The sequence below is a fragment of the Pelodiscus sinensis genome, chromosome 32, assembly GCF_052426305.1.
Source record: "Pelodiscus sinensis isolate ZL-2025 chromosome 32, ASM5242630v1, whole genome shotgun sequence".
Taxonomy (NCBI): domain Eukaryota; kingdom Metazoa; phylum Chordata; order Testudines; family Trionychidae; genus Pelodiscus; species Pelodiscus sinensis.
This window is the reverse complement of record NC_143083.1, coordinates 15,793,312-15,861,690: the sequence shown is the minus strand read 5'-3', so window position 1 is coordinate 15,861,690 and position 68,379 is coordinate 15,793,312. Positions and strand designations below refer to the sequence as shown.

The following is a 68,379-nucleotide window of genomic DNA, read 5'->3' as shown; positions in this document are numbered from 1 at the left end:
GGCAGAGACTTGAGATTAATTCCTGCATCGAGGAATTGGCTCTGGGCCATGCTGTTTATTGCCACAAGCCCAATGCCAGCAGGTGCTGAGCAGGGTTTTCCAAAGTACGGAGGGGCCTCCCTCGTGGCAAAATGAAGGGGCTGTAGATAGCTCTCATTAGGCATGCCTCTGCAGCTGTAGGCACCTCAGTACTGTCTCAGCTCTGCCCTGGGGCTGGGAGAGGTGTTGAGAAATAAATACACGAAGGACTGAAAAATCCAAATACTCCAATGCACGGGGCGCAGCAGGAAGTGCCGCTTACAACCAGCTCTAGTTGTGACCAGATGTCCTGATTTTATAGGGACAGTCTCAATCTTTGTGGAGAAAGTGAATAAGGAAAAGTTGTTGACTTGTTCCCATAACACAAAAACTAGGGGCCACCAAATAAAATTAATAGGCAGCAGGTTTAAAACAAACCAAAGAAAGCTTTTTTTCACTCAGTGCAGTGAACTTGTGGAACTCCTTGCCAAGGGATATTGTGAAGACCAGGACTTTAACAGGCTTCCACAAAGAGCTAGGTCAGTTCATGGAGGTCAGGTCCATCAATGGCTACTAGCCAGGATGGGTAGGAATGGTGTCCGTAGCCTGTTTGCCGGAGGCTAGGAATGGGCGACAGGGTAGGGCTCACTTGATGGTTCCCTGTTCTCTTCACTCCCTCTGGGGCACCTGGCATTGGCCCCTGTGGGCAGACAGGACACGGGGCTGGATGGAGCTTTGGTCTGACCCCGCCTGGCCGTTCTTTGTTCCTATAGATGCCTATTATACCCAACCCGCCACGACTTTTCACACTTCTGGCTGTGTCAATGAGCCGAGGCACTGCGCTGAGTCCTGCCAAACTCATGCCATGCCATCCACAGAAGTAGCTGCCTCTCTACCAGCCTGAGCTGCTCTTACACATGCAGCCTCCCCGGGCAGGAGCAAGACCAACTTCCCTGCACACTGCCCAACCGGCAGGAAGGGGGTGCAGGGACAATTTGCAGTGGGGCTGCAGAGCAGCCTGGAACCAGACTGGGATGCCTCTCTGTGGCGGGGCCCCTCAGTGAAAGCTGCAGAGAGGACCTGGCTTCATGGAACCCACACACAACCCCACTGGCCTGCACGGGGGGATAAATATTTGCCCAGCGGCTCCTTGCCGGCTCGTGCCGTGTCTGTGTTCCTGTTATTGCTAATTGCAGTGTTCTCACTTCACTCTGATGTGCTTGATAAGAGCCGAGATTACAGAAATCTCATACAGCAATTGGCTGGAGTTGGAAGCCGTGTGAGGGAAATTGGACTGAGCTGCAAATAGAAATTAATTATAATCCGGTGGCGAGTGGGGGAGGAGGCAGTTGGGTGATTTTTTATGGCGGCAGCCCCAGATTTCCTGCCCGTGGGACCGACTCAGCTGGCCAAGGCTGGTGGGGGGCGAGGGGCCGGCCACAAGGCCTGTTCGTCACTTCCAGGGCAAGCCAGGGGGGTGTCTGGGGCCATCACTGGGGGCGCGAAATCAGCGTCTGGTGGACACCAAAGTGGGGACGTTGCTCACCCTGCAGAGGGTGCCTGGAACATCAGAAATGCCTTAAAAGTGGGGGGCCCACAAGCACCCAATCGGTGGCCCCTCCCCACCGACACCTTCAGCCCCCCCACCTATGCTGCCTGTTCCTTCCTCCCAAACACCCCACCCTGCTTGGTCCTCTCCGTCCCCATTGCTCACCCTTATGGCTGGAAACAGGGCACCTAGGAGCAGCTGCGAGGCCCCTCTTTGCTCTGTGGGCTCACGTGGCTCAGCGGGGGCCATGCCTGGGGCCCCAGGTGCTGCTAGGATACAAATATACGCTAATGCTAATCAGCGTTCCCGGAAGCTGAGCACTTGGGCAGCCACCCAGGAGACAGTCCAATGCCACCCAGCTGATTAGCAGAGCGCCTGCAGGCAGCAGCAGGTCTTTCTACTGGTGGTGCACATTCACACATGCCTTGGTGCACAGAACATTTATTCCGCACATGGATGGACAAAGTAAAAGGAACATTGATGCTAATGAGGTAGCTTCTCTGCACAGAGGTGGATTTCACCAGCTGAGAGCCTTCAGGAGCACATCACAGCTGTCTGCTGGAGGCTGGGCGAACCCACCGCCGCCGGAAACAGGCCCGTGCCGTGGAGGAGAGTGGCTCTTACGAGAGACCCCGCGGGGCACAGGCCCCACTGCGCCGAGCCAGCGCTGCGCCCAAGGGAAGGGGCAGAATGGCCCCAAGGAGGTGACAGTGCAAATATCCAAGAGGCGGCGCCTTTCCCTGGGTGGCAGGTGGGGGGCTGAAGCCCAGCGCTCTGAAGTGACTCACCCACGTGGAGCTGGGGTGGGTCTGGGGGCGCCACCAGCCCGGTCTAGTCACCAGCACTTGCTGCCCCTTGGGGAGCTGGAATCGCTCATGGCTCCCTCCCTGCTTCCTTCAGCTCTCGCCCGGCCCACGCTTCAGAACCAATTCCTGGCCCTTGGGCCCCCGGCTGGCTCCAGAGGGGAACCGCTGTGGCCCAAACGGCCCTTGGGGCTGGAACCTGCCTGTGCCAGCGCGAACGGGTTTGCTGGCAGCATCCGGCATGTAACAAACCTTCCTTCTGCCTGGGGGAGGGCGGGGGTGTTCAGGTCCTCAGCCCTGCAGGGTGTCCGGGCCGGGGCGCGGGGATTCGCAGGAGTGAGCTCAAACCCTGAGCCCCAGCTGGTGGCTGCCACAGGTCCACGCCCCCTTCCCCCCCATGGGGCTGAAGGTCCACGCCCCCTTCCCCCCCATGGGGCTGAAGGTCCACGCCCCCTTCCCCCCCATGGGGCTGAAGGTCCACGCCCCCTTCCCCCCCATGGGGCTGAAGGTCCAAGCCCCAGCAGGCCTGCCCGAGCTCTCAAACCCGGCAGATTGCCATGTGCGGCTCGGTGGGTCAGTACGTTTGGCCACCCCTGTACCTAGCAGTCTCCATGCTCACCCCTCGCGCTGTGGATCCTGCCCAGACATTGGAATGGGATCCACCAGGCAGCCTCAGCCCCGTGCACCTCGCGGGGCCCTCCTAAGCCCGCAGCGCAGCCAGGCCGGCTGGGCTTCCCGCACGGGGTCACGTCACCCTGCGGCAGGCGCAGCGGGGAGGGCGCTAGAGGCGCTGAGAGAAGGTGGCCCCCACACCTGGGACCTGCTTCCCCCTCCCAGGGACCAAACTCCGCCCAGCAAAACAAGCTCCGCGACAGCGTCTGAGCGCCCCAGGCGACTGGTCAGGCTCCTGCCGGGGCTGGGTTCTGAAACCCAGCAGGGACGGGGAGAAGGGGGCCTCCCTCCAAGCCTGACCATCTACACTGCAGATTTCAGCCCCCCCCGGAGCGCCGAGACTCGGCCATGCGGGAGGGGTGTGGTCCCTAGTTACACTGGCTTCCTGTGGGGTCGCAGGGGTCTCAGCCCAGGCCGGTCTCGGCCCCGCTGCCTTGGATGGGCCCTTGCTGGCCTCACTTGCGCAAAGTGGAAGAGAACGGGCGAAGAACGGGCACAGCACGAGGGCCTGCGGCGACAGCCAGGGCTGCGGAGCCAGATGCCCCCGGCGCGCTGTCCTCTCCCCGCAGCGGGCGCCATCCTCCACCCTCCAGCTCATGGAAGGGCCACCCCAGGGCGTCCCGGTAGCTCCCGCCTGCCAGACCGGAGTCACCCGGAACAAGGAGCGACCCAGAGGGATAGCAGATGGGGGGAGCTTAGCCGGGCGACAGATCCAGAGCGCAGCCCGGCCAATGCCCCATGGTGCCTTGGCAGCCGGGCAAAGCACCGATTTGTGGGTGTGCCGACACCCTCTGCCCCCCATTGCCTGGCCACTGCAGAGCTACCGCTAGCCTCACAGCAGCGCAGTACAACCACGGGGGGGGGGGCATGGAGAGAGGGGGCAGCCCCCGGCACTATGCCCCACTCTCCAGCCAGCATCTGCCACATCCCCGGGCAAAGGAAATCCCCCGCTCAGTGTCTCCTCCAAGCAGAGTGCTTGGGCAGCGGCCCAGGAGAGACTCCGACTAGCAGAGCGCCCGCAGGTGGTGGCCTGTGCTCCTACTGGTGGTGCACCTGCCTCAGTGCACGGCACATTTATCCTGCACGTGGACGGAAACCATGAGGGGGAACCCTGACCCTGTTCAAACCCACCCCTGGAGGGAAGCCACTGCAGGGCCTTTGGCCGCTTGCCTGGCTAGTGGTCTCCCTTAGCTCCTAGCCAGCCCATCTGCAGAGCAGCTAAGGGCCAGAACTCCCCCGAGGGCCGGTCCCCAGAAAACAGTTGCGGGGGGGGGGGGGAATTCACACCCCCCCCCCCGGCTCTGACAGGCGCCGAGCTACCGTTCCACTTGATTAGCGCTTGCCAAGGCCGCCAGCAGCTGGCATTTGCAGCAGATAGTTTAGAGATGAAAGAAAATTGGAGTAGGAGTGAGGGAAAGTGGAGGGTCTAATCAAGGCACCCGCAAGAAACACCAGGCCCTGACAGGCTAATAGGTTCCCATAGCAACATGGGGCCTTTGCTGGGGGGGGCACAGAGTGGCTGGCTGGCAGAGGAGGGACTGAGCCGGCCTGGCAGGAGTGCTTGGTCCAGAGCTGGCAAGGGGACTGTGCGAGGAGACAGCCAGAGACCAGACAGGAGCCGGTCCCGGGAAAGTCTGGCACCTGCTGCTCTTTGGGTGCCTCGCTGGAAAGAGCCGCGTGCGCCCAACTTTCCAGGGCTGCGGGGACATCGGAGCGCCTCTCTCCCAAGCGGAGCCGGGCACGAGCGAAAACACGGGAGCATGGCCAGAAAGCTCTTGCAGCGGTTGACGGGAGGGAGACATTCATTAACCTGCCCTGTTTCCCTAGGGCCTCCCTCGGCCTGTGGTCCTTTTCCCAGGCCCTGCGAGTGCCACATCCCACCGTTGGGAGCTAGTCCAGCGGGATAGGCGAGGTCAAGGGGTCTCCAGCTGTCGTTCCACCTTCCTTCGTTTCTCTCCTTGGGGGGTAGCTGGTCAGAAAGTTTTGGAGCCCCCTTTGCATAATGACTCACCCCCGGCCCTGCTGGGCCGTGCTACAGACAGCAGCCAGTGGGGGTCACCCACAGCCCACTGCCCAGCATAGCCACCAGTAAGGTACCCCCACTATGTCACACCCCCCGAGCAGAATCCTGCAGGACACAAAGGCCCCTTGCTGCACCATCTCCTGGGCTCGGCCCCAGACTGGTCCGAGGGGCCCAGCGCAGAAGGGATCCACCTCTTCCCATCTGCCATGAGCCCCAGAGCAACAAGCCCTTGCTGGGCGAGCGTGGCTTGTTGCATGTCTCTTCCATCAGGCTGGGGGGCCTTTGCCGCCTGCCTCTGATCGCTCCCCGCTGGCTGCCGTTTACGCGCCCAGGGGCTTTCGCAGACCCCACTCTGGGCTCTTGTGCACAAATCCCCTTCTGCTCGCCTTCCCGCTGAGAGCCAGGAAATGGCCAGAGGGGCTCCCAGTGCTCCTGCCCTCACCGGCACCTGCACCGACCAGCAGGTCACTGGGGTCCCGCTAGTCCAAGGTGGCAGTGTCGGGCGGCAAGACCCCACCAACGGCAGACGGTAGGCAACCAGAGGAAAGGCTTTAGTCTCGTCTGATGCGACTACAAGGAATTGTGGGATTCAATTAACTCCGCTTTTCCCCCAGTAACACAGTGGGGCTCTTCTTGTTCTCTATTAGAACAGACATGCTGCCGAGGAAGACAAATGATTGCAAGAAAAGGGGAGAAATGTTGGGTACCGGGCAGCCTGCCCGTGGACATCTTCACAAAGCTCTGCACGTGCTGAATTGCACACACAAACACACCCTTGTGCATGCACACTGGCACACACACACACACACACACACACAACTGCACGGGGATGTACACAATACAGGCATTTATGTATGTGCACACAAGCACATGCATAGAACACAAATGAACATATAGGTGTGTGCTCCCACACTCACATGTGCATGCATGCACAGAATCATACATGCACAGACACTAACACCAATGCATATACATGTGTGCTCACACACACACAGTAACAGACTGCCAGGGTTGTAATAGAGTCCCCTGCTCTGTTAGCAGGGGCTGGTCCCTCAAGGAAAAGATTCACTGGACTCTGCTAACCCTCTCCATTGGTGATTTGTCTCCATAAGAGCATGGGAGGGGAAGATCTAGTGTGTGGGCTGAGCAATCATGAGGGAGGAACCCTGTGAGCACCCCAGCCCGGGGGGGGGGGGGGGGGAGAATACCTTGGTGTTGGTTTGTAAATACAGTCAGTCCCACGAACAGGAGTGAATTTGGACTCTGTACAGCACCGCACATGCACTCCTGCATACAAAATAACCACCCCTTCACATGTACTCACACATACCACCTCACACACAAGACCATGTGTTGCACACATGCACCCACAAACACAGCCACCATCTTTCTGAAAATCTGCAGGGCAAAGACTAGTTACTGAAGGTTTTACAGTGACTGAGAAGCTGCCCAAACTCTCATCACCACAAAGATTTTAGATGACGTCTGAGAATTTCATGAGTGTCTTTTTCTTATCCTGGTGAATCATGTACTACTCCCTCAATGACTGCAAGGCTGGTGTTTGTAAATCAGGAGACAGGTGATAAACAACACATGCACCCCCCCCCCCCCACACACACACAACATAAAACCAAAGGGAGACAGTATAGCCTCCCCAGCATCTTCACACACACCACTACGGAAAAACCACACTCTTCCCCAACATACCATCTTAGTAAAAGAGTAGTGATTTTAAAAACTATTTCCACACTAAATCAGGGCAAAAAGTAAAAATCACAAAAAAGTTTGTAGACCAATAAACTGAAATATTTTTCAGTGTGTATCAAATGAAACATTTCATTCCAATCATTTCAGAAAGTTGTTTCGGATTCAATCTTTTTAGTTTAAGCAAGGGTGGGGTTTGTTTGTGTATTTGAATTACAATTAGCTCAAATTGAAACAGGGAAATAAGAACTTGTGTTTCAAAAATGTCCATGTGGGACCTTTTACAATTTTGAAACCAATTTTGGAGGGGGAGGGGGGGAGAGAAATGTTTGAGTTGCGAAAGGTGTTGAAGCCAACCTTTTCCCACCTGTAGGTTAGGTTCCAAAAAGTTGCTGAGAAAAAAAACAAACGGTCTTGCAGCATCTTTGTGCGTGTAAGGTGCTGCAGGACTATTTGTTGTTTTTAAAGTTTTGCCAGTCGCAGTCTAACATGGCTCCCCCTCAGACTGCTGAGAAAAGAGTTTAACCAAATCTTCCCGACCGCTTCTACTCAGTGCACATAACCCACCGACCCCAACAGAGTCTCTAAAGCTGGAGAGGAGGCTGCTCCAGGAGACAGCCAGGCTAGCTCTGCCGGTGCGAGCATGCCGAAAGCAGCTGCCTGCCTGCAGTGGTGCACATGGGAAGGGCTAGCTCCCCATTTGAAACGCGAGGCGTGTACTCAGAGCGGCTAAGCCCTCCAGCTGCTCATGCTGCCACTCCCACGCTATTTTTGGCGAGTTAGCCTGGTCGGAGCTAGAGCGGGGATGTCTCCTCGAAATGGGACACACACTCCCAGCTCAATGTACGGATAAACCCAGGGAGACACAAAGCCCTGTCTTTCTCGTGCATGGGTGCATGCCTGCACACTTGTGACCATACACACTGAGGGTATGTCTACACTACAGCACTAAGTCAAACTAACTTTTGATTTAGTGCATCTAGACCTAAAAACTAATTGGAATCAGCGTTTTGCTAATTTGAAATAGCACGTCCACATTGAGTGGACCCTGAACCGAAGGTAAGGCTGGCCAGAAGACGTACCCAGAGATCCCACAGAGGTGCACCTTTCACAGGGTAAAAGGGAGGCAGCCTGTCTATTCCTACCATCCCAGATTTTCCAGGCTGGCTTATTTCACAGCCCGTGTCAGGGGGTGCACACCCCCAGTGCCCCCTGACTGTCCTCATGTAGCCCCTCGCAGGGCCAGTTACAGTCTGTTTGGGGTTGCTCATCATAGGCATCAGGGTTGTCTCAACTGCCCTGCTTACCTAGGCTGTATCAAAGTCCATCTCCAAACCAGAGCTTTGCCTCCAGCCCCTAACCAGGGGAGTCTTGGCTGGCCCTCTTCCAGCTATTGCTGGCTATCCCCAGCTTGTCTCCCTCCAAGGAGCTCCTGCCACCTCTGCAGTCAGCTCACCACTGGCTTCCCCCCTCAGCAAACTGGGCTTCTCCCTTTATAGCTGCCAGCTGGGCTTGCCTAGCCACCCGGGCTTCCCAGATCCCTGACAGCCTACCCCTTTCAGCTGGGTTCTTCCAGCCACCCTAAGGCTCAAGGCCTGAGCCTTGGGCTTAAAGGCCCAGTGCAGGGCAGGGCGCCCTGTCACACCCTGCCTAAAGGGACTCCCCTCCCTGGGGTGAAGGATGAATCTGATCTCCATAGAAACAGGCATCCATTTATTTAAAAAAAAATCCCCAAACTTTGCTTCTCACAGCTCCTGCCCCTTGACTCCTGTGTTCCACACTCACAGCTGCCTCGTTAATTTCGGCTCAGCCTGTTCCAGCCACCTCCCTTCTCCTACCTTGCCAGCCGCTGACTGACAAAAGCCAGGAAGGGGAGCGAGAGCCGGAATCCAGACACAGGGGCTGTGGGGGGAGCAAAGCGACAGGGACACACCAAGGCAGCAGGAAAGATGGAGCCGAGAATTTGGAGGCAGAGGAGTAGCAGGCATAGCTCATGGGGGCAACATGCGATACCCGCAGACAGGAGAGTGAGCGGGCTTCCCAGGCTGGGGCTGGGTTAGTGCTTAGATGGGAGACACGGCCTCCCCTCCCCCGCCCCCGGACTCCTGTAGTGGGGATTCAATAGGTTCACTCTAGAGAATCAGGCGGGCAGAGACCTCAGGAGATCACCTAGTCCAGGCCCCTGCCCAAAGCAGGACCAACCCCAACTCCATCATCCCAGCAGGGCTTTGTCCAGCCTGGCCTTAAACACCTCGGCTGTGTCTGCACTGGCACGATCTTGCGCAAAGCCTTGCTGCCTGTCTACACTGGCCGCGAGTTCTTGCGCCAGATCACTGGCGTTCTAATGTGTGAAATCAGGGCTTCTTGCGCAAGAACTCTGACGCCCCCGCTCAGCAATAAGCCCTTTTGCGCAACTGTCTAAGTGTAGACAGGCAACATGAACCTCTTGTGGCTAAAATGGCCCTCGGAGCTTTCTTGCGCCAGAGAGCGTCTACACTGGCACGGATGCTCTTGCGCAAAAGCACAGGCCAGTGCAGATTCTCTCTTGTGCAACTACTTTAACGCAAGATCTCTTGTGCTAAAGAGTTTTTGCACAAGATCACACCAGTGTAGACGTAGCTCTCTAGGGATGGAGATTCCACCCCCTCCCCAGGGACCCATCCCAGTGCCTCCCCCCTCCTAGGGAAATCCTGTGTCCTACTATCCAACCTAGAGCTCCCCCACTGCAACTCGAGACCAGTGCTCCTCGTTCTGTCGTCTGCCACCCCTGAGAACAGCCTCTCTCCAGCCTCCTTGGAACCCCCCTTCCAGGGAGATGAAGGCTGCTGTCAAATCCCCCCTCACTCCTCTTCTGCAGGCTAAATGAGCCCAACTCCCTCAGCCTCTCCTGGTAGGTCATGTGCTCCATCCCCCTCGTCATTTCCCTCGCTCTCTGCTGGATTCTCCCCAATATGTCCACACCCTGTCTGTAATGGGGGCCCAGACTGGCTGCAATCTTCTAGAGGGGGCCGAACAGAGGGGAATACTCACTTCACTTGCTGGCACACGGACCCAGGGACTCGCAGACGAACGGGGGCAGCTGACACCCGACATTGCTGCCGAGAGGCCGCCCGGGTTCTTATCCCAGGAGCACCATGGGCATTAGGTACGGTGGGACGTCCCACAGTTTCCAGAGTGACAGCACCCAGTGGCCAGCTGATTGGCCCATGCTGCATATTTCACCTTGGAGGCTGCCCAAGGAAGTTGTCCGGGTAACCCCAGAACCTGCTGCTACTCCAGACCACACCTCACTGTCTGATCGCCAGGCTCCCTCCCCACCCCTGGCCCTTGCCTGTGCACCCCAGGTCTAGCGATTACTCGGAGCTGTGCTCACTCATGGCCACTCTGGACACATGGACACCGGACCAACTGAGACTCCTAGGCCAGCCTGCCTACGCCCCAGCCCCTCACAGCTAAGGCCAGAGGCAGCACTGTGAATCTTGCCTCTTGCTGAGGAAAGCAAGCCTGAGGCAGGCCAGTTAAAGATCTGGGGGAAAAGGGTTTGTCCTCCAGGGTTTGCTCCGGCAGCACTGGGAAAGCAACTTGCAGCGAGTGTCCCTGGGGATTTTCCTGGCCTGATGCAGTTAGTGCCATCCCTGACCGGTTTGTTTGTCAGGAAATCCGCCTTGTTCTGCACATCACTTGACCTCCTCCAATCCAGTGTCATTCGCGGCATAAGGAGAGAGGAGGGGGCGAGCTAATGTCTCTAGCTGGACTCAATTCCCTCGGTGAAAGAGACTTTCAAGACCTGAAGCAGAGCAGAGGAGTGAGAAAGCTTCTCTCGCAGCTACAGAGGTTGGGCCAATAAAAGATATTCCCTCACCAACCTTCGTGTCTCTCTTGCATCACAACAGTTCTCTCACACTCCAGGCCCCGCACAGCTATAACACAGCAAACATCTCAGTGTAACTACTCTAGTCCGTCAAGCCCTGAGCAAGCAAACATGCACCTTCAGAACTTCCCCCGTATGAGCAATGCCATTCAAATCAACCGGGCGACAGGCCTATGCGACGCTATTGAATCACGTCTCTGCCCACACGCCCCAGCCAGGATCCCCGCACCCCATCGAGTCTCTCCACGCAGCCACCCCGCTAGCGTCTTCGACCCTCGCCACGGACGAGCACTGCTCCAGTGCAGGCTGGATTCCAGCGCAGGGAACGTTTCCAGCCCTCGCGCTGAGGCTCACCAGGCCGAGGGATGTTAGACACACAGCCCGTTCCGCAAGGAATGGGAGACACGTTTTGCAATTGGCTGCCCATCTGTCCTCACGCAACGAAGGTGCCTTGGCCCAGGCTGTGTGAGTAATCTCTGTTTGGGAGCAGGCCACAGGGATGTTACTAGTGAAGGTGCCAGTCGGCAGCACAGAACGAGGTGGCTTCTTCTCTACATACAATTCTTAATGCTCGTACCTACCCTGGCGGCTTCCCACGAACGCTGACGTGCCTCTGTAGCTTGAAGATTCACGAGCAGCCAACTCCGGAATGGACTGAGTGCAGACTGACTTCTGAAGCGGAACAGACTTTTCCAGACGGGCTTCCCCCTCCATTGCGGGCGTGTGCCCAGAATCCCTACGTTCCCTGGCTGTTGCAGTCGGAGAAGGGATTCGTCTTGCCTCGCTGCTCTGAACCCTTCCATGCTGCTGCTCTGGGCTGTGTGGATTGCCACCTCGTGCCTTGTGAAGCAGCCATGCGTTGCTGCATTAGCCTTGTGCTGGTTTGGAGTCTCGCGTGCACCGCGCTGGGATGGGAAAGTCAATCGCATTGTGTCCAGAGCCTGAGAAGGGGTGTCAAGACCAGGCAGTGATGCAAGGGGGCCTTGGGGTCTGCCTTGCCAATCGGAGACGCTGTTAGCCTGGTTTCCAGAGACGCCGACCCCCCCCCCAGCCTTAATGGGATCTGTGGGAGTGGACGGTTGCTAAGAATCAGGTCTCCCACCAGGAACCCAAGAACTGACACGACCAAAACGAGCAGCCACTTCTGAAAGCTGGGGCCTGGGTGTCTTCCCAACTGGGCACAGAAGGAATCAGCCAGGAGGAGACCCAAAGAGGCCCTGGCCCCGTCCTGTGCTCAGACCACTACAGCTGGGGCTCGCAACCTCTCTGGACTAGTGTATCCCTGGCAGGAGTCTGAGGTCTCTCACCTGCCCCAGCCCACCTAGCGTCTGGTCCAAGCCCTCGGCAGCACAGAGGAGAGGTGAGGCCAGGGCCCTCTGGGCGTGGAGAGGAGACTTTTCCTGAGATGAGGGGGAAGCGTTTGGTGCGGAGAGGCAAGGGGCTGCTGGATGCCAAGGCTGTGGCAGGCGCTGCAGCGGAGAAGGCAGGGCTGCGGAGGAGGGGAGCCAGGGGCTGGAACAAGGCGAGGCAGCGACTGAGGGCGCTGGGTGGACCTGAGAGAAGAGGTTTCCTGCTGCCGGTGCCGGGTGGGATGGGGAAGCCACAGAGGGAGCTCGGTTACTTTTCATCCCTCTGTGAGCATCATCCTCCCGCTGGTCCCTTCGCCTGCATCTCTCCCTCGCCCCACCTGTCCCAGAACTAACCCGCCCCCAGGAACTGGGTCTCCAGGCTCCATGCCCCAGGGCGGGTCGCTAGGCAACAGGATGAAGCTTTACTTGACCCAAGTAATAAGCATCCTTGATGGGCCACCAGGGCGGGGGGGGGGGAGCTACAATCAATGGCCGTGGATGGGGACAGACCCTTTCCACTGGCTGTCGCCAATCCGACCTTCCAGCAGGTGACTGAACACTGGCCACTCTCCTGCGGTGAGGCTGGAGGGTGGGGGCCAGAGCGCGGCGGGGGGGGGGGGGGGGGGGGGTTAAGCAGCTGGCAGGCGAATTGACCAGACTCCGCCTTTAGGGACAATGGTCGTGATTGTGTTTCCATAGCCACTGTCCCTGGGCTGGACTCCCTCAATTCAGAGAGCAAAAGCTCTTACCATTTGAACAGCTGTAAATGTGCTGCCGGCCTGTCTTCATCTCCCCTTGAAATAAACAGCAAATCACCTGCAAAGGGTGGAAAACAGGCCCTGGCCTTATGTTAATCCCTAGCTAATTACCGGTGATAATTAGACCATAGGGCTGCTTCAGCGACTCCATGATTGCCTATTGTTCGCCTGCCAAGAGAGTCTGGGAGCCCTGATTCCTTTGTATCTCAGACGGGGCGGGCGATGCTTTGTGCAGGGAGAGCTTGGACCATAAAACTCCTCCAGTCTCATCTGGAGCGCTCTGAATGTGGACTTTGGGCTGTACCTGCCGACTGTTTCTGAAAGACTCTTTGTAGCTGATCTGTGACCAATACACCCTTCTCTTTCTAGATAGCTGTTAGTGTAGCTACACTGGCAACAAGCATGTGTTTGGGTACCATCTGAAAGACGCATTAGCCTGGGCGGTGACAGGTCTGACCCTGGGAGACTGGGAGAACTTACTTACGTGACAAAGATTTTCCGTAATCACCATCGTATTTGACTTGGGGGTCTGGGTGGCAGGATGAGGCGAGGTCACTTTAAAGCAGGGATGGGCGTTAATTTTTGATGGGGGGGGGCCACTCCAAGATCTTGGTAAGTGGTCCACGGTGGCACTTTCCTAGGGAGAGGGTGTGGGGTCTGGGACAGCAGGGGGGTTAGGCGCCGAACCCCCTTAGCACTCGTGTATCTCCCTGTAAGTACCTAAATAGCTTGGAGGGTCTGCACTCGACCTCGGGCGCTGCAACCGTGTCCTCCCCCAAGGCTGGGTGGGAGAGGGGAGGGTTTGTTTAATGCTTTCCTTCTCCCAGAAATGACAAATTACTAGGTTGGTGGGAATTAGAAAATGGCATTTAGATCACAGACAAACCTCCCTCTTTCCTTCAGTGGCATCTGGGCAGAGCGCTAAACCTGAGGTAGAAGGGAAAAAATAAATCTAATCAACACAAACAAAAATTACGGGCTAGATTACGGGTGAGTTACGGGTGTGACTCAGCAGCGGGCTGGCGCGCACAGACACACACACACTAGTAAAGGAGGAAAAGGCTTTGGACTGAGAGGGTTGCTGGGTTCTCCAGTCTCAGTTAAATATCCTGGAGTCGGATACTGGTGCCTGTGGCTCCCAGGGATGGGGCAAGCCAGTGCGCTCCAGCCCCACTCCTGAGCAGCCCTGTCACCCCACGCTGCTGCCTCTGTTACTGGTACCAGCACGAGCCAGAACTGAGCTAGGCTCACAGCCCACCTGGCTCCCAATACACTTGAAATACAGAGCTACAGGGGGAGGGGGGAGAATAGAGCCTGGACCCAGGCCAAGCCAGGACTGAGCCAGGCTGCTAAAAAATCTACTGGTGTTTGGGGGGAAAGGGGGAATGTGTGTAGCCTATGGCATCAGCCTGTACGCTTGTGCATATCGGCTAGTGAGCTGCACGGCTCCATCCCCAGGTTGGGCACCTGCGGTTTCCCACGGCATGGCGGGGGAAGGGGACTGAAGGGCCCAGCCCCAGGAGCGCCATTGCAAGGTGGATGAGCCTGCCTGAGTTACCCCCGGGGGGCGCCTGCCCTTCGGCAAGGGGGGCTGCCGGAATTAGCAGGCAGGCTCCTGGAGGGGCGGGCTGGAGGAGAGTTAACGAGCGAGGGGAAGCAGGGTCTAAGCCCTCTGGCCTGCCAGCAAGTCACTGAGGGCCCCCATGGCGTGTGCACAGCGACTGGGTCACAGCCTGCTCCCCACACACCCAGGCCTCCTCCCAGGGCCGGGCTGCGCTGCAGGTCCCACACTTGCTCTGGCCACACCCCTTCAGGCTCTGGGCGGCAGGGTCCCTCTCCCCAGAGCCAGCCCCCTGCCCCGTTGTGGTTACGACCCCTTCCCAGTCCTGCCTGCAAGGGCTCCTGGCTGGGGGGCATCTCCCTGCGCTGGACCCTTTGCCACGGTCCCCCCTGCTCGCCCCAGCTGCTCACCGCACCTGACTCCAGATTGCTCCAGCTCCACTCTGCTGCTGCTCTGCCTCTTGCCCCAGGGCTGCTCCTCGGGGTGGCCTGGCTTTACTGCCCAGCTCAGCCCCTCTCTGTCTGACCCAGGCATCCAGCTCGCACAGAGGATCGGGCTCCTCAGCTCCCTCGTTAGCCTGCCTGCCCTGTCCATCAGGCTGACCTGGAGAACTGGCCTCTCCCCTTTGCCCTTGGGGACTGTCAGTCCAGGGATCTAATACCCCCTTGATCCTGCCCCTTCCTTTTGGGACTGGGAGCCAAGCAGCCAACTCCCACCCCCTGAGGGGCCAGCAGTCCCCTTGCACCCCGCTGCTGCTCCAGGATGAGACTAGGGCTGTGGACATGCGACTGCTGAGACCCCCCCTCCCCCCACGAAGACAGGAGGCGGCGAGGAAGCCAAGAGGCCTGGGTCTGTTTTAGAAATCACTTTATTGCACCAAAAAGGTAACACCGGCTGGAAACAAACATTCCATTAATTGTTTTCCACTCCAAAAAATGCATCATGTTCAATCCACACACAGCGATAGATCACAGCAGGCACAGAGCAGGGGGTGGGGCGTGGGCAGCGACGAGAAACACGCTGCTCTCCCCGCTGGCGCCACGGCTCAGAGCCCACCCGGCCACGCTGGGACCGTGCTTGCCAGGCAAGAGGAGCCCTGCGAGGGGACCGAGCGCGCGAGCCGGGACGGGCGACTGACTGGCCAAGGGGAGTGTCTGGGTTTGTCCTCACTAGTCCCCAGGGCTGTCTCACGAGGCCTGGGGAAGCCAGCTGTGATCTGCAGCACTACAGCATGGGGGACCCGGACTTCTCATAGAATCCTAGATCTGGAAGGGACCTCGAGAGATCCCTGGCTGCAGCAGTGCTCACGGGGTCCGGAGAAGGGAAAGTGGGGGGCTACGGAGAGGGAATTGTATCCTGGAAGCCGCCACTTTGGTGAGACAATTCCTAAAGTGCCCCTGCTGGGTTCAGCGTACAAAGTGTTGCTGCATTTGCGCTCCCTTGGGGTTCTCCCCCAGCCCCCTAAAAGCTCAGGACAAGGAGCAAGGCCGAGGTGTGCAGAGCAGCTGCTGTTCTGCAGCCTGGCTGCACTCCGTCCCCTTGAAGGGAAGGGCTGGTCTGCACTAAAGACAACGGCAGCCCCCAGCTACGTCGCTCAGGGGGGTGGAAAACGCCCCCACCCCCCGTGGGATGCAACTGACTGAGGGGCTTGTGCAGACAGCGCTAGGCACTTGGAAGACTTTTCTTCAGCCTCGCTACTGCCTCTCGGGGCAGCGGGCGAGGTAGCGTCACGAGCAGCAGTGCAGGCTGGGGTAAGCCATGGCCACGCTGCGTGGCGCTGTCCCCTCCACTGTGGCTGGGCCCCACACGGATGCTGAGCCTGCCACAGGCGGGAGGGGCAGGTGTCCATGTTAAACTCTGAAAGGCCGGGGTCAGTCCTTGACCACTGAGCCAAGCAAGAGCTTAGCATGACCCTGCTGCGCGGCTGCCTGAGCCTGAGCCAGTGCCCCTAAGGGCTGCAAACCTGCGGGAGCAGGTCTAAAAAAGGCCACTCACCCTTCTGTGAAACGTCGGCGTTTCCTCCGCAAGTGTAGGGTGTGTGGGCTGGGGGCGGGGCGGGGCAGGGAGCCCGACAGCGTTTGGTTTGGGTTTTGTTGAAGGGCCACTTCTCAGAGTTTGGAAATCAAATGCAAAGTGTTTACTGCACTTTTAACCCCCCGGCTGGCAACGCTAACCAGCTCGCCGCTCTGCGGGCGCCACGTCCTCTTGGTCAACAAGCGGTTTTGCTTTTGGGAAGAGAAAAGGTTTAGAGGAAAATCTAACCCACCCCTGCTAGAAAGAAATCCTGGAGGCTTCGCTGGCCCTCAGGACAGTGCCTTAAGAACCAGGCATCTCGACTGAACGTCTCATGCCTCAGGAGGACTTGGACTGGGGCCGGGGTGGTGCGTGTGGTTGGTCCCTTGGGTGACAATAAAGCCTGTAGAAGAGATCAGCCCAGAGCCGGCCCTTCAGAGATGCCTGCGAGAGGGAGCAGCATTAGTGACTCAGATGCAGGAAGAAGGCGGAAGTGGGATAACACTGTCTGCAGCGGGGGGGCAGTAACTCTGAGAATTTGGAAATGGTCAAGGGCCACACTCCTCCATGATATGGATGGAGGAGGTGCAGGGGCTGGGGTGGAGAAGCGACTGGGGTGTAAACGAGGGTCTGGGGTCTGGAAAGGAGTTTGGGTGAAGGTTTGGTTGTGATCTGGAGAAAGGGGCTTGGGGTTTGGGCTGTGAGGGGGGGTTGTGATCTGGGGCAGGAGCTTGGGGTGCCATGCATTTCATCCCCATTGCTGGGAGGGCTGCACGGGACCCTGGTAAGTAGCGCTCCAGCACGGAGACCAGAAAGGCAAAAGCAGAGCTGCTGGATGACCCATCTCCCACCCTAATATTCATGCTTTGCCAATTTTTCTTCCAAACCCCAAATTGGGACAAAGTCTAAATCTCAAACTTCATGAACTGAAAGAGTCTAAAGAAGGGAAACAAGGAAAAGTCAAAAGCTTCAGAGTTCGTCTGTAACAGAGAAAAACTGAAAATATAACGAATAGTCTGGTAGCACCTTAAAGACAAACAAAACCTGTCAATGGGATCATGAGTTTTCGTGGGCACAGCCCACTTCTTCAGCTGACCGGTGTATTAGACATCCAGATCCAAGAATAAATAAGGGCAGGGGAGACAGTTTGGGATAAATGAAACCTTTTGGTAAATTTCTATTTTTTGGATTGTGACCATTTTATTTGGGTTTTTAGGGGGTTTTTGGCTAGCTTAAATTTCAAAACAAGAAACTGGTTTCAAATCAGAAAAAAATTATTTTCTCACTTAAAAAAAAATGTAGCCACAGGACATTTCAGCAACTTCTAAACTTTGTCCCAAGCTGAGGACGTTTGTCCGAAACCGACTTCCCTGGGAAGAGTTTCAGGGAGCCAACATCTTTCAACAAAAAGTCATTCATACAAAGTTCCTGACCAGCTGGAGTCAAAAGGACCCACCTGGGCAGATTTGCAGAGCAGGCAGGGTCTGGCAACATGGGAACAGACGGTTCCCCTTACGCAGCAGGCCCGAAATACCATCGCCGGAGCAGTATGGGCCCGTGTCTGCCAGCCTGAGAAGCCGTGGGCACAGCCACGAAGACTGTAGCAGAAGCACTAAGAGAGCGAGAGCCCAAACCTCCCCACATGCTGTGACCAAAGCCTGAAACCCGCCTCTCCGCACTGCACAGTGGAGAGCCTGCAGCTCTTGCCAGCAGCCTGGGACGCCGCACGAGGCGGATCAGAGCATGAGTCAAGTGTCACAACACAGAGCGAAGGGAGCAATTAAAAATAACGTCCCACGGCGAGCCGCTGCTCAGCCGCCCCGCTGCCAGGCTCCCGTCGGGCCCTGCCTGTCTGTTGTCAGCCGACGCTGCGCAGCTTCCCAAAATGGAACAGCTCGGCCATCGCGTTGCTCTAAGGACAGCGATCCGGGGACACGGCCCCTCAGTGGGAATTCCCGGCTCTGGGAGGGAAGGGGAGAGGGCCAGCAGGGTGTTTTAAAGGGGAGTCATTTGCACCAAATGCCCCGTTGTTTTCTCTGCCAACTTGTAACACTGGGGCCAAATAGTCAGCTGGCCTGTATTGCAGGCAGGTTCACCTTCCCAGCCCCACATGATCCCTGGGACTTTCAGTTCATGGGGGTTGGTTTTCACATTGGGGTGCCCTGCCGCCTCCCGCTCGCAAAGCAGCATAAAAGCCCCCAGATTTACCCTGGTTTAGAGTGACGCCACAGAACGGCACAACATTGCCACATACATGCCAGGCTAACCCAGCTCCTGGCTTAGGTGCAAGCCCAGGTTTTCAGCCCACGTTTGCAAGTTTCAGGGTCCTAGCTCAATTGTTTCAGTAGCAGGTGTAATTAAGGGAGGCAGCTAAAAATTCACCTTTCAACGCACAAAGTGACTTACGCTCTAGAACTTTTACGGTGACTTCCTAGGAGGACTCACGTACAGCTCGGTCTGCAAAGGATGCATGAGGAGTTCTGGGGCATGCGTGGCTCTCGTTGACTTTAACAGGAGCTAGCACTCCTCTGCCCCACAGCTAGGGGGGAGTACTCTAGCCCCGGGAAAATGAGATTTAAAAATAAAATATTCCCCATCTCAGAAAAAACAAAAACCAGATCAGGTCAAATATTTTTAGAAAACAAACGCGGTTTTGAGTCTCCTTTTTTGTGACGTCTTAAATTGCGAAACAAAACAAATCGCTTTGGATGTAAACGAGTGGAAGTTCTCATTTGGAGAAGGGGGCTGTTTGTTTGACTTCTCCCCTTTAAGCGGATGCCTAAATGATAATCGAGCCACATTGTGACTATAGTTGTGGGCGCTCAGGTGTGTCCCGATCGCCCCTCCGCCATGACAGATGGATGGTGGAACCAAACCCAAGTGGTACTGGAACTCCCCGCCCCACGTACCAGGTCCTAATGCCGGGAGGCAAGTCCAGCCCTGGGGGCCAGGAGCTGCCTCCGGGGGGTCAGCTTGCTATCCCATCTCCCCTTCCACATAGAGACTCTTTTGGGCACCTCTGATTCAGATTGTGTCCTGTGCCCCCATGAACTTCGGGGCAGCCTTTCCGTAGGACCAGAGAATGAGACGCCTGGGGCATCGTGTCGAGCTCACAACCTGGCTTTCGGGTGAGCTGCCCCCAGCTATTTTCTACCCAGAAAGATGGGGAACGTTTCTGGGCAAGACTCATTTCTCTGCCCAGAACAGGCCCAGCTGGAACAGAAGCAGAGTCAGAACCTCACGACACACAGTCACTTGCAAAATGGCCATCTGGTAGAGTTCTGCTGGGAAACGGGGCACGTGCACACACACTCGCGCACACACGCACGCATGTACACACACACACGCATGTACACACACACGTTTACACTATCCCCTCTTCCAGCTCCATTGCCTTGTCATCCATGGAACCAGAAAGTGCAGGAGAGCTTGTCCTACCCCGGACCAGGGATGTTACGTTTAGATTAATTGGCTAATCAAATTGCAGATTGCATTGACTCTTCGATTAGTCGAGAAGGGCACCTCCGCCTTTGAAGTGCAGCAACAGCCCCAGATATCACCAGTGTAACACACAGCTCCCCTCACGGACCCGCCCCATGCTGCTGCCTCTGCTGCAGAGTGACAGCAGCTCCTGTCTAGAGGGAAAGCGGGGCGCAGGGGGCCTGAGCTCTCAGACCTGGGGTGAGCCAAAACTGAGCCAGGCTGCCTGCCCGTCTGGCTCCTGCTACCCTTTAAATGCAGAGCTGCCCAGCCTGGCCCTGGCAAGGGCGGAGGTTGGGGTAGATGCGGGTCGCCTGTAGCATTGCCCCGTACGCGTTTGTTTAGCAGTCAATCGACTGCTTTGTTCCAGCCCGACTCCGAAGGGGCTCGGCAGGTCACTCGGGGCGTCAGGGGTCCAGTGGGGCTAACAAATGCAGCTTTCCAGAGCCTGCAGCTTTGTCCGAAATTCCCCAGCCCCCTTGTGACTCCAAAGCTCTAGGTCCGCGGCCTCCCTTCAAAGCCCCATTCGCATTCCCGGCTGCGCCCAGGGAAGCGCACATGCCTGCACTCCGCAGAGGGGGTCGGAATCCCATTGCAAAGCAAAGAACGACTTGTTAATTATTCGCGTTTGTTGCAAGTTATTAGAAAATGAATAAATATGCCAGGAAGTCTCCTAGCCACGCTCATTAAACATCACTCTAAGTAAAGAGAACACACATCAATAAAGGAAATGCCTTCGTCAGTAAACAAATTAATTAGCCTTTGATTACTAGGCATTCCTCTCATTGAAAGGCTGGAATGGCTGAAGCACAGCACAGTGGGCAGTTCCACGGGCCAGTCTCAGCAGTGGGGCTGACTTAGCTCTATGGAGCAGTGACCCCTATTCCCCCCCTTTTGTGCCTTTAAAGATGCGAGCTGAGCTGCAATTCAAGAATTTTCTCATGAGATGAGCCACACAGACCGGTCCCCTGGCCAAGAGCCTTGGGCAGGTCACGTCACAGGTCGCCTGGTCCTTGCACCCGCAGCCCCACCACAGCAAATGGGCATCTTTCCATTCACAGCAGGGAATTCTGGATTGGGCACCACATACAGAGCTCTACTTAGCTCCTAGAGCTGGAAGGGACCTCGAGAGTCAGAGTCCAGCCCCCTGCCCTCACAGCAGGACCAAGCACCATCCCTGCCAGATCTGCCCCACGTCCCTCAATGGCCCCCTCAAGGATGGAACTCACAACCCGGGGTTTAAGCAAGCCAATGCTCAAACCCCTGAGCTAGCCTGCCCACCGCAAAGTTTTTGGAGCAGTTAGGATGGTCCCCCCCTAGAGTTGCCAGAAGATTTCAGAAAAAATGCCGAACCAAAAAAAAACAAAAAAACCCAAAAAAAAACCCATGGCTCCTTTATAAACCACGTGGTGACGCTTTTTGGCCCTAACAGGCGGCCGCCCGCCACCTTGCCTCCCTGCGCCGGGCTGGACAGCTCCCCAGCAGAACCCAGTAAGCACCAGGGATGCCAGGCTGCCGCCGTATTGAGCCAGAGAGCCCGGGATTTTCTCCTCCTGGCTGGGGAAAAATACAAAATAAAAATCAGAAAGCACCGGACGTGTTCGGTATTTTCTGAATTATTTTACCAGACAGGAGGTGAAGTTACAGACTGTCCAGCTCAATACCGGACACCGGGCAACCCTAACCCTCCTCCCCCACCAAGGCAAGGGCAGCATCCTGCATCCGCTGAATTAGATGGGCAAGTCCTCACAAAAAGGGCCCGATCCTGAAGTTCATGTCTGAGTTAATTAATAATGCCTGGGGGGGGGGGGGAACTGAGGCATGAAGCAGGGACGTGGCTGGTCTGTGGCCACTCAGCAGGCCTGGGCAGGAGCTGGAAACAGAGCACTGTCGGCAGCTGTCCCACTGGCCCAAACCCCAAGTTCCCGCTGACGCATCAATGAAACTTTTGCCTGGGTAAGAACCAGACCAGGGCTCCAGCAATCAGCCCCCCAAGGAAGCTTTTCCTAAGTAACCATGAGAACCAAGCCTTCCTCCATCCTGCCGCAGCCCCAGCCCCAGCTAGCCGACTGCAAGATGCTTCCTGCTTTGCATGCCCCACACACCACTGTCACGCACACAGAGGGGACCTCTCCAGAGAGCAAGAGGCTTGCAACAAATCCACCCGAAAGGAGGAGGCAGCTGCATAGCGTAATCCTGCACCACTGAAGTCAACGGGAATGTTCTCATCGATTTCCAGGAGCATCAAGCCCATGCCGTGCCCAGCTCTTTCTGAAATGGATCAGAAGAGGCAGCAGCTGTGCTAATTTACCCCCTAAAGGTCTCAGGGCTAGGACAGGGGTTGAGGGTTTTTTGCGAGGGTGTCTGTTTTATTCCTCTGTTTTGTTTAAAAAAAATAAAATTACAAGCTTGAAAAACATAATCAGTAACAATCATATCAATATAACGGCGAAAAAACCCATGCAACTACTGAGCTATTAAAAACCATACCTTGGGTATCTCCAAAACCATATTTACAGACAGAAGTAAAATACAGTGGGAAATAGCGGCTTTGAATATAAATAGCTTACACTGAAACTTCTGCAGCTGCCATCTGCTGCGTAGTATAGGAAAGTAACATCAAACGAGCCAAGAAAGGGGGATACAAGAAAAGGAACAGTGATCAACATGTGCTCATGTGTGTGCTGGCATGTGCACAAATGCATGTATGTGCATGCGTGTGAGGAGGGGGTGGGGATGTTTGCTCCTACAACACCTCCCCCCCAGAAAAAGAAAACATGCAGCGAACCTGAAGCCACATTCAGATCACAGAGAAGGACAAAGAAGAGCGGCGTCTGGTTTTCCCTGCCCCAAACACTCCCCCACCCCATAGGCTGCCTTCCTAGCTCTGCTGACGGCTCGTTCCAGAACCGCAGGGGGAAGGAGGAGGTGGGGGAGGGGGAACCAGTGTGCTCCCTAATACAAAACTTAAGGGGAGAAAGGAACCGAGAACCCCCGCGAGCCCCCTCCTTGGCCACTGCCTAATTTCCCTGCACGCCAGCCCTGGGAAGGGGAAGGGGTTTCTCTGCACACGGCAGGAGCTCCGATTTCCCTGGCCAAGGCTGGAGAGATGGGCTCCCCCTCGCCACCAGACTATTGTCTCATTTGATTATTCTAATCAGTCTGCAGCAACAGAGAAACAGAATGGTAATGGGATGGGTGGGGAGGGCAGACACGCTCCCACCCCACCCCACCGGCTGTGTGTCAGGCCAGCGTCCGGGTGCAGAGCCAGGGAAGAGCTGGGGGGCTGATGCAAGGATTGGTCCCCGTTTTACGATTGCCAAGGGAGCCGCTGGGTTTCCCCCTGGTGCTTCTCGTGTGGCTGGAATGGTGCGGAGCCCCTGTTGTCTGTGTCCCTGCACCCCGTCTCCTACACACGAGGAATGCGCCGGCGAAGGCCGCTAACGAACCCAGAGGCCGTTCATGCAGCATCACCACAACAGCAGCTGCTGGGGGAAGGTTTCTGCCCTCCCAGCGCAGGTTCTAAGCCAAGAGGATGAGCCCCCCCCCCCCCACACACACACACCCTGCAGCACCTCCCGCCGCGCTGGGCTCAGGCCAGGACACAGCCAAGTGGGTTTGGAGTTTGCACGCGGGAGATTTCTCTCCCGACAGCAGTCAGACCAGTTTGGGCCAGGCTCAGAGCCAGGTTCCACCACCCGGAACGGGCCCTGGGGCTGTTGCTTCCTGCAGGCCTTGCTTTGTGCTGCTCTGCAGGCGATCCCAGAGGGTAACACGCCAGCGTCCCTGCCGGGGGAGAAGCTGGTCCTAGCCGGCAGGTGCGTGCGTTCCTGCTAAGGGCCGTGGGGTTAGGTTAAATACCAGTGCTGCTTTGACACAGTCTACCAGACTGCTCCCCCGCCCCCCGCAGTGGGGAGGACATGAGGTTTCCCAGAAGTAGCTGTGGCAGCTGCTGGAAGCAAAATCTCCTGGATCAGAGGGAAGAGGCTGCCACTGCAGAGGGGAGACATCACTTCCCCAAGCTGGCCCCTTCCCCCGAGACCAGGGAGCCCCCCCCCGGGATCTGACACGCTGGAGCCGGGGGAGGAAAGTGGCCTCTGGCGCACGAGTCTGATCCAAAGGGCAGCGGGTGCAGCGGGAGCTTTTCACGTGCACTGGGTATTAGAAGCTCCCTCCAGCAACCGGGCCCGGGGGAACGGGGGGGGGGGGGATACTTTCATGCCGTAGCCAGGTGGGCCTGTGGGGTAGGGCGACACCAGGCACAGTGGGGCCACCACAACCCTTCACAAATCATGAGCTAGGCCTCAAAAAAGAGCCGTGAGTGATTGATACAAGAGCGGCCAGGCCGGGTCAGACCAGCGGCCCGTCTGCCGACAGTGGCCAATGCCGGGTGCTCCAGAGGGAGGGAGCAGAGCAGGGAACCATCCAGCGATCCCTCCCCCCACGCCCATTCCCAGCTTCTAGCAAATCATTTAAGGGCTGCGTTTGTGGCTCGTTGTATTTGTCTGCTGAGCCGCTCGAGTCTCACCCGCAGGCTCGGCTCCGCAGTCGGCGGGCTGGCCAGGCCGGACTGACGCCATCCCCACACTCCCGGAGCCGGAGCCTGCCGAGAGCCAGCAACGCGGCGGGTGGTGCAGCGCCCTGGCCCACGGCCCCTGCCCGCTCGCTGCTTTTCAGCCCTGAGGAGACGTCCGAGATGGCGAGGCGCCCCGGAGCGGCCGTCTCCCCGGCTCCGGAAAGGCCCAGCATGCTCATGCCGCAGACACGGCCCGCAAAGGGGCCCAGTGGGGATTCAGCCCCGGTCTCCCAGCGCTAGGCTCCGTCCCTGCCACATCAACTCCCACCCCGGGTCGTGGGGCAGAGGAGGCCTGACCACGGCACCAGCGACCCGCACACCCATGCCGGGCCTGAGCCCACTGGGGACAGCTGCACAGGTCACTGGGAAACCCACTGGCAAAGCAAGTGGCAGAGAGGAGGGGCTGAGCCCTCAGGCCTCCCTCGCGTGAGGCGTCGTCAGGCGGCCCACAACACTACCCGCCCCCCCAGCACGGCCCCAGAGAACGGAGGCCACGAGCCTCATCCCCACGACTTCCTAGTGAAGAGCATGCGACCCCCCAGCGCTCGGGCAGCCACCGCCCCAGCCACGCCCATGCCAGGAAGCACCCCCCTTCGCCAGCAAGAGACCCATTCTGGGGGAGTCGGAGGAGTTCCCCCCCAAGCCTGGGATGGACGGGCCACGACCCTGAGGAGGACCCCTGGCCCCTCACGGTGGCCTCTGGTCCCTCCCCCACACCTCCCTGCCCATCCCCTCCCCGCAGGGCGGCGGAAGAGGGGCTTACAAGAAGGGCAGCAGAGAGGTGAGCGGCAGCTCCCTCTCGCCCAGCAGCGTGTCCCGCTTCAGGCTGCTGCCCTTGTTGACCACCTTGACCTTGAGGGCCATCTTCTTGGCGTGGCCGGCGCCCAGGCAGTCGAAGAAGAAGTCCTCGTTGAAGACGGGGGTGCGGCTGTTCTTGATGATGGTGCTGCGCTGCTTCTGCACCTTGCCCGGGTTCAGGCAGAGGGAGACGCAGCAGTTGATGCTGCGCACGTCGCAGAGCTTGTCGAAGAGCCCCTCGGCCGCGACCACCCGCACCCGCAGCCGGGCGTTGGCGGGGTCGTACTCGGCCGCCAGCCGCACGCTGCCGCCCTTGCTCAGCCGCAGGGTGTGCTCCTTGTGCAGGCGGTCCGCCTCCAGCGGCGGCAGGGCCGGGGCGCCGCCCGCGGGGGACGTGGCCCCCCGGGCGCGCCGCTGCGAGCTGGGGCTGGTGTCGGCCGAGCTGTCGTCGGTGGAGAGGGAGCTGTTCCGGGCCACTGAGTGCTTGAGCTTGATGACCTTGGTCTGGCTGTCCTGGCTGAAGATTTTGAGCAGGGAGACGGAGCGGGAGAGCAGCGGGGAGCTGAAGGGCGAGGACTCGGCCGAGGAGCAGGTGTCGCTCTCGCCGCCGCTGAAGTAGCGGTAGGGGTTCATCAGGGACATGCCGATGTCGGAGGGGGCCAGGTGGGCGCTCTCCCCGTTCACCTTGGCCCCGCTGGCCCCCGCCTTGCGCTGGGCGCCGGGAGAGGAGGCCGGCGACTGGCACAGGCTGCCGTGCTCACTGTGGAAGAGGGACTCCTTGCGACGGGTGTGGGGGCTCTCCAGGAGGGTGGCGAAGCCGTAGGAGGTCTGGGCCTTGGGCACGTAGGGCAGGGACATGGCCGTCTGCGCCTGGGGGTCGGCGTTGGTGCTGAAGTCCTCCTCGGAGGCCCACTCGTCGGCGCTCTCGATCTGGATGACGTGCCGGCTGGCGGCCTTCAGCAGGTTCTTGCTCTCCGAGGCGGCCTTGACCGGCAGCCGGGGGCTGCGCTGGGGCTTGCGGGCCAGCAGGTTCTGCTCCGAGGCAGAGGTGCCCAGGCTGGGCTTGGCCTTGCCCTCCGCCCCCTCGGCCTCGGGCGGCGCCGGCACCAGCTTGGGGGGGATGAAGAAATCCGGGATCTTGTCGGGGGTCAGCACGTTGCTGTACAGGGGGCCCTTGGACGACTTGTCGCCCGCGTCCCCGGCCCGGGCAGCCCCGTTCTCCGCCGAGCCCCGGATCCGCTCCAGGAGCCACATGCTGCTGCTCCGCGAGGGAGGGGAGGAGCGGGGGGGGGGCGTTTGGGGCCCCGTCACTCACCCTCTGTAAGAAACAAGCAAAGGCCCAGGGGCTGTCACGCCCAGGGTCAGAAACAGTCTCCAGGGACAGGGCCGGGACAGCAAAGAAGTTACCCCCCCATCCGTCAGTGGACTTGGGGGGCATTGGGCTCACTATGGAGTCAGGGGGATTGGGGACCCCACCCTTCAGGGGGCTGCGGGGGGCCACCTCCCTGTGTGGTGTGGGGGTGCAGGGGCACCTGCCAGCCCCCCCTTGCGGGGGCTCAGAGGGGGGCTGCCCCCAGAGCTGCCTCTACCCACTGCCCCATCTCCCCGCTGCACCCTGCAGGGCGCCCCCCTGCGCAGCGTCTGGCTCGCCCAGCCCCCCAACTTCGGCCGACCCTGCTATTTTCCCTGGGCCCGGAGGCGGCGCCGCTCCTGGTCGCCCGGAGACACTAGCCTGGGGGGGGGGGGGTCTCCCCAGTCCTCTGCGCCTGGCTCTGACACGCTCCCTGCCCCGCATCGGACTGGGGGACGCGCCGCCACGGGGCCCTTCAACTTCTGTCCCGCGGCAGAGCGCCCGGGGCCGGGCCCGGCTCGATCCCCGGCGGAGGGAGGGACGCACCGAGAGCCAAGCGGGTCCTGGAGCATGTGGCCCGCGCCCCTCTCCTGCCCTCGGGGGCACCGGGCGGTCTCTGGCCCCGCCCCGTCGGCCGGGGCGCCCGGAGACTGCGGGGCCGACCCGGGTTGGGGTCCCCGCTCCCCACCCGGCAGCCCCGGCCCCAGACTGCCTGGCGCGCTCCCCGACGGGCACCTGTGGGACGGCTCCGCGCCAGCCCGGCCTCCGACTAACTTCGGGGGGCAGGACCCCCCCGCGCGGGGTGCTACGAAGGAAACGGACCCCGCGCAGTTACGCCAGCCGGCGTCGCGGGGCTCTTCTGCACCGGGGCGCCCCCAGACCCGCGCGGATCGGACCCCAATGGGGGGAGCCGGGCGGGTCGATCGGACCCCAATGGGGGGAGCCGGGCGCCCCCAGACCCGCGCGGATCGGACCCCAATGGGGGGAGCCGGGCGGGTCGATCGGACCCCAATGGAGGGAGCCAAACGCCCCCAGACCCGCGCGGATCGGACCCCAATGGGGGGAGCCGGGCGCCCCCAGACCCGCGCGGATCGGACCCCAATGGGGGGAGCCGGGCGGGTCGATCGGACCCCAATGGGGGGAGCCGGGCGCCCCCAGACCCGCGCGGATCGGACCCCAATGGGGGGAGCCGGGCGCCCTCAGACCCGCGCGGATCGGACCCCAATGGGGGGAGCCGGGCGGGTCGATCGGACCCCAATGGGGGGAGCCGGGCGCCCCCAGACCCGCGCGGATCGGACCCCAATGGGGGGAGCCGGGCGGGTCGATCGGACCCCAATGGGGGGAGCCGGGCGCCCTCAGACCCGCGCGGATCGGACCCCAATGGGGGGAGCCGGGCGGGTCGATCGGACCCCAATGGGGGGAGCCGGGCGCCCTCAGACCCGCGCGGATCGGACCCCAATGGGGGGAGCCGGGCGCCCCCAGACCCGCGCGGATCGGACCCCAATGGGGGGAGCCGGGCGCCCCCAGACCCGCGCGGATCGGACCCCAATTTGGGGGGGGCGGGCGCCCCCAGACCCGCGCGGATCGGACCCCAATTTGGGGGGGGGCCGGGCGCCCCCAGACCCGCGCGCAGCGACCCCCAGCTGCCTACCTGCCGGCGGGGAAGTCAGCAGGCAGGGCCGGAGGGGCGGCGGCGGCTCCGCGGCTGGCTCGGGGCTGGCACTGAGGGTGCCCGAGCCCCGCCGCCTCCTTTTATACCCGCCCCGCTGCCACAATTCATTCATTACGGGCGCGAGAAACCTCCCCAGCCCAGACCGCAGCGAGCGGAGCCGTATTCCTCCTAACACAGCTGCCCCCGGCTTTTTCGGCTTCTCCCCATCTCGCCACGCGCTCCACAGCGCAGCCGGCGTCCGGGTCCCCGGCTCCCGCTGCCTGCAGGCGTGGAGCCTGCTGGAGGGCAGGTAGAGAGCCAGCGCCCCGGGAAATGGGAACCCTCCTTTCCTAGGGACCGGAGAGCCAAGGGGCCGGGGTAACAGGTCCCAGGGTGCAGGGCAGGGGAGAATTCAGCGGGACCCTCTCCCCTGCGCCCAGCGCTCCCCTCTGGCGGGAGGCCGTGGCCGGGCATGGACGTGCAGAGGTGCCAGCCAGCAGCCAGACAACCCTCCCCCCCCCCCCAATCTGGCCTTGCTCTGAAGAAATGAGCAGCAGGATGAGGGCCCAGATTTAGGAGTCAGGGACTCCTGGGGGCCAGTCCCAACTCTGCTACTGGCTCCCTGTGGGGCCTTTGCTGAGTCACCCACCTTCCCCCCGTGCCTAGAGGTGCCAGGACACCGGTGTTCCCTGAGCGCTGGGCATGGCCCAGCCATTGTGCAGCTGCTCAGGGGAGATTCCAATGCTGCCCAGCTGATTAGCAGCGCCCTCAGCCAGCTGTGTGTTTCTAGTAGTGGTGCACGTCCACACATGCCTCGGTGCACATGGAAAAATTCATTCTGCACCTGGATGGAAAAGCTTAGAGGGAACTTTGTGGGACAGATGAGTCCTTTAGATGCTCGGACTAGACAGGATTAGGAGCAGATTTGGAGACAGGCAATCGAGGCCCAAAGCCTGGAATCTGCACCTTGTATCTGAACACTGTGGCTGTGTCTAGACTGGCAAGTTTTTCCGCAAAATCATCTGCTTTTGCGGAAAAACTTGCCAGCTGTCTACACTGGCCACTTGAATTTCTGCAAAAGCACTGACAATCTCATGTAAGATTGTCAGTGCTTGTGCGGAAATACTATGCTGCTCCCGTTCAGGCAAAAGTCTTTTTCCAAAAAACTTTTGCACAAAAGGGCCAGTGTAGACAGCAGAGATTTGTTTTCCGCAAAAAAGCCCCAATCGTGAAAATGGCGATCAGGCTTTTTTGCGGAAAAGATTGGCCATGGACACTTTTCCACAAAAAGTGCTTTTGCGGAAAAGTATCCTGCCGATCTAGACGCGCTTTTCTGAAAATTCTTTTAACGGAAAACTTTTCCGTTAAAAGCACTTCCGGAAAATCATGCCACTGTAGACGTAGCCTCACTGTGCTGGGGGTCCCATTGAATTCATGGACGCCTGGGCCTGTGCCATGCATTCCAAGGACACCTCGGCCTGTGCCATGCATTCCAAGCGGTGGGGGGGAGCGTAACATCCCCTCCAAACACTCCAGCTAATCCGAGTGCTTCACAAAACTCAACAGCCCTCCAAGGGCCCGGCCTCAGCACTCAAGGACCCGCCAAGTGCCTTAAGTGGCTCGCTCGTGCAGATGGCAGCGCAGGGTGGGAAGCAAAGCACGTGCTGCCTTTGGCTCCGGTCAGGCAGGAATCCCCCGAGAAGGGCAGGGGCTGCCGTGGCGGGAGGAGGTCTCACTGGGCTCGCTCGGGGAAATACCACCCAGCTGGCAGGAGGGCACAAAGAACAGGGCTTTGTTTAACGATGTAGTGCTGCTAAAAAGGGGCCAGCGACGGGTGCAGCGAGCGTGCTTCCCCCACCCGCTCTCTGCCCCCTGCGGCGTTGGGAGGGGGAGATTCTGCGCAGCACCCAAAGGGCTCAGGGCCCATCCTGCATCAGTGGTTTACAGCCAGCCATGTCACTGACGGCTTGTGAAGTGGGCTCACACGGGGAGCACAGACAGGACCTGGGGCGCATTAATGGCAGGTTGCGGGTGAGATGGCCCCTGGGTCACACCAGCTTTGAAACCAGGCTCCAAAACTGACCCTAGCAATTTGTCATACCTGGCAGGGGGCAGTCTTACCTAGTGGCCAGAGCAGGAGTCAGGGGCCAAGATGGGCCACAGGGCAAACAGCGAGTCCAGTGTCAGGAGGCCAGGCCGGGGCGCATCACCAGGCAGCCAAGCGGCAGGAGCAGGAGAAGCAGGAAAACCACTTCAGTGCCAGGCAAATAGGTAGAAGCCAGAGTACAGCTCAGAGCCCCGGCGTAGGGGGAAGAGGCAACAGGGCTCTGGAAAGAAAAATCAGGCCTCACCCCCGTACCAGGATTCCTGGAGGGCGTCAAAGCACATGGGCAGGGGGAGCCAGTGCACTTGGACTCAGGGCTGTCCCTAGTCAGGGGGCAGGGCCTGGGACAATTCCCCCTCCATCCCAGGCCCTGACCGTCCCCCCGCCTCTTCCTGCCCCTGCACGTGCGAGCCGTGCGCTGTCAAGAAAGCAAACAGCATGTTAGCAGCCCTGGGGAAAGAACTAGAGAACGAGACAGAAAATATCCTTGTCCCAGTGTATAAACCCTGACACCCTACACCCTGATTTCCTGCGTGCAGCTCTGGGCTCCCCATTTTCAAAAGCAAAAGGTCCAGAGAAGGGCACCAGAAACGAGCAGGGAAGTAGAGCAGCTTCCATAGAAAGGTTGAGTCTATTCAGCTCAGAAAGGAATGCCATTGTGAATGGCCTGGGGAAAGTCAATAGAGACGTGCATGACGCAAGAACTAGCGGTCATGCAATGCAATGAATAGGCAGCAGGTTAAGTGAACAAAAGGCAGTATTCACACAGCGCACAGTCAATCTGTGGAACTCCCTGCCAGGGGATGTTGTAAAGGCCAAATGTATGACTAGCTGCACAAAAGAACTAGGGCAGCTCCGAGGACAGATCCATCAATGGCTACTAGCCAAGACGTCTAGGGACTCAGCCCCATGCTTTGGGTGTCCCCAAACCTCTGACTGCAGCGACAAAACTCGCTGGGACAGGGCGAGAGAGGCCCGGTTCTGCTGGATCTCTGGCGCACAGGGTACTGGGCTAGATGGACCATTGGCCTGGCCCCGTCTGGCCAGTCTCATGTCTAATATGGAAGGGAAAGTCACGTGTTCTTGTGCTGAATCAGCCTAGAGCTGTTCTCAGCTGCCTCCAGTCTCTTCCAAGTATTGCATTAGGCCAGTGAGATTGTCATTACCCCCAGCGTGGCAGAAGGATGCCTTGGGGAGGGGTGGATTCAGACTAAACGTGGGCTGGGTGAGTCCACAGAATCCTCCACAGGAATCTCTCAGGGCTCCCAGACCGGCCTTCCACCCTCCCTTCTCCAGCTTGCCAGCAAGATGGCTGGGGCCAAGGAGGACCCAATGCTGTGGGATTCTGGGCACCTCCAGCGATGCTCAGAGCATCCTGCCCTCCCCTTGAAGCCTCTGAAAACTGAAGGCACCCAGCATGTTGCAGAACTGGACTCCAAATGAGCCCATCTGTGGTCCGGATGAACCCAGATCAGTCACATCCCTGAGGGACCCAGGAGCCCTTCAACCTCACCCACCCCTTCCCCTTTCATCTCCCGTGTCACGTTACTGGATCTTGAGGGGAGCAGCCAGATCACTGATGCACCCATAGGTGGGGGTGTTGGCCCCAAGAATGGTATAGATGGGGGCCATGTGAGGTATTGAATAGAAGCTTACTGTCTGCTGATCCCGTGTACGCTATTTATGTGAGTGTATAATGTCTGTGTGTGTGGGTAGGGATCTGTAATCTGTGTGGAAACTGAATATTTCTCTGAATGTGGTTGAGCAGTGGGCAGAGCCTGGCCTGTGGACATGCTAATTAGCGAGGCCCTGTGGACAATGGCTCTCAATGGGCCAAGGACACACCTAAAGCAGGAGGGCAGCCTAAGAGCTGCAGCAGAGAGGTTGACGGCCAGCTGACCGGCTGCGGCCAAGGAGAGGCCAGGAAGGATGTATAAAGAGGCCATGTGGAGGACTCCATAGTGTTCTCAGCTCAGCACTTCATCGCAGAGGCAGCATTGCAGGGATCGAAGAGCTGGAAAGACCTGTGGACCCATCCTGATCCTGGGATGCACAACAAGAACTTTTAAACCAGCAGCTGTAACATCTCTGCGAGAGCCTGCATTGAGAACTGGGAGATTCGGTGCATGTAATGTATGATTCTTTACCAACCTCACTCTCAGGCTTTTCTTTCTTGTGATAATAAACCTTTATTTGTTAGATGCTAAAGGGTTGGCCCAGCGTGGTTTGTTGGTAGGGTCCAAAGGGTAAATTGACCAGGGATCTGTGGCTGGTTTCTTGGAACCGGACAGAACTTGTTCGGGGTAGGTGTGATTGGGTGCTAGGACCCCCCAGCTGTGTATGAGGCCCGGGGCCATCTGGGGCACGGATATTGCTGGGGTGTCAGAGGGGTTTTGCTCTGTGGGACTGGTTTGTGGCCTGTTCAGAAAGGTCTCCAGTCTGGGGGCTGTAAGGAGCCCGGGATTTGAGCAATTCACCCTGAGCGGACGCCCTCAGCTGTGCCCAGACACGGCCCAGTCCGTCACATCCCGTACAAGCTATTTTGATCAGCAAAAAGCCCCTCCCCCCCAACACCTCCTGCAAGCGAGCCGCCGCTCCGGGGTAGAACAAACCTGTGTGATTTATGAGGTGTCTTCGCACGTTGTACCGCATGACAGCGGAACCAGCCTAACGAGCCGCAGACCTTTCACACAAGCAGCGGGACGGAGGTTCGTGCTCTCTCTCTGGTGTCACGCGAAGATGCTCAGCCTAATTGGCAGCCAGCAGCCAGGAGACGTCTCCGGGGGAAGGATTCAGCTCAGCACCAGGTGCCATTGGTTTGGCAAAGGGTAAATTTGCTGGAAAATGCTTTTAAACCGACCTGTGAGGCCAGCGACCGGCGTCGGCTGAAAAGCAAATGGAGACGGCTTTCCGAAAGAGGAACCAGTTCATTTCAAAATACCGGTTTGACTAGGGTTGGAGCTACCTCTAGATTGCAAAAACTAAAAGGGTGAAACCAGCCCAACAAACCCCAAGCTAATGGAACCTCCAGTAAAAAAACCTGTTTTCTTTTGGGCCTTGTGCCCCAGACAGACAGTCAGTGGATGGTGCCTGGATCCCCTCAGAGATTCAGTGCTAGCCACACAGGTCAGCCCCAACGACAGAAGACTCTCAGAGCTACAAATGCCCGAGTTATGAACTGACCAGTCAAGCCTGCGCCTAGAACTACACAAGCAGGCGGCAGCGGAGACACCCAAAAACCTCAAATCCAGCACAGTCCGGTTGAACCTCTCTAGTGGGCACCCTGGGGCTCTAACCGGCACCGAACCAGAGAATGTGCCCGACCACAGGAGGTTAATATGGTCTAGCAGCATCCCCAGCACTTCCACTGCTTACTAGGCTCGGAGGAGACATTTTGGGTAAATTGGAGCTAAACAAGAGCACAGAGCACTGAGAGCCAGGGCTGGTGGCTGTAAACAAACTTTATGGGACTGAGGGAAACTTGGCCATGCCCATGATAAGTGGCCATCTGGCAAACTCAGATCCTGCCGGACCACGGATGTTGCCGGACCAGAGAGGTTCAACCTGTACTGTGTTAAATATCAACTACTAAAAACTAGAGGGAAAGCAGCATTTTTCTTCTGCACAGGAAAAGCAAACAAAGCTTCCCCATGGAGGATCAGAAATGGGGGGCCCAGCACTTTGACTGAGGAGGGGTGACCCCTGCGAGACCCGTCAGCGGTTTGGAGACATGGGCCTGGCAGCCCATATACAGGCCCAGTCCTTGGGGGCAGCCAAACGACACCAAATGAAACTAATGGGCAGCAGGTTTAAAACAAATAAAAGGAAGCTCTTCTTCACACAGCGCACAGTTAATCTGTGGAACTCCTTGCCTGAGGAGGTTGTGAAGGCTAGGACTAGAACAGGGTTTAAAAGAGAACTAGATAAATTCATGGAGGTTAAGTCCGTAAATGGCTATTAGCCAGGCTGGGTAAGGAATGGTGTCCCCAGCCTCTGTGTGTCAGAGGGTAGAGATGGATGGCAGGAGAAAGATCGCTTGATCATTACCTGTTCGGTTCACTCCCGCTGGGGCACCTGGCATTGGCCACTGTCGGCAGACCCAGTCTGGCCATTCTTACGTTCTTAGGAGGTAAACTGAGGTAGTCGCCTCAGGTGCCAGACTGGGGAGGGGGGATGCCATTGGGACCCAGAGGGTTGAAAATTGTGTCTGCTGCTGGTGGAGATGTATTGTCTCTGTTCTAGATGCACAGAGATGGTGGAGAAGAGTAGGACAGGAAGGCGGCAGAATTGAGACCTTTCAAAGTTTTGGCCCCAGCGAGGGGGCATGGGGGCGTCATTTGAGCTCCCCGCCTCAGGTGCCAAAATGTTGCGGGCCGGCCCTGGGGGCAGCATGTGGGAGGCAGATCAGCAGGGGCAAATCTCTTACCGCAGCTGCAGGTAAGTCCCAAATCCAGTCTATGGGGAATGTAACTTGGCCCCAACAGATCCAGGGAATGGGGAAGCTGTCCAGCTGAGCACTGGAACAGCCTTTTTAAGCTGAGCGTCCGGCTAGTGGCACGGGGGGCTCCGGATTCTGCCTCTCCGTGGGGAAAGAAGCTCTGTTTTCAGGGCCTGAGGCTTGTCCTGGGAAGCCTTGAAACTCAAACCCAGCTCGCGACCTTTTCCCCTGCCCCAGAACATTTGAAATGTCGCCAGAGAAGCTAGTTGGGGTCAGGGAGCCCCACAACACAAGTGGGGGCACCTAAGCAATTGTGCACAGTCCCCTGCCGGAAGGAGCCGCTTGCCTTCGTCCTCTTGAGCCAGCATATGGAGATCCTATTCAGAGCAGGACTCGGTCTGGAGCCTGGGCAGCCGGCTAGCGAGTGGCTGCATAAACGGACTCAGTGTCACTCAGTGAAACAACTCGTCTCCCAGCGACTCCCTGCCCGGGAAGCTGCGTGGAAAAGCAGCTCTGGATGGATGCTCCAGCCGTGGCCCGTGGCTGTGGAGTGATTCCCACGGGGCGGGGCTGATGGCTGGTTGGAACCCTACAGGCACTGGGAACAGACGCCAAGGACCAGCCAGCCTGAGTCGATCTTTCAGCCACTAAAACGATGGCTTAGGAGTGAGAAAACAGCAGTATCCTCAGCTAGTATCAGAGCCCGGAATTTAGCCCTAATGTAACATGGGGCAGGGGGGTGCTTACCAATAACAAGGCAGCTGGTAAGTATCCAACCAAGTAGCTGGTGTGCAAAAGACAGAGGAGGAGAGTGAGTTGGTGATACGACCCCTTGGGTTGATTTCTTACCAATTCTTTTTATTTAACTGAAAAAAATCCCACGTTTTACAAAAGCAATTATTTGGGGTTTTTTACTGGGGGGTTTTCAACCTGAAGTTTGGACCACACAAGCACGTGAACACACTTCTTATGTTCATTCAATCCATTACATTGGGCAGACTAATTGAATTATTAACCTAAACACATCCAAGTGTGAGCGTTACTCTGTTAAAGCAAAGCAATGTAGTGGCAGATTCAAGCGGAGTGCCCCAAGGATCGCTTCTAGGGCCGGTTTGTTCAACATCTTTATTGACCTGGCTGAGGGGATGGATTGCACCCTCAGCAAGTTTGCGGATGACACTAAGCTAGGGGGAGAGGTAGATACGCTGGAGGGTAGGGATCGGGTCCAGAGTGACCTAGAGAAATTGGAGGATTGGGCCCAGAGAAATCTGCTGAAGTTCAGCAAGGACAAGTGCAGAATCCTGCACTTGGAATGGAAGAATCCCAAGCACTGTTACAGGCTGGGGACCAACTAGCAGTTCAGCAGAAAAGGACCCGGGGGTGGCAGTGGCTGAGAAGCTGGATATGAGTCAACAGCAGGTCCTTGTAGCCAAGAAGGCTAATGGCATATTCAGGTGCATGAGGAGGAGCATTGCCAGCAGATCCAGAGACGTGATTATTCCTCTTTACTCGGCACTGATGAGGCCACATCTGGAATACCGCATCTGGTGCTGGGCTCCCCACTATAGAAAGGATGTGGATGTATTGGAGAGGGTCCAGTGAGAGCAACCAAAATGCTGAGGGGGCTGGACCACGTGGCCTACGAGGAGAGACTGAGGGATTTGGGATTGTTTAGTCTGCAGAAGAGCAGAGCGAGGGGGGATTTGAGAGCAACCTTCAACTTCCTGAAGGGAGGTTCCAAAGAGGCTGGCTGTTCTCAGGAGTGCAAATGACAGAACAAGGAGCAATGGGCTCAAGTTGCAGTGGGGGAGGGCTAGGTTGGATATTAGGAAAAACGATTTCCGTGGGCAGGCGGGGAAGCGCTGGGCTGGGTTCCCTAGGGAGGAGGTGGAGTCTCCAACCCTAGAGGTGTTTAAGTCCTGGCTTGGCAAAACCCTGGCTGGGCTGATTGAGTTGGGCTGGTCCTGCCTTGGGCAGGGGGCTGGACTGGATGACTCCTGAGGGCTCTCCAGCCCTGGGATTCTCTAACTCTAGGCGTGCTGCGTTTGTTCTATACTGCGGTGCTGCCGTGATAGAAAGCACAACCTTAACTAGCTTCCACATTCAGTCTTCTTGCTTTGTCCACTTGTTTTTATGTCTGTCTTCCATCCCTCCCTAGTCGCCCTGGTATTTACCCAGACAATGTTGATGGTTTTTTGCACAGATCGTCACCTGTTTTTAATATTTGTAATGAGCACGGATACATTCCTGGGAAGTGGTCAGGGACAAGTTGAGCGATACATTCCCCGGAAGCCCCAGGGACAAGCTGAGCAGCAGACAGGCCCGCGGGCCATGCCCTGGGGCCAGTATTGCCTGTTTGCACTTAATTATGAATTTTGAGATATTTGGTGCAGTTCTTAAAACCTTGGCTCCTGGAGTCGAGAGGAGGGGAGACTCGCAGCCATTTTCGTTTTTACAGAGGAGGAGAATTGCCCTTGTCTGCAAGCTTTTCTCGGCTGCCCATAAACCTGAAAGGCCACAATTCTGGAAGATAAATTCAACCACCCCAAAGTTCCCATTTTGAAATCTCATGATTTTGAGAGGGGTCCAACTCCTGATTTCTGTGTCCTTGGGGGGATGCCAGGTTCAGACAGAGGAAGAACAATGGGTTAATTCAGATGGAATCTGCCATTCAAAGCTTGCCAGGTGCTCAGACTCTATAGCGAAGGGCACCAGGCTATGCATGGCAGACTGCTAGAAGGCCGTGTAGGGGGACAGACAGACACTGGGGAACAAAACTCAAGAGGAAGCTGGGAAGAGTGGGGTAGGAAGGGAGACTCTGGCCCAGCCAGGGGCTAATCAGCCTCTCCCAGCTGTTTGCCACATGTCAGGGGTGCAATGTTGCTGGCCTGAGTCCCCAGCCAGCTGGACAGAACAGCTCTGAGAGGCGGAGCCAGCCCAGTCATCTCAGTGGGGTGTTAACTCTGCCTTGCTACTAGTGGGATTAACCATTTAACTGCTGCTAATTTTAGTAAATTATACAGGTAATGTGCTTAGCCCATCTTCCCAGCTGGACTCTCATGCTTCCCCAGCTGCCAAAGATGCCAGCAGCCCTACCCCAGCATCCAGCATCAAAACCCCCCTCCCTGCACAAGTACTGATGCGCCCCTCTGGCCTGGTGCTACAAAGCCCTTTGTCAGATCAAAACTGAAGATGTGCAGAGACATAAAATAAATTGAATTGAACGGCAAAGTGCTCCCGAGGCTGCTGTACCAATTGCATGAGTCAGGTCCCTGTTTAACTCCATTTTATGCGTTGAATTAAGACTGCCGCAGGATTTCCTGCCTGTCTCATTAGGGGCTCTGCCGAATCCGGGGACACTGCTGAAGGATTTAAGTACAGCTGGCCCCGGTGCATAGCCAAGGAATTCGTGGATCCTCTTGTCTGGCCACCAGCACAACACAAGCTGTGGACTAAGCATGCCAGAGCCTCTGCTGGGAGTCAGAACTGGGCTAATGTCTCGGGGCAGCTGTGACGTAGTGGGGGTACCTGGCTGGTTTCTATGCTGCGGGCTCTGGGGTAACCCCCACTGGCTGCCGTGGGTACCACCCATGGAGAGGAACAAAGGGAGGTGGATGCTGCCCTGGCTGGGGGGCAGGGCTGGGAGAGGTAGAGTTAGTTCCTGGCTGGAAGGCAGGGAAGAAGGAGCTGGGGAGGGGGGCTGGGACTCCCCTATCTCAAGGGGGGGCACTGAGGCCTCTTAGCCCCAGTTCCTGTAACCAGATTACATCTGTGCTGCGCTGTGCTGGAGGAACAATAAACAACCTCCATTCTACTGGCTGGTGAAGTCTGTTCATGCCAATTCGGGGGTGCAGGAGACGGGAAAATCCCGACGCGCCGTCACAGCAGCTCGCCTCCCCATGGCACTGCCGTCACTTTCTGAGTTAAACAAGGAGCCCTGGGCAGCTTGCAGGCAAACCGATTTACCTGCCTCTGCCACGTCCACTCCGTGCACCTGGCCAAGTGGGTCTTTGCCCACGTAAGGCTGGCACCAGCCCCCTCGCTGATTTTGTGGACACAGATTGACACCCCCTGTTTCTGGCATTACTTCATCAGCTTGTAGGGCCTGATCCAAAGCCTTCCATTGACTTCGCTGAGCTGTGGATCAGACCGTTAGTGCTTCTGCTCCTACGCTGGCGCCTTTGCTGGCCTGGGGTCTGTACAGAATCAGACACTGGAACGGGAAGGGACCTCGAGAGGCCAGGTCCAGCCCCCTGCCCCCATGGCAGGACAAAACACCATCTAGACCACAGGTGGGCAGTAATTTTGGATGGGTGGGGGCTGTTGTACTCCCCCCCCCCCCCCCGGCAGCTGTTGAGCCCCTGGGGCTTTCAAAATGCTTCCCCAGACCCGCATGTATAGTACTTTGGCTGTTGTCCTAAACCCACGGGCCTCTCACTGGGGCAGTGCGGCCTAGTGGCCAGAGTCAATAGCACGTGCTTCCCCTCGCTGGGCCAATAGCAACAGGTTCAGGCCCCATGGGGCCCCGGGCCCCCCTACTCCACCGGGTCCCAGCCCAGGTAGCAGTGGCACAGCCCCCTGCTCGCTCAGCGGGGAATCCATCCGCAACCCACTGAGCACTCGGGATCCCATCTCCCGCCCCGGGCTGCTTCCTACCAGCCTCCTCCGGACGCCTTCCAGGGTCCCTCCTCCAGCTCCCTGGCAGCACCGCGGGCTTCTCGCTGGCTGCTCTCCAGGTCTGGTCCCTCTGGCGGTTCACCTCCAGCAGCCCTGGCTGCGCCTCCTTCCTCCCCGCCAGCCGGCCCAAACCGAGCCTCTGGCCAGGCCTTTATACCTGGGCTGCCGTCCGAGCCTGGAGGGATTTCCTCAGCCAGCTGAGCCCAGTTAGGCCTGGCTTCCCCAGGACGGGGCCAACTCACGGCTTTGGTAAGTGGCCAAGAGCTGCACTTCTCCACGGAGGGGGTGCAGGTCTGGGATGGAGGCGGGCTGCCGAAGGGAGCTCAGAGTAGGTGCCAGGGCTGCACGCAAGGGTGTGGGGTTTGAGGGGGAGCTTGGGTGATGGAGAGGGTTGTGACTCAGGGCTGGGGATTGGGGTGCAGGGTCCAGGAGGGGCAGGCGAGGATTCTGGCCTGAGGGAGGGATGTAGGAGGGGGAGGCTTAGCACGCTGCCCCGCCCCCAGCATAATCTCAGATTCCATTGGCTGGAACTGGCCAAATGGGAACAGAGGTTGAGCGGGGGCAGGGAAGTCAGCAAACTACTCCCCCCCCCCCCCCGCACAAGGAGCAGCTAGCCGCTTGGAGCAGCCTGGGGCTTCCTGCCTGAGGGTCCCAGCGAGGCATCTTGCCCACCCCGACTAGCCCACAGATACGCGTACTCACGTGGAAACGTCAGGGGTTAGCGAACCACAGAGCCAGCGAGTCCGTGTCGGTAACAGTGAAAGCTCAGTTGTAAATCCCCAAGCCCCTTCTCTGGGCAAATAAGGAAATCAACTTTATTTCAAGCAGATCCTCAGTTCTCGGCTTCTCTGTCGGTTTCACAATAGAGCAGCAAATTCCTGGCGGGGGTGTGTCACGGATCCCATGCTTCAAACAACAGGTCACGCTGCTTGAGCGCTGGCACCCGCAAGAGGAGGATCGCACACCAGGGCTCCTTGGGAGCCGTGTGCTTGGGCAGCCACCCAGGAGAGATTCAGGTGCCACCCAGCTGATTAGCAGAGCGCCCACAGCCGGCAGCAGGTGTTTCTACTGATGGTGCACATCTGCACATGCCTTGGTGCACAGAACAAATCTTATTCTGCTCATGGATGGAAAAAGTTAGAGGGAACATTGTCAGACAGTCCAAACCAGGACTGGACACTGCAAGAGGCTCTCTCATGAGATTCGAAGCCCTGCTTGGCAAAGAGGAGAAATTCATCTTAAGCAACCAAACTTGCAAGTGCTTATTCATCTCCAACTTAGCCCACCATTAACCCTCTTGGTTACTGCTTCCCAAGCTGGCGTGGGCTACAGAGATGCAGGCAGAGTAACCCCAGCAGATGCAGGTATATTGTGAAGCAATTAATCCCTTAAAAAATCCCCCATGCATCAGATTACAGCATCCCTATGAGTCGAAAGGTCTGCGCTATGCAGACCCAGCAGTAATTGGTAGACGGCACCGGCTTTCTTTCTGCGGTGACAGAAGAAAGTGCGGCTTTCGCAGCCTTTTCATGCCTCTGCTATAGAGGGACGATGCAATTATCTTGGCAACCGCATTACGATACTGCAAAAAATAGAATCGGAGATGGAAGTGGCTCGTCCCCACTTGTGCTCAGCGATAGATGGAAAATTACCTGTGCATCACTGGGCTTTGTTAGCTCCTTCATTCAGGGCCTCGCCACACTTACCTCGCTGGAGCACCAGCCGCTTCCCCAAATGGTGCTTTATTGACTTGCTCCCCACCCACAGAGCGAGGCAGGGCTGACTCCTGCCATTCGCATTCAGGGGCTGCTGTTATTAAGAGTGAGATTTGCCCGGCGTTGCTCAGGTCCTTCACTCAATTCTTTTGGGGTTGGGTTTTTTAAAGGGAAAAAAAAAGGAGGAAATATCCAGGCTCCATTGAAATCATTGCTCTGGGGCAGGGCTGGGGTGGAGGGTTCAAGCGCAGGCTGCCCCATGGACAGAGGGCAGCCCCGGCCCTCTCCCCCCGCAGCAGCTTGGGGACAGGTGAGAAGCGCTGTGCCGGGCAAGATGCACCGGGCTCGTTCTGCCTCTGCGAATGAGCTACGGCCCTGGGGGGGGCTTCCCGCTGGCCCACCTGCCGGGTTTCCGTCCCCAGTTGGATGCGACTGTTTAACTAGCGATGAATGGCAGCCCAGAGTAGGCAGAGCCAGCCGCGGCTGCGTGGACACGAGGCCCTGCACACGGCGAGGGAGCGAGCCAGGCTAGGAAATACCGCGTACGTGTGTCCCGCCCCACCCTTGGCTCGCACCCACATCCTGGGAGTCGTTGCCCCCAAGCCTGCAGCAGGAATAAGAGTGAAGGCTGGCGTGCGCTGGAGGACGAAGGAAGGAATCAGACGCGCTGCTTAGTGGGGAGGGGAGGGTCGTCTGGCCCCCCCCACCTGAGGCTGTAAGAGCAGCCGCAGGGAACCCAGTGGCACAGGGACGCGTGAGCCTGGAGGGGGCTGAGCACGTCCTTGAGCCAGGCGCCCTTGGAGACCGAGCCGGGGAGGTCTAGTCCAGGCAGTGGTGGTGCCAGCTCCCCCTTCCTGCCAGTGGGTCCCCTCCCAGGGCAAGAGGGTGGGTTGCCGCCCGTGGCTTGGCTGAGGGCTGGCGCTAGCCCGGGGGGAGCGGCGTGGGCAGGTGGGCACAGCCGCAGTCATGGTGCCGTGTGCGCGGCAGCTCCAAGGGAAGGAGAAGTCACCACAACTGAGCAGCTCGAGAGCCTAGGCCATACCGGGGGGCAGGGACGGGGCGGGGGTGGTGGCGGTGGCACTGCAGGAGCGGAGCAGAGGCCAGTGTCTCTGTTCGTCTCCCCGCAGGGCCCGCGCTGCCCCGGGCTCTGTCACGCCGAGGCAAGAAGAGGCTCAGGCCGGGGACTTATCTCCACCTTTAATTAGAAACGTATCCAAACCTGCGAGCCTGCCCTGGGCCTGGGGCCGCGTGCCACGCCTTGGACAGAGGCCTGGGGGCGGGTCAAAAGGCTGCAGGTGGCTGGGGGAAGTCCCGCCGTGGCTCCCCCTGGGCCGGTAAACTCTTGCTACAGAGCCCGAGAGGAGCCAGCTCCCCAAGCGGGAGAAGGCCCCTTCCTGCGGTCCTCCCTCGGCACGCCGGCGGGGGGTGGGCAGGAGGGGCTGGAGCTTCCAAAGGGCCGGGCGGCACCACCTGGCAGGAGCGGCTGGGCTCGGAGGTCGTGGCCACAGCTTGCCAGCTCCACCAGCCAAAGCAGCAAGCCCCGGGCCCCCACACCTGGCTGAGGCTTGTCGCCCCCAGGCGGCTGGGTGGGAGAGGTGCCCTGGCCTCGCCCCAGGGCCGGACGCGTCCCCGTCCCGCTGCGCTACATGGAGCGCTGAGAAGCTGGATGCCAGGCCGCTGACGCCAGGACAGGATCGCCGCCCCGGCTGCCCGGTACTGTAATGGGGGGTGGGGGGAGCATTGGGCCGGCTTCAGAGAACGAGGAAGTGGCTCCTATTTTCTTTGCTAATGGGAAGGAGGCCTAGTGCTTCTGACACCCCCCAGGCCACACCAAAGGGGGTTCCCTCCGTCTCTGCAGGGCTCCAGCAACGGACGCTAACCGCTGAGTTGGATGCCACTTAGCCCTCCGAACGCCAGATCAACCTGAGCTCACTCCTCCCCGCAGCACCCTGCAATGTCATCCTCCCCATTTTACAGATGGGGAAACTGAGGCACAGAGCGGCAAAGCGACTTGCCCAAGGTCACCCAGCAAGTCAGCAGCAGAGGTGGAGGCAAAGAACCCAGGAGTCCTGGCAGCCAGTGTTGTGCGTAGGTCACCAGCCCACCCTCCTCTCCTCGCTGTGGTGAAAGAGGCTCCTGCTTCGTTTCCTTTAATTAGCGTCTTGTCGGAGTCGTGGGGGGCAGGTCCGATGCGCTGCACGTGCTCCTGGTGGGGCGCACACAGCACAGAGCCGAGCGCAGTCTGTGCCTCCGGGGCCCTTGGCGGGCGAGCGCCAGGCCACGTCCCGATCTGTGTCTCCTCAGCACCTGCGCAATAAACACAGAGGCTCCGTCCCAGGCCGGAGGGAGAGAGGAAGAGTCCGGTGGCTCGTGGCAGCAGCCGGCAGCTCAGAGGGAAGGAGGGGACGCAGCAGCAGCCTGCAGGGGAGAGCGAGAGGCGGCAAGTGACCCAGGGCGGAAGGAGAGCGAGGGGGGAATGGGCCGCCCCCCCTGTGGCAGCGAGACCACGACTGGGCAAAGGCCATGCCACAGGCACGGCACAGGCGACCTGGGAACAGCAGCCCCAGAGGCGAGTGCCAGCCACCCACGGGCAAGGGGGGGAATGCAGGGAGGGGCAGCCAGGCCGCGAGCGGAGGAGGGGAAGGGGATGCCCCAGGAAAGAGAGAGGGTGACGGGCACTGGGTGGAGAAGGGAAGCGGGGGGCAGAAAGGGGCTTGCAGGCAGGGAGCAGAGCGTCCGAGGCCCAGCTCCTGCCTCTCGGCCCAGGTGGGGCAGAGCACAGAGCCGGCCTCCCCAGGAAACCCCCCATGCCAGAGACCCCCCTTCGCCCCACCCACCCAAGGGGAGCTGGGTTCTGGGCCTGGACACCTGCCCAGAGGGGGCCGATTCCGCACTGCCCTGCCTGGGGAGAGAGTCCGGCGCCTGGGCTCCGGCCTGCCCCCCGTAAGCCGCTGCCGAGGGGACCCACCCGCCGTCACGGCTTCTTCTGCACCACCTGCCGCAGGTGCAGCTCGCTCTCGGCCGCCAGGATGGGCTGCTCGCTCTGCAGGTGGTGGGTGATCAGGTGACTGATGCTCTCAAACAGGACGTCCTTGGTCCTCACCTGGTAGGACACAGCGGGGCGGGCGTGAGTCCCAGAAGCCGCCCTGCACTGCTGCGAGCGGGGGCCCCCCCAGGAGGCAACAGCCCCTTACCACGCCCTCGGGGTCCACCAGCAGCAGATGCTTGGGCTGCCCGCCGTGCATGCCCGTCAGCACGTACTGCCCCGGGTTGGTGAGGCTGTCCCGCACCAGGAAGTCCCCGTCCACCCGCAGCAGCTTCTCGGCATCTCGCCGGCTCATCTTCCCGTGGTACCAGGGCTCCTGCTTCAGCTGCTCCTCCGTGGGGGCGACGGGAGCCTTCCGGGTGGGCGGGCTGGGCCACTGGTCCTCAAAGGGCGGGCTGGCCCCCCCGGCCACCGAGCACTCATGCAGCTTGAGGGCGTCCTCGAAAGGCCCTGGGGAAGCCAAGCACATCAGGCAAGGAGGGGACCGCGCCCGTCCCAGGAGCTCCCGTCACCAGCCAGGTCTGGGGAGAATTCCCCACCGCTGGCCCGGGGGTGGCTCTTCCCAGGCCTTGATCCAAAGCAAAGGAAAGTCCCCGCTCTCCTGTTCCAGGGAGGATCTTACACTGAGCCCGTCACCCTGGCCTTGAGCACCGTCCAACATGCACCCAGCACCACGGCTAGTGTCTGCCGTTTGGTCTCCAGCCCTTTCTCCCAGGGGTGACTGAACCTTGCCCCATTCTCTCCAAAGCCGGGCAAAGCTGCCGTCTTACTCATGTCAAAGAGATCCTTCGGGGGGCTCTCCTCCGGCCTCCGCGCGTCCGCCTCCCAGCCGTCCAGGCACTGCGTGTTGACGTACATGTGCTCCTCGTAGTCGCGGCACGCCAGGGGCTGGCTGTCTGCCTGCAGGTAGCCGTCGCAGGACTGGCCTGGAAGACACAACCGTGTGTTGTGGGGCACGCCGGCAGGGTCTGTGCCAACACACCCAGGAGCTGGGCCTGTCACTCCAGGGTCCTCCCTATGATCTGTCTTCTGGTGCCTTGGCCAGGCCAGTTGTACCAGCGGGTAGAGCCCTGCGTGGACACATTTGTATCCCCATAAGCAGAAAGATGCCGTGGACGGCTGCCCAGACGGCTGCTGAGCCGCCGGTTTGCAGGGTTCTAGGTGCGGCATTTGTATCCGTCACCACACGAACGCGCCGTGGCTGGAGGCCTCCGCTCCTGCCGACGTGCTACCCGCGGACGTACAGCGGGTCCCTGTGGGTTTGCAGGGCTCTACCAATCGGCCCCACCACTTCCCTGCTTGGGTGATTTCCACCTAAAGCCCCTCTCCCTGCGCCATGCAGCCTGACCTTCCCCTGCTCACCCCCTGGCTCCTCCCCTTCGGGTCAGCCTCTCCGGGTATCACTCTCCTACGCCAACCTCCCTGCTTCCCAGTGCCTCCCCGGAGCCGGCCCTGTCACCCTGTCTCGCTAGGAGAGGAGGAGGAAACCGAAATCACCTCCCACGGGAGCAGCTGCTGCCACGTCCGGGGAGACTGAGACTCGTTGGGGACCAGACCCTCCCCCCATAGCTCCCCGGCCTCCCTGCGGCGATGCAGTGGAAGGGTCAGCTGACACAAGGCTCCGACTGGTGCCAGAGGGTCACGCCCCACATGGGTCTCATCTCACTCCCCCGGTAGCTGAGCAGCTGGGGCCACTGATGCCCCCTCCGAGGATCCCTCCCCCCAGCCATCCGCGGCGCGTTGGGCCGTGCAGTCCCGTGCCCGCAGGAACGTCAGGCCCTGGGTTAAACTGGGCTCCGGCGGCAGCACGTACCCTGAGTGTCGCTGTCCCAGTGGGAGCCCGCGTGGCTGCTGTGGTCTCTCCTGGCAGGAAACCCAGCCTGAAACAGAAGGGTCAGAGCTCGCTCCAGGCCCACGCAGGATGCGGGCGGGCTCCCTCCAGGCGTGGGGAAGGGCTGAGCATGTGGCAGGGTGGGGGGCGAGGACAGCAATGCCCCAGCTCTGCTCCCTGCCGCCTGCCCTTGCTGGTGAACGGAGCCTGGGAGGTCACCGCTCACAGCCGCACGGACAGGGGCAGCCCCCCCCCCCACTGACAGTCCACAAGCCCAGGAGTCAGAGCCACGAACCCCACTGCCCTCCCCCTGGCGGGGCACGTCACGTAAGAGATGCGGGGGTGCCATGGGCCGGGCGCAGCTCAGCCCCTTGTTCCCTGCTGCGGGGGCTGGGACCGGTCACGTGCCGGAGCAGGGGTGGCCCCGTGGCCCATCCGGGCAGCCGCAGTCAGGCCACGAGGCGCTTTGCTGGCCTTGACCGTCCATGGGCACCGCCCCCGCCGCTCCCATTGGCCGGGAACCAAGAACCGCAGCCAATGGGAGCAGCGGGGGCGGTGCCTGCGGATGGTCAGCCAGAAAAACGCCTGGTGGCCTGACCCAGGCTGCCCAGCTGGGCCGTGTGCTCCCGTCCCGGGATAGCGGATCTAGTGGCCCTTCCGGCTGCAGGCTCAATGGCCCCTGACTCTGTGGCTGGAGGTTTTGGCAGAAGCCCGGGGGGGCAGGACACCCCAGAGTGGTCAGGGCTGCCCCGATGGACACGGCTCCGCCCCGGGACTGGCCCCACGCCAGGCACTGACCCGGGGACGAGAACCCGTCTGGTCTGCAGCTGCCAGGCCCAGGGAGAAGGCTCAAGACTCAGCACAGGGGAGGTTCGGGGGCAGCCGTGGGGGGCGGCGCTGGGCATGGGGCGGGCTGACTGCAGGAGTCACCTGGCTGAAGTGAGCCGCGCCCGAGGGCTGCGGGTGGCCCAGCAACACCCCGTGCCTGAGCCGCGAGTCGACGAGTCCCCCTGGGGGAGGCTCCTTCCCCGGGATGCTGTTGTAGTAATCGTGCTCGGCCAGCTCCTCTTCATCCCCCCACGCGGACTCCTCGGGCCCCAGGACCCTGCGCCCCAGAGAATGTGGGAGTTAGACGCCACGGCCACGCACAGCCCTGGTGTCCCGGCACCTAGCACCCCAGGGCGCTGGAGCACCTGGCAGCCAGGCCCGGAGCACCCCCAGACCTGGCACCTAGGGCCTGGCAGCACCTCGCCCCGACCCATGGCTATGGTGACAGAAGCACAGCCGGGCACAGCAGCCCCCAGAGCCAGTGTCGCGCGGAGCAGGCCACAGGGCCTGTCTCGTGACGCGGGGAACAGGGACACCCCACAGCCCCTCTGGGGGCTGGCAGCCTCAGGTGGGGCCTGTCCGAGTAGGAGAGCCCTGGGGGGGCAGTAGGCCGTGCTGGGTGCCCGCCGGGGCGTGGGCTGGGGGGATGTGGGGTGGGAGGCTGCGGGAAGATGGCTGGGTGGGGCCGCCAGGGTGCGGCGAGGGGGCGCGGAGCTGCGTGAAACGGGCCCATCTCTCGCCCCCCTACCTGTCCGGCGGCACCACCACCTTGGGGGGGCTGTGGAGATACTGCTTGAAGCGCAGCTCGAAGGCCTGCCCCACTGTGCTGATGACGCTCTGCGCCAGCCCCTCGCAGCACTCCAGGATGTGGCACGCTGCCCGCGGGGAGAGAGACCCGTCAGCAGGGCCGTGCGCCAGGCCCCCGGGCCACCTCCCAGGCTGAGCCAGACGGGCTGCCTGTCAGCAGGGGCCCCAGGGCTGGAGCGGAGCCCCCTTGCCTCTGAACACAGGGGGGCTGGATCTAGCAAATGGCTCCAGCGCCGCCACCGCCCTCCTCATCCTCTTCAGCGAGCCAGACGGCCGGGCCCCAGCTCGCGCTAAGCCCCCGGCTCCCACGGCTCCCCCCGAACACCCCTGAGCCGCCTCCCCTTCCCTGCCTGCCCCGGGGACCTGCCCCCAGCCCGGGGGGGGAGAGGAAGCTTTGGGCAGCAGGCCCTCCAGGCGGGGCTGTCGGAAGCAGGGAAGCCCCTGTGAGAAGCACCCAAAGATCCAGGGCAAGGAGACTGCGGGGGGGGGGGGATCAGTGCTCAGCCTAAGGCGCAAAGAAGGGCCCGGAAGAGCAGGAAGCTCTGACACGCTTGTTTGGACGTTCCCCGGATTTCCAGCCGGCCGCTGGGCCCCGGAAGGGCCGGCACTGGGAAGGTCGCCCGCCCACAGGGCTGGGCCATGGAAAAGCAGCCACCGCGGGGGCAGCTGAGTGGGCAGAGAGGGTGCCCTGTAAGGCCCCGTCCTGCCAGCGATGAGCCCCCCCTGCAAGAGGCCCGGGTGGGGGGAACCCTCCTCCATACTGTGGGCCAATGTGGGTCTCCCATGTAGCCTCGATCCTCCCCCCCAGCAGCCCCGCTCACCTCTCTGGTTAATGGGATCCTTCGCCACGTAGGCCACGTAGTCTGTGGTGTCCTGCACGGAGAGAGGGGGTCGGGGGAGGGGGGTTTGTGGCCATGGCGCCCGTGGGCTTTCGGCAGAGCCACGAACCTGGCTACAAGCATTAATGCATCCGCCCCCTTCAGCCGCAGGCGGCCTGGGTGTGGGGGTCCCAGCTCAGCTTCAGGGGGCTGCAGAGACCACCAGGGCTAGCGGTGCTGGGACTCACCCCGCAAGCCCCAGGCAATGGAGCCGGAGCTGTAAGGGACCAGCTCCCTGCGGCTGGCTGGGGGAGGGCTGCCCTCTAGTGGCTGCAGCCCCACGAGGAGATAAAGGACCTACTGCCCCCGGCAGCTGCAGGAGCTCCCCTTTGGGCAGCACAGGAGCAGGGCTCCAGGCCCCGATCCCTGAGGGTGTGCGCGGGGGGAGGGGGATGGAATTTCCTTGCAGCCTCTGGCTCCGTGAAGGGGGCAGAGCAGCGAGCTGGGCCACGGGATCCAGCAACGGGCTCGTGTTCAGCGACCCGCTCTGGCGAGTCAGGTTCGGCCGGGCAGCTCACTGCTTCGTGGGCAGGGGCCGATGCTCCTCTGTGGGAGAGCCCGGGGCAATCCAGTCCCCCTCCGCCCCTTTCGCTGGCTCCCCAGGGCCTGTCCCTGCTGCCTTGTTCTCCACGGGGCCGGGAGCTGTTGCAGCTGGGAGAGGCAAGGCGGGACCCGAGCCATCAGGGTAGGAAGCATGTGGAGGGGAAGAGGAGCTGCCTCCCCTGCCACGGGGGTTACCACCTCTGAAATGCAAGATCCTGGCAGCCCCCCCGCCCGCCCCGGCCAGGCAGGCCTGTCACCACCCCAACCACAAGGCAACTGCAGCGCCGGAGACAGCAGGACCCTCGGCTCTCGCGGGCCGGGGCGGTGGGCTGGCAGGCAGGGGGCTGCCGCACTCACGGCCGTTCTCAGTGGGAACACGGCAGCGTCCTTCGTGGGCGCAGAGCGTTTCCCGGGCGCTGTTTCCCCCCCCCCCCCCCGTTGGGAGTCGCGCAAACCTGGTTCTGGCAAATCCGTAGCAAACGGCTTGGCCCCGCTGGTCAGATGCCCGTCAGGCCCCTGCCGCTCCCGGGGCCCAGGCCTGAGGCCCCACTGACAATGGGACTCAGTCAGAGGCAAACCCGGGTGTGGGGAGAGAGGGGGATGGAACGGGCAGTGGGGGTGGAGGGGAAGGGATGCAGAAGGGAGAAGGGCTGGGAGGAGCTCGCGTCCCCCCCCCCCGAGGGTGGCTCTTACCGTGTCCCCCCCCGAGGCGAAGGAGATGGACTGCATGTGGTGGTTAGCGATGATCTGCGGGGGACAGAGGCGGGCGTTATGGATCTTTGCCGAAGCTGCGGGGAGGCTCCGGAACGGCTCCGTGGGGCGTGGCCGGGGAAAGGGGATTCCCAGGGGGAGGCCGGCTGGGTCGAGCGGCAGCAGCGACACTCAAATTCACCACCCCGGCTGGCCTGGGGCATCTGAGCTGCAGCACGTCCCGCGCACCCTCCTGCCCCGCTGGCGAGCGTCTTGCCAGTGCAGACGTGCCCCCCCCGATCACACCCAGGAATCCCCCACACCCAGCCTATAGCCGCCCTGTGCAGCCTGACCAGCTTGCCTGATGGTTTAAAGGGGACAAAGCACCATGGGAGATTGCACAGCGTAGCCTAGTGGTTGGAGCCCAGGGCTGGCAGCTGGGCCTATGGGCGTTCTAACCCCGACCCGGACACTAGCTCCCTGGCCCACGCAGAACTCAGGGTTACCCTTGTGCTCGGAGGATAAGCAAGGATGCTGCTTCCTCCTCTCCCCCCACAGCTAGTGACCCCCAAATTCGGGGGGGCCTGATGTGGGTGTCGGTCACCTCTCTACAGGGACAGGGGTTGGGTGCCCGTGTCACCCCCGAGTGGACTCTGCGTTTGGGGGAATGACGCTGGACTTGCAGCAGTGAAGCTGAGAGCAGCAGAATTTTGCCCCGGATCCGAACATGGGAGCCGGTTTCTCGTGTTCCCCGTGCCTGGGGGTGGAGCTGTGGAGGACGGTCGGGGGATGCCCAGGGAGGATGAGATGAAGCTGAGCAAAGGGGGGGCGTGTGGAGGCTGAACGGCGCCGGCCGTCCCGAGCTGTCGGCGTGGAACGGTCCCTGCCGGCGCCCCACCGCTTGGGACACGGAGCACCGGCGATGGGCCCTCCTGGGGCGAGCCGGGGAGGCCCGACAGCTCTGCCGCTGCAGAGCCCCAGAAGCAGGCCCAGCTCAGAGCAGTCTCAAGGCTGCTCCAAGGCCCGCTAGGGGCCGCGCAGCTCCCCAGAGCCCGGCGGGGGCGCGATGGCGCGGGGACTCACCTGCCGGGTGGTGGGGATCATGAGGTTGAGCCCGTCGATGGAGATGTTGACGGCGATGCTCATCCCGGCGAAGCGCAGGTTGCTCTTGCCCAGGATGGAGAAGAGGGCTCGGTTGGGCGCCTGGGGAAGGAGAAAGGGCTGAGGGTGGGCGCTGCGCTTGGCTGGCCCGGCGGGGCCACGGGGCAGCAGGAGGGGGACAGCCCAGGAAGCTTCTGCAGCTTGCCAGCGCGCACCAGGAAGGTGCTGGGGAGACTCCCAGGGAACCGGGCCTGAGGATCCCAGGGGCGAGCCCCCAGGGCCGGCGCTGTGGCCACGTCTGCACGGGGTCTGCCAAGCCGAGTCGGCATCGTCAAATGAGGAAACTGAGGCACGGTTACCCACCTTCTTCTTCCAGGCCCCTTTCACCCCAGGCACCGCCTCGTACAGTCTGTTGATGGCTTCCCTGCGAGCAGAGAATCAAGCAGGCTGGGTCAGCGGGACTCGCTCCCCCCTTCCCCCTCCCCGCTGCTAAAACACTGCTCCTGGGACTGTCTGGGGGGCCCTAGGGTCAGGCCAGCTGGGGCAGGGACGGAGGGGAGGCTGCTGGTGCGGGGTGGGGGAGGGCAGCACGGCTGTGTCTCTGCCCAGGGCTTTAATAATTCAACACCAGGCACTTTGTGCTCAGGCTCCTCCCTCTGAGCCGCAATCGGCTCCCCCCCCCCCCCCCCACAGGGCCCCAGGCCACAGAGCAGCTGTAGGGAGGGAGTCATGGGGGGGCTGGGGGGGGCTATTTGCCAGGCCGGTTCCTCCCCCGGCAGGAGATGGCGAGATGAGGGTGCCTGTGACGCGCTGGCAGGAGATCGCCTGGGGGGGTCCCCCAGAGGGATGGACGACCCCCCCCCCCCCCGACGCTGCCCCTGCGAGCACGTGTCCTTCCCTAGCCGGGGTACTTCTGCCACTGGGACCCCATCCCCGCGGGGCAGGGCCTGGCCCAGCAAAGCCGAGGCAGAAAGCCCCCGCTCCGCGCGCTGTGCTCCCACCCGCGGCCTCGGCAGAGGGAGACGCCTCGGGCTGGGCGTGGGACGTGCCTGGCCCCGGGGCCCTTCCCAAGGCGGCCGGGTTAGCAAGCGAAGCCGGGTCGGAGCCGCCAAACCGGCCCTTTGGCCCAGGATCCAGCCGCCAGCCCCGGGGAGGCTGCGCTCCACCCAGCGTCTGCACGGACCCAGTGGCCTCCGCGGGGACCCAGGCCTACCCTGCCCCCGGGCGGTGCTCCTCGGGCCACGGCTCAGAGAGCTCTTAGGGGCCCGGCCCAGGCTCTCTCCTGGGGCGTCTGCTCAGCACAGGCGGCATCTGTCCTGCTTGCCGGGCGCCCGGACCCAGCGTAGGGGGATATGGGGCTCCCCCTAAGGGCAGCACTTTTGCAGCCTGGGCTGGTGGCTCGGAGCCGGAGGGCTCCTTCCACGGCTCCCCGGGCCCACGGAGCCCACGCGCCCGAGAGAAACGTCTCCTGGGACCTCAGCCCTGGGACTCGGACGGACGCTGCAGCCTCCTCGCATGCGCCCCCGCGCCTCCTGCCTCTGCTGGCCCCCGACACCGGCCGTGGGACTCTGCTCTCCCGCCTCCTTCCCTCTCCCCGTCCTCGCTATCGATCTGCCCGTGGCTGCCCTCCCTGCAGCAGCCGCCGCCTCTGCAGTCCCCCCCCCCACCTGCCTGGTTTGCAGATGGAGCCGCTGCAGCAGAATCTGCCTCCTTCACCCCTTCCCTGTACCCGCCGGGGGGGCTGTATTGGGAATGCAGGACAGGGACTCGTGGCTGGTCGGGGGGGGGGAGGGACGACTGGGCCACGGCTCAATGTGGGCGCCAGAGGTCAGATGAGCTGTCCTTAGGCCTATGCTCTCTGCCGTGGCTCGGCGTGGGTGCGGGGGGAGGGCAGGGGGGACGGGCCGCCCATAGGGACACGCTCTCTGCCGTGGCTCGGCGTGGGTGCCACGGGTGGGACAGGCTGCCTGTAGGGACAGGCTGCCTGTAGGGACAGGCTGCCTGTAGGGACATGTTCTGTGCCGTGGCATGGCTGGCACAGCGTGGGTGCCGGGGGGGGGGGGAGAGAAGGGACAGGCCACCCATAGGGACACACACTCTGCCATGGCTCAGCATGGGTGGTCGGGGGGGGCGCCCATAGGGACACGCTCTCTGCCGTGGCTCGGCGTGGGTGCCGGGGGGACGCCCATAGGGACACGCTCGCTGCCGTGGCTCGGCGTGGGTGCCGGGGGGGGGGCGCCCATAGGGACACGCTCGCTGCCGTGGCTCGGCGTGGGTGCTGGGGGGGGGCGCCCATAGGGACACGCTCTCTGCCGTGGCTCGGCGTGGGTGCTGGGGGGGGGCGTCCATAGGGACACGCTCTCTGCTGTGGCTCGGCGTGGGTGCCGGGGGGACGCCCATAGGGACATGCTCTCTGCCATGGCTCGGCGTGGGTGCTGGGGGGGGGGATGCCCATAGGGACACGCTCTCTGCCGTGGCTCGGCGTGGGTGCCAGGGGGGCGCCCATAGGGACACGCTCTCTGCCGTGGCTCGGCGTGGGTGCTGGGGGGGGGGGACGCCCACAGGGACACGCTCTCTGCCGTGGCTCGGCGTGGGTGCCGGTGGTCAGTCGGGCAGGTTAGCTGGGCTGCAAGCCCTGAGACACCTGCAGTGCGGGAGTGGGGGGTGGGGGGAACGGACCCACCCCCTGGACTGTCTCCACCTTGATTCCCTGGAGCGCTGGTGGTTTCCGGGCCGGGCGCTGCGGGGCCCTTACCTGGTGACCTGCGTCCGCGTGTTGAAGTCCAGGGAGCGCATGGAGCGCAGCACTTCAATGCAGCCCATGTACTGCAAGAGGAAGGGGTCGCACGTCAGGCCGGCTCCCCCCCCAGCTCACAGGAGGTGACCGGAGACCCAGCCAGCCCACCCCAACCTGGCTGCACCCCCCTGGCCCCTAGTGGGAAGCAGGGAAGGGAGGCTCCCTGCAGCCCAGACCCTGCCTCCACGTGCTGCCGGTGGGACCTGCCCCCGTGGCGGGGAGTGGCCCCGGAGCCCAGCAGCACAGCTGGGCCAAAGCTGCACCTGCACGGCCGGGACGGGCCCGCGGCACCGGGAGCCCAACTCAGCGGGCGCCGGCGGCAGGGCCAGAAATAGCAGCAGAGGGTCGGGCTTGGGCTGCCACCCGGCTCTGGATCCAGCAAGGGGTGGGGGCGCCCCCAGAGCGGGGAGCAGGCGTCCCCAAGGCGCCATGTCCGGGAGCACGGCTCCAGAAGGGACTCCCCCCCTTCGCCCGCCTGGCCTCACGCAGAGCCGGGGTGGAGCGGGCAGGGCAGGAGCAGCAGAGGGGACGAAGGGCCGGACTGGAGACCGGGGACCACGCAGGCCTGCGGCTGGGGGACAGCCCGGGACGGCGGGGGCGCCGGGAAGGATCCGCGGTGCTGAGCCAGGCTGGCGTCCCTAGGACTCCGTGACCCTGGCAGGTCCCACCAGCCGCTGGAGCCGGCCACAGAGCGCGGGGGAGCCGAGCCCAGCGGACGTGCCAGGCCAAGCCGCAGGCAGAACTCGCTGTGCGGAGGGACCAAGCCCCAAAGGGGTCGAGGAGGCTGGGGCCAGGCAAAAGGGGGCCAGGCTGACAGCTCTGCAGCCCCACGGCTCTGCACCGAGCAGCCCGCTCCAGGGCAGGGTGCCCAGGCACCGCCCCCGACAGGCATCAGAGGGTGCCCCCGGTCAGGGGTAATGGGACTTTGCCTTTGGACTGCTCCCTCCAGCCCCTCCCCCCAAGCTTTTTCAAGTAAGTCGGAGCATCCCAAGGGCCCTGCAAATAATCGTCTCCGTCCCCATTTTGCAGGGGAGGGAAGCGGAGGCAAAGAGGCGGCCGGATAAGAGACTTGCCCTAGGTTGCCTGGCAAGGCAGTGGCAGAGCTAGCGCTGCCAGCTGAATTAAGGACTCCTGGGAGCTGGTCCGGCCTGGGACAGAGGAGGATCCCGATTCCTTCTGGCCTTACATCTTGTCAGTCTCTGACTGGGCCAGGCCCCTTCTCCCCCGAGCTCTCCCCCACAGGGATCGCAGCTGCTGCCAGCCTACAGCCTCCCCTCCCCTTTTAGCGCAGACTCAGGCCTTCCCTTCAACGGGCACTCACGCTATCCCCTTTCCATGGCTTTGCTCCCTGTCCTACGCTGCAGTACCGAGGCTCTATTCCACCCCAGAGGTGGCTGCATTTCTGTGGTGGGCAAAGAGAGCTGTGCTTTGGGACCCTGGGTGAGGAAAGGGGCTGTTCCCAATGCAAGCTTCTCCTGTGTCCCCAGCACCAGGCCCCTCTCTGCCTGCTGCCTCCTGTTGCTCCTGCAGTAACTGCCAGCACTGAAGGAGTTAACCTCTGTAGATGCTCTTAGTCCTGCCCCACACACATCAAACCTCTGCAGATGATCTCTGGCCTGGCAGGGGGAGGAGAGACTGAGGCCAGCCAGGGATGTGCTGCCCTGCAAGGAGCCAAGTGCCCGCAGCAAATTCCAGCCTTTCAGTCCCACAAGCACCAGCCCTGGAGCCTGGCGCCCCCAGAATCTCAGCGCTTTCGGGGTGACTCCTTTGGGAAGCGGGGACTTATTACCGTGCCCCTTTCGCAGGTGGCAAACTGAGGCACGGCAGGAAATTTCTCCCCAAATCCAGCAGCAACTCGGTTGCAGAGGTCAGAATAGAATCAGAGTCCCTTCCCCCCAGCCCTGTGCTCTAACCACTAGACCCACTCACCCTGCTGGGACGGGAAGCCAGGACTCCTGCTCCCCACTAGACCCTGAACAATCTGGAGGGGTGGGCCACATTAGAGGCATCCCACCAAGCCACCCACGGGAGGCGGGAGCGGGCCTAGATCCAAACTTCCCCGCTGGCCCGTTCCCAGCATGGGCCCCTGTTCCTCCCGTGAAGGTTGGAGGGCTTGAACTCAGATCCCACAGGGCTGGAGCTTGATAAACTTCCCCCTCCTCCACTGCCCGGGGGGGGGGGAAGGGGGCAGAAGGGAGAGACTGTGCTGGTGGGGCCAGGCCAGCCCCACGGCCAGTTAGTGGCCCCAGAGACGCTGGGAACAGGACGGACTTGGGAACCTTTCCCTTCCCTTCCAAGTTCAGTCTAATTTGGTCAATTTCACACTCGGAGGACTTTAAAACCAGCGACTGTCGTGGTTCCATGGGAGTGTTGTGGTGAGTTGTAGGGTCCTGGCCCACAGAGGCGCTGTGTGTGGCGGGGGAGGGGGTCACAAGGTTATTGTGGGGGGAGTTGTGGTCTTGCTGCCCTTCCTGCTGCCTTCAGAGCCGGGCCCCCGGCCAGCACTGCAACCAGCACTCTCCAGCTGGCAGCACAGAAGTGAGGGTGGCAGCACCCTGACCTCCCAGAATAGCCCAGTGATCCCCTGCAGCCCCCTTTTGGGCCAGACACGCGGGTCTCCCCCTGGAAGCAGCAGCACACGCAGGGCCAAACGGCACGCTCCGCGGTGCGTGGCTGTGAATCTGGGCGGGCCCCAGTCCTCCGCCCCAGGCCTGTCCAGAAAGATCCCTTGTGCCGTGGCAACAGACCCTCCCAGCTGGAGACCGACCTTCCCGGCCCCGGCCTTCTGCCGTCTCGACGCGTTCGCATGTGCTGGCCCCGACCCTGCGCGCGTCGCCGGGCGCTCTCGCCTCTCCCGCGGGCTTTGCGCTGGCTGGGCAGGCGCACGCGAGTTCCGCACGGGCACTGAAATAGCAGCAGTAGGGCTCAGGCGGAGACTCGGGCTGGCCACGGAGCTCACACCAGGGTCGGGTGGCTCCAGAGCCCGACCTGCCTGAACACCTTAGAGCCTGGGCCCGGGCGTGCACCGTTCTGGGGGCCCAGCAGGCTGGGGAGGGAAGCCCCGTCGTTTGCCGCTCTCAGCCCCCCGGCAGCAGGAGCCGGGCGTGAGGCGCCCAGCAGCGGTGGGAGGCCCTTGGGGAATATACGCTGGGAGCCGGGCAAACAAGGCTGCCGGAGCATGGACAGGCCAGATGCCTCAGACCCTGCTGGGGGGCCGCGTGCTTTTCGGGGGGTGGGGGGGAGATCTGGCTCCTTTCTAAACAACCCCTCCAGCCCGATTCTGCCCGCGGTGGGGTCAGCGGTCACACCCGGGCGCGCGAGGGGGAGATGGCTCCCGCCTCGGCCAGCCCCGCCGGGCCTCTTTCGCCCACGGGCCGGGCAGGCTCCCCCTGGCTCCCAGCACCCCGGGCCCTGAAATCAGAGTCGTCGTGTCAGGACCCAGCCGCAGGCCCAGTGGGACACGCACCCCTGGCCCCTCAAGCCACACGCAGGCCTCAGTGTTAAGACCTGCAGTCCCGGGGCGCGGGGGGTCTCACTGGTGTCGCCGCCCCACAGTGCTTCCTGGGGCGGGTGGGGGGGCAGAAATGATACAAGGCAGAGCCCTTTGGAAACCAAAGCTCAAACCAGCCCATCACCATGGTAGCTGAACCCCTCCCCACCTCCGAGGGAGTTCTCACAATCCCCTGGAAGGCGGGGCTATTACCCCCTCCCCTCCCCACCACGTACAGCCAGGGAAACTGAGGCAAAGCTAAACTAAGCGACTCACCCCTGGAGTCTGTAGCGGAGCAGGGAAACAAACCCAGCTCCCCAAGTCCCCTGGGCCCTCGTCCCTCAGCCAAGCCGCCCACACAACTTTGGAGACACTTGAAGGCAGACTCTGCCCTGACCAGCAGCTCGGCCGAAGTCAACGCTGCGGTGTCAAGCCAGCGTGAAGGAGAACAGGAGCCCGGGGACCGTGGCTGATGCTGGCCTGGGAGTCGGGGAGCTGGGCTCTGCTCCTGGCTTCACCCCAGTTCCACTGTGCAACCCTCCCTGCTTTGTGCCTCAGTTTCTCCATTCCTGGCTCCGGGGAGGCGTTAATACCCCACCCCCCAATTCTAGGACTCAGTTCATCAAGTTGTGCCTGGAGACCCCTGCCCAGCGAAGGACGAGGGCTCAGTGCTGCGGGTTTTAAACCAGGGCCAATTGGCCGGCCGGGGCCAGGTTTCCCCCAAAGGGCTCAGCCCGTAGATAAGTCCCAGCTGACGGGGCGGAGCGGCGGCCGCCTTTGGCGATGCAACACCAACCCCTCCCCAGGCCGGGTGACAGCTGGGCTGTGGGGCCTTGAACAAAGAGAACTTGAAGGAGCGAGACCCTCGCGACTCTGGGGATCAAGCGGGGAAGCCCCCAAACCTCCCTCCCCCCATGGCTGGGGGCACCTGGCCCCTTCCCAGCTGCCAGCTCCTAGCGAGAGGCGCCCGGGCAGCGCAGCCCCCGTTCAGCGCCCGCTGGCTCAGCGCGGGAGCCAGAGCCAGGTGGGCCCGAGGGGCGGGGAGGCTGGAGAAACAGGCTTACCCTGACGATGTAGGAGACCCCCGGTCCCAGGACCCGCTCGTCCGGATGGAGCCAGCCTTGCGCCGGCTTGTTGATGAAGCTGCCTTTCCGGTTCCATTCCTCGCCGGCCAGCTTGACCCCCTCGACCCGAGCCGCCTTCCTGCCGCCCCCGCCTCGGAACCGGCTCATCACCTGCAGGGAGCAGGGAGAGTGGCAGACAGGCTCGCAGGCGCTCAGGACAGCGGCCAGGCCGGAGGAGGGCCCCCCAGCCTCTCCGGGGCCCCCCGGCTTGGCCGGGGCCGACAGGTCCTTGCTGGCGCTGGAGGGGCTGCGGCTCAGGAAGCCGGAGGGGCTGGAGAACTTCCACTGGGGGATCCTGGGGATGAGCATGCAGAAGGTGGTCCCGGGCTCCTGCTCCTCCGGCAAGCGGGCGTCGCCCAGCGGCGGGCAAGGCTGTGCCAGGGCGGCAGGCGCCGAGGGGGCCGGGGCGGCGGCCGCCACCTGGCTGCTCATGGCTGGGTCCTCCGAGGGGGTCACTGAGCCATTGCGAAAGCGGCCATACTTGGGCTCCGGGAGCATGCCCTGCCGCTGCCTGCCTGGCTAAGTGCTTTTAGAGTGCCGGCCGGGCGTGCTCTGCGCCGCGCCCGCTCGCTGGCCTGCCCCTCCGGCCCCCACCCCCCGGGGGAGGCTCCGCTCACACAATGATGTCATGATGCTATTGCTCAGCAGCAGTGCTGCCGCAGGCCTGGCCGGCTCGGCTCCCCCCGCCGCACACGGCATCTGTCAGCACTGGACAGAGGCAGAGCAGTCGGCCAACAGGCCGAGGGAGGAGTCCCTGTCGCACGCAGCCTCTGGGGGTGGCTCTGCCCGCTCGGCAGGTCCTGGGGTGACGGGCTTCGTCTTCCAGCTTCCCCTCCCACCCAGGGACCCTGCCAGGGCTGGGGCTCGCCAGCCACCGGCACTAGCAAGCTAGCCTGATGGCCTTCCCCTGCACCCCCTTGTCTCTGCCAAGCAACGGGACCCCCCAGAGCCCGCAGGAGGGGGAAGGAACGGGGAGCCCACCCCCAGGGATTATAGAGCCGCTTCATGAAACCCGACGGACTGTTCCAATCAGCTAGTCCGACCTCCTGCAGGTCGCTCGCCAGAGACGGTCACCTGGCGCTTCGTGCAGGAGCCCAGCCGTTTGTGGATGAGCTCGAGAGAATGTTACCAAGCCGTGGGGACTTGGTGAGGTGCTGGGCCCCCAACCAGCCAGGGACCTGGGAGAGGGGCCCCCCCCCAACCAGCCAGGGACCTGGGAGAGGGGGCCCCCCCCAACCAGCCAGGGACCGGGGATAGGGCCCCCCCCAACCAGCCAGGGACCTGGGAGAGGGGCCCCCCCAACCAGCCAGGGACCTGGGAGAGGGGCCCCCCCCCAACCAGCCAGGGACCTGGGAGAGGGGCCCCCCCCAACCAGCCAGGGACCTGGGAGAGGGGCCCCCCCCAACCAGCCAGGGACCTGGGAGAGGGGCCCCCCCCAACCAGCCAGGGACCTGGGAGAGGGGCCCCCTCCCAACCAGCCAGGGATCTGGGAGAGGAACTAGTTCTCCAGCCAGTAGGGAAGGGACTAGAGAATGAATCAGCCACTGACGGCATTTTGCAGCAATTGACGAGATAATGTCAGGACAGCTGTGGGTCAGATTCTGCCCCCAGTTACATCCCGTGCAACCGGCTCACCGTGGGCCCCTTCGCCTGCTCAGCGGCTCACCCACCTGGAGGAGCTGCCACGAACGGCTTGGGCCTTGCCTGGGCTTTTTCTGTTAAGTGTCTGGGATGGACCCTGGCCTCTGTGGGGAACGAGCCTCTTGCTGGGGCCCACGGGTGCCACCCAGCACCGTCAGGGGGCACCGCTAGAGAATTCGGCCCCACGTGTCTCCTGGGAGATGGCAGTTCCCCACGGCAGCCTCCCGTCGCCGGCTGCCCACACACCCACCCGAGCGACACCGTCGCAGGGTCTAGCCACAGCCACAGGGGCTCCCTCGCCCGCCCAGCCACGGACGTGACACGCGCCAGCACGGGGATGTCAGTAGCGCTTAGCAAGCCAATCGCTGGCATGTCCATCGACCGGTCGATAAGGGGATTCGCCGCAGTGCTGCTTCTCCGCTGCACTAAACCGCCAGGCTCTTACGCTGGTTACAAAGCAGAGCCGCAGCATCGGGGACCCAGCCTGAGCCAGGACTGCTCAGCCCCACTCGCCCCCTTTCCCCTGCTGCCCCCCACAGAGACAGTGCTGGGGGGAGCCACTTTTTCAGCAAGCTCCCCCCAGCACCGGCTCCTGCTCCCCCCTTGCTGCCTCTGATAGAAGAGACGGCAACTAGTCGAGTCACTAGCATGGTTCTGGCCAAATCCGACGGGCTCTGCACTAAAGGACAAAGGGCCACGCGCTCACCAGCGCCTCCCTCTGGCCAGGCAGGGAACCAGCTCCCTGCATCAGAGCACCCTCTGCTGGTCAGGATCCCAGTCTCTGGCACAGGTCTGCTGCCGTTCAGCCCCTTGGCCCTTCCCTCCTAGTACTGGCCTAGGTCAGTGCCCCTGCTCTCTGGGTCCTCCCCTCCCTCAGGACCCCCAATTCCCCCACACCCACCTTGCCTCAGTGACCCACTGCCAGGCATCATCACACCCCTGCCTCAGGGGAACTGCAGCCTGAAACAGCCACTCATCATAGGTAAGGGCGGGTGGACCTGCTGCCACCTAGCAGCCCTAATCCCCTCAGGCCCTGCAGCCCAAGAGCCGAGCCAGGCCAGGCCTCTCATTTCCCCAGCATCCAAGACCCAAGTGGAGCAACCAGGAGTCTGTCTCCTGCCTCCAGGAGCCCTTATTTATACAGCACCAGCTGGGCCCTCATTGGCTGTACCTGCCCCAGCTGTGGGCTCCACCCCCTCAGCCTTCTCCCAGGGCTGGGTTTTAGCCCTTAAAGGGCCAGAGCAGACGCCCCGGCACAGGGACACAGCTCAGACATCAGGGACGGTAACGCACATAAACCAGTACACCGGGGCTGGGCGCAGGATGGATTCACAGAGCGGCACTGTGATCTTTTCAGTTTTGTTTTCTACCCCTCTGCTGATGGTCCCTAATGTCGTGGTCGCCTTTTTGACCAGCGCAGACACAAACCAGTGGGGGAACACGTCGGCCTCCCTGGACCTTCAGCCATGGATTGGAAAGTGCCACAAGAGCACTTCGAAGCCCGGTTACAAAGGGAGACAGCGGAACTGGAATTCATTTGCAAATCCAACACTCTCTCTCCATTTCGGATGGAATACAGCTCTCCGCTGGCTAGCGCACTACAAAGGCAATTTCCCCTGCTTCCCGTCACCGCAGTGTTCATGCATCTTAAATACACTGATGAATTTAGCTTCACACCAGCCATGAGATGTGAGGAAGTGATATCCCCATGGTATGAACGGGCAACCAAGAAACAGAGAAATTAAGTGACTTGCCCAAGGTCATGCAGGTCTTCTGTGGCAGAACTGGGAACTGAACCTAGATTTCCCAAGCCTCTTCCTCACAAGCCTGTCCAGTCTTTGCACAGGGTGTGGGGGAGGGCGTGAAAACAAACGAGTCACTTTCATTCCTATTCGCTGTCACTCTCCAGCAATGGTGCTCTGATGCCCTGTTTGCCTGGCAGAGGGATGTTTACCTCTTTCACAAAGCTGTTTCCAGCTGGCGTCACGCACACGTCCCCGTGGCCTGGGGCTCTGTGAAGCGGTGGGTGTCACCGAGCCCGTGTTTTGGTTCCAATTTGGCCATATGGTGCCACCCCTTAAACAAATTGAAATCTAATTATTTTCCCAATCCACCTAGGAGCTTCCTCTGCAGACGATGATGAAAGGGAGACAGGCAACCAACAGAACCTGCTAGGCTCGCTAACTCCCCTCCCCCGCCAAGAAAGAGGCGTGGGGGGAGCAGATAGATGATATCGCTAATGACACATGAATTAAGAATCAAAGCCTTGTTTTCAAACTCCACATTGCATGTGCCAGCGTCTCTGTTTTCTGCTTCTCCTCTCTGCCTCTTTCTCTCTCTTCCAGGCAGGTGATGGGACGAAAGCCAGTAATTGCTCTGAGTGCGATCAATAAATCAAGGTAATAGAATTACATTTGCTGTTGCCATATTAAGAAATGCTTCTCTCTCCTTGGTTCTAGTTGTTTTCTTTTCTTAACCAACCTCCAAAGCCTGGAAGGGAGAAGGGCTCTGATGTTCTTTAAAGCTCCAAATCTGCTTCAAAGGGTTGAGTCGGGGTGTGGGGGAAGGGGTCATATGCTCTGCTAGAAGCGATTCCAGATCCGTTCAGGCATTTGCTAGTGTGCAGCTGACTCTGTTTTCCTCCGTGTCTGTTAGCTAAGCGAGATCAGGACTTGGCTGGAAGACCTCCACGGAAAGCCCAGGGACATGGAGTAGGCACTGCTGCATTTGAAGCTGCTTCTTCTAGCTGACTTCCTCTCGTAAACTGTTTTGCAGTGTTGTCCTGCTGCCATTCAGTCCTTGCCATGTTCCAGCCTGCATGGAGTAACCCTTAGCTTGTTGCCTGCTTCGAGCAGAGGCAGAGGTGCAGAGAGGCTTAGCTGGGGGTGACAGTAACTTACAGGTACTGTTGTATTGCTCCCCCGCGGGGGGCTCAGAGCAGGGCTTGGGGTGTGTGATATCACAGCACCTATAAGAAACTCAAGTGTGGAGTGGCATGTGGGGGGCTCAGGACAGGGGTTTGGGGGGTGGATGTGGGTCAGGACAGAGGGGGAATGTGGAGGGTGCAGGAGTCAGGAGGGGCCCAGGGCCGAGGGTTGGGAGGGGGGCAGGAATCGGGGCGGGGAGCATGGGGGGCTCAGGGTAGGGGGCTGGGGAGGAGTGCAAGGGAACCAGGGGACCCTCAAGGGAGGCCAGGGGGCTGACGCCCTCCCCCAGTTCCTACTGATGGCTTGCTACTTGCTGCCCCCTTCCGCCACTGTCCGGGAGCAGAGCAATGCCCACGGCGGGGGTCCCTGGCTGCTCTGCCCCCTCCCCGCACCAGGCGGGGGCGCCGGGCACTTTCCTCGCCCCCCCCCCCGACAGTGATGGGCGGGGAGCAGCAAGCCACAAACAGCAGCAGTCGGAATGGGGGGAGGCCAACCCCCCCGGTCTCCCTAAAGGGCACGGGGAGAGGGGGAGAGGGTCAGGCCTGGGCGCCCTCAGCCAGCTGCTCTCACCTCTGGGCCCAGGGAGTGTGATTCACGGGGACTGGCCAAGCAGGGCCTGGCTCCCAGGGCCCGGCGGGAATAAGCTGCTCCCGCACAGAACCGTGGCAGGGCCGTCGGCTCGGCCGGGCCGCAGGGTCACCAGCCTCCAGGGCCGGCCTGGACTCCCCAGGCACCGCAGACTCGCCAACGGAAGATTCTGTCGTGCGATGAAACCTCCAGGAATGCGTCCAGCCAGACCCGGCGACTCCCCTGCGCAGGGGCAGGGCGATTGCCCAAGGGGCCTGGGGCAGCGAGCTGGGCTCCCGGGGCTGCTCTGTCGCCTGCAGGCCGCGTGCATTATCCCGAGCCAGGGCTCGCTGCTTCGCCAGGCTGGCCCCGCCCGGGCTGGAAGCTCCTTTTCCTGGCGTGATCCCGGGAGACGCGGGCTGCTCTCCTCAGCACAGTCCCTGGCGGCTGAGGGATTATTTCATCTCAGCTTCAATCAGCCCAGGGCCCCAGAGACTTACGGAGCAGCTGGGGCCTTCCCAGCCTCCGGCAGCCCCAGCTACTGTGTGTGGCAGAGCCTGGAGAATAAGGTCTGATCTCGGCCTCCTCCAGCCAAGCAGCCCGGCTCCGTTCACGCCAGCAGAGGCCTCTGCCCCTCTGCAACCCCGAGCCCACAGCTCCACTCCCCTGCCCCACCCCGCACCTGCTCCGCCCAGAGGGAAGCTGCTGCTCCCACCCTCTTCTGGCCCCGCTGGGGGCACAGGATAAGGGGGCCAGCGCCTCTCCGGGGCTGGCAGTCATTGCAGGGGCTCAGGTGGACACTGGCTGCCCCTCCCGAGAGCGTCCTGGAGCAAGGGGCTGTTCTGCGCTGCTGGGAATTCACTGGGGGAGGCAGCCCCTTGGCACCGGCAGCACAGGGGTTAATTCCCCGCTGGGACTGCGCCCTGGCTCTATCCTCAGTTGGAATTTGATGCCTTGGCGCAGGGCACGTACGCACACTCACGCACACTCACGCACGCACACGCACGCACATGCCCTGCTCAAGGCCACTGCACTGTTGCCAGCACTCGCCTGAGCTCCAAGCCTCCAGCCCCAGGTCCCTGAGCCCTGCCCTGGGTGGCGCTCGGAGCCAGTGTTCCCTGGAAGCTGAGCGCTTGGGCAGCCGCCCAGGAGTGATTCTGGTGCCACCCAGCTGATTAGCAGCGCGCCCACAGCTCCACTGCTGCCAGCTTGTGTTTCTACTGGTGGTGCACATCAGTGCACGTCTCAGCGCACAGAACACAAGTTTTCCCACCCATGGCTGGAAAAAATTAGAGGCAACTCTGCTCGGAGCCCGGCCAGTCCTGCTCCCGTCCTCAATGCTGATCTCCAGCCTATGCAGGAAGGGCCGTTCCAGGGTCCTCTGGGCAGATCTCTGCTCTCCACCCTGGCTGCTGCAGAGACGACCCAGCGACAGAGGCGGCTCTTGCTAGAAGCTGAACATGGAAACAGCTGCCTGGCTGCCTCGGGGCCGGTGGGAAACGATTTGCCATCAAAGAGCCACCCAAAGGGGAACAACGGGTCTCTTTGATCTGGCTGCAGCTGGGTTCAGTCTGCGGGGGGTTCCCAGAATGAAAGCGAGGGCCCAGCGGGCCGGGTGGCAGCGTTTCACGGGGGAGCCCGGCGGGAGCGCCGGACAGTCCACAGGAAATGGGATTTACGGTTTCTTACACACTCAGAGGCAAGAAGGAGAAGAGACGAATTGGTTGGTTTCATGCACAGGCCTGGCCTAGCTGGGAATCGTTAGCCAGAGAAGGCCTAGGGACCGACACGGCTGGAACAGCCCCCCATGGGACAGATGATGGAGCGCAGCAACGTTAGCCACACGGCTCTGCCCCCTTGCCGCCTGCCAAGGAGCCTGCTCAGCCCTCTCAGCATGCCAGTCCTCACCAAGCCAGGAGGACAAGGGGAGGGCTTAGTGAGCAGAGGCCTTGCACTGGGGAGCTGGCTCCTTGGAGGGTTTACACCGTTTCTGTCGGCTCAGGTGTGACACGTCCCCAGCCGCCCTATACCCACAGCCGCTAGCTGGGCACAGTGCACAGGTGCCTTGCACCAGGACAGCCTCTTCCCCTTTCCACCGAGGATCCATGGAACCGGCGTGAAACACCTGCAGGCTGGCAGGGCTGCAGCCGCGCTTGGCACCGCGTGAATAACGCCGGCGTCATTGGAGCAGAGAAACAAGGTGGCCACTTTCTGTCCATTCCTGGGGCCCTGTCTCCGTAGCGTTTCAGCTGCACGCGAGCGCGACTAGGCTTGGTGCAGGCCGGGCCTCTGGGCTGAGCCATGCCTCAGGAATCTGCCAGCCCGAGTGTCGCCAGGGCTGGCAAGAGTGCGGAGAAATCGGTCGGGGCCCTGCCCTTCTCTCCTCTCCTCAGCTTCGTGTTGCTGGCGCCTTCCTGGCAGGGGAGCCCAAAGGTCCAGCATTCGCCCCAACGGCCCCCAGCTGAGGAGGGATTGTGTGAGAAGCCTTCTGTTGCTCAGAGCTGGAGCAGGGGAACTGGGCTAGTGCCATGGGTCGGGGGCTACTCCAGCTGGGCCGGGCAGGGTCTGGCACACAACGCTGCCGGGCGCCAGTTAACCAGCTACCAGCCAGCACCACCCGGGACGGGCGATTCTTACCGGGGAACTGGTTGGCTTCCCTAGAACACCCAGACATAGGTAGGGTCCAGAGCAGTCCTGGCTGGGGCCGGCCCACAACATTTTGGCACTTGAGGCTCAAATGACGCCCCCATGCCCCCTGGCTTGGGCCAAAACTTTGAAAGGTCCCAACTCTGCCTCCTGCCTGTTCTGTCTCTTGTGCCCTCCTCCCTCCACACAGCACCCCCAGCTCTGCGCATCTAGCGCAGCGAGAATCCATCTGCACCAGCAGCGACACAATTTTCGACACTCTGGGTCCTAGTGGCCCCCCCACACAGTCTGGCACCTCGCGGCCCTGCGCCCGGGTACCCGGTCCCTCTGGGAACCCCCGGAGAGGGACACGCACAATCTGACCATCTCGTGGTGGGTGCGTAGCTGTCCGTGCTGCCTGGCCCAGCTTCCGCTGGCGCCTGAAACTGCTGCTCCCCTGTCGTGCTCGGAAGCTCAGTTCTGCAAGTGGAAGGGGCCTTCGTGCCACCCAGCCGCCACGAGAAGGGGGCCTGGGCTCCAGGGTGGGGTGGGCAGAGGACGTGGCCCCCTTGCACTTGGCTGGCCAAGGTCAGCCCCAGGCGTGGGGTAGGTTGACTTGCTCCAGGGAGGCACAGAGGATCTGCTTGCAAAGAGCAGCCTGGGTGTAAACGCCCACCTCTTTCTGCAGCTCGTCGCTGGCGGAAGGAAGGGGGAACCCTGGTGGCAGCCAGCTCACGGGGAAAGGTCACGGAGCTGTTTGTTCTCAAAGGGGCTCAGACGTTCCCCTCGTCCTGGGCTCTGTGTGTGTGGGCGGGGCGGGTTGTGTGCTGAGGAACACAGGGCGTGTGTGTGTGGGCGGGGCGGGTTGTGTGCTGAGGAACACGGCGTGTGTGTGTGGGCGGGGCGGGTTGTGTGTGGCAGTGGGAGTGGGAGGTGTGCAATGGTGGTGGTGTGGGGGGGGGGTGTCGTTGTTGTGTGGTGTCAGCCCGGGTTGCTGTGTGACTGGATAAAGTGCTGAGAAGCCTGGATGGAAGGGGCTGCTGAGAGACACAGTCTGGTGGATTTGCATTATGTTCTTGCATCTCTCAAGGCCCTTGCTGCCAAAATGCAGCCAGCTCTGGGATGGAACACAGCCACCATTCAACATGGCTACAAAGCAGCCTGTTTCATCTATGCTCTTTCCAGATGTGGTTATTAAAACAGAATAGAAGAATAGCAGAAGTACACTCCGATCTCATGCTCAGAGGTTTCTTGTTCGTTCTGCCTCCACGCCCCTTAGCACTGAGACCTGGAAGTGAGTCCGAATGTAGAAGGGGGCCGGGGTGGGGGGGGGGGAGTGGACAGGCACAATGTGATCCTGTCCAAACGGGAGCTGGGCCAGGACACCCAGGCTAAGAACAGCTCCCTCTACGGCCCTTCTGGAGCGGGGGTCACTCCGGAGCTCCACAGCAGAACCCCAGTCCCTTGTGAAATCAACACAGCCCACGTGGCAGAGCGAGCACCCACGCAGAGCACGACTGGGCCTGACTCTGCTTTGCTTGCAAACTGACCGGTCCGAAGCAGAGAGTCTCCAGGCCTCATAACTTTTCCCTTTCGTCTGGAATGAGTTTGAGCGTGGCATGTGTGCACCGACACACACACATACACACACACACACGCATGCGCACACACGCACGCAGATACACACACACGCACGCATGCACAGGGGCAATTCACCAGCTAGGACTTACCCCTCTTCCCAGAAGCCAGTCTCCCTCTTGCAGCACCCACCGCGCTCTCCCAGGAAGGGCTGCTGAGCGCCAGGGCTGCCGTGTTCTCCAGCAACCCTCTGACTCGAGTTGAGCTGCGAGTTTGTCCGCGGCGCTCACCACATCCTCTGGGCTCTCAGCTCACAGAGTGGCTCCCCTACCTGCTTGTTTCCCTCTGTGGCCCGCAGATGCAGGCGGGAGGTTAATGTTTATTGATCGAGGGGAAAATAAACATGCGAGAGGGCAGAGGGAGGGCGTTTCTATTTATTTATTCCAGGTCGCCTGGAGTGGAACCGGCCCCCCTCCCCAGGCAGAGGCCCAGGGGAAACTCAGCAGATGTAACTTCTTAGAAAGAAACCAGCGAATGATTAATCTGTGCCGCCTGGTAGGAATCTGAGCCCCCCCAGCAGCGTGATCGCAGCTCAGCCTCCCGTGGTCCGCTGCCACCCGAGGGCAAGAGCAGCCGACGCAGCTGGAAAGGCCTCGGGCCTGGCGAGAGCTGCTTGCTCTGGAGAGGTTTTGGAGCGGAAGGGAAGAGAAGTTGCTCTTCCATCCCCAGCACATTCTTACCCTAAACAGCTGTTCTTGGAAAGAGCTTCAGGTCAGAGTTGATCTCTACTCTGGC

General features: G+C 61.1%; 2 protein-coding genes across 6 annotated transcripts; both read right to left on the bottom strand.

The window, feature by feature from the left end:
• Positions 1 to 24,923: 24,923 nt before the first annotated feature.
• Positions 24,924 to 28,389, bottom strand: C2CD4C (C2 calcium dependent domain containing 4C). The gene is made up of 2 exons (XM_075902579.2): positions 28,178 to 28,389; positions 24,924 to 26,493 (listed from the first exon to the last, which is right to left on the bottom strand). Exon 2 carries the CDS (start codon positions 26,427 to 26,429, stop codon positions 25,137 to 25,139), a length of 1,293 nt encoding a protein of 430 aa, XP_075758694.1. The 5' UTR covers positions 26,430 to 26,493; positions 28,178 to 28,389; the 3' UTR covers positions 24,924 to 25,136.
• A 12,383-nt stretch (positions 28,390 to 40,772) lies between these two features.
• SHC2 (SHC adaptor protein 2) lies at positions 40,773 to 67,981 on the bottom strand. Of its 5 annotated transcripts, none has more exons than XM_075902582.2 (14): positions 67,737 to 67,981; positions 58,187 to 58,357; positions 53,591 to 53,661; positions 51,199 to 51,259; positions 50,818 to 50,937; positions 49,738 to 49,791; positions 48,445 to 48,496; positions 47,565 to 47,691; positions 46,919 to 47,093; positions 45,971 to 46,037; positions 44,928 to 45,083; positions 44,306 to 44,607; positions 44,080 to 44,214; positions 40,781 to 43,529 (listed from the first exon to the last, which is right to left on the bottom strand). In XM_075902582.2, exons 2-13 carry the CDS (start codon positions 58,352 to 58,354, stop codon positions 44,086 to 44,088), a joined length of 1,482 nt encoding a protein of 493 aa, XP_075758697.2. In that variant the 5' UTR covers positions 58,355 to 58,357; positions 67,737 to 67,981; the 3' UTR covers positions 40,781 to 43,529; positions 44,080 to 44,085. The 5 variants fall into 5 exon arrangements, with proteins under 5 accessions (XP_075758696.2, XP_075758695.2, XP_075758697.2 ...); XM_075902584.2 differs by lacking the exon at positions 67,737 to 67,981 and adding an exon at positions 60,831 to 60,988; XM_075902583.2 differs by lacking the exon at positions 67,737 to 67,981 and adding an exon at positions 60,789 to 60,944.
• Between the last annotated feature and the right edge of the window lie 398 nt (positions 67,982 to 68,379).

What these genes read in the sequence shown, in the direction of transcription:
- C2CD4C (XM_075902579.2), bottom strand. Translation starts at nt 26,429, where the DNA reads ATGTGGCTCCTGGAGCGGATCCGGGGCTCGGCGGAGAACGGGGCTGCC.
- SHC2 (XM_075902581.2), bottom strand. Translation starts at nt 58,744, where the DNA reads ATGCTCCCGGAGCCCAAGTATGGCCGCTTTCGCAATGGCTCAGTGACC. An exon ending in AAGGGGCCTGGAAGAAGAAG is followed by an intron (nt 50,938 to 51,198) that starts GTGGGTAACCGT and finishes CTCCTTCCCCAG; the next exon opens with GCGCCCAACCGAGCCCTCTT. An exon ending in GAAGGATCTCTTTGACATGA is followed by an intron (nt 44,608 to 44,927) that starts GTAAGACGGCAG and finishes TGGCTTCCCCAG; the next exon opens with GGCCTTTCGAGGACGCCCTC.